Source organism: Hippoglossus hippoglossus, chromosome 7 (genome assembly GCF_009819705.1).
Source record: "Hippoglossus hippoglossus isolate fHipHip1 chromosome 7, fHipHip1.pri, whole genome shotgun sequence".
NCBI lineage: Eukaryota > Metazoa > Chordata > Actinopteri > Pleuronectiformes > Pleuronectidae > Hippoglossus > Hippoglossus hippoglossus.
In genome coordinates this window covers 8,606,087-8,678,175 of record NC_047157.1, presented here as the reverse complement: position 1 = coordinate 8,678,175, position 72,089 = coordinate 8,606,087, and the positions used below count along the sequence as shown (strand labels likewise).

Below are 72,089 nucleotides of genomic sequence, written 5' to 3'. Positions count from 1 at the left end.
GTGTATTGATCTCAGACATGACTCCATCAGAGGCATCAATAATGTTGTTACAGTCATGAGCAGAGCTGCTGCTCCTATTGCGCCAACAGGAGCTGGTTGAGGTCGTGCAGGCATTCGGCCTTCCTTTGAGCAGGTCCCACTGGGAGCAGACCGTGGGGTAGACCAAGAACTCATTGAAGGGATTATATATCCCATCTGGACATGGAACACCCAGCGATCCCCGAAGAGGAGCTGGAACTTTGTAGGGTAGAGAAACATGAGGAATACCCTGCTGAGCCTGCCTCCACCATGACCTGACCTCACATGAGCTGGAGAAAATGGATCAGTGACTGATTATGATGCATTCATATAAAATAACTTAACCAAAATCCTTTTTTTTCATAATGATTAAAGCAATAAATCAGTTCAGTTATATTTGAGGCAGATCCATCAGTGATAGATAACTTATGTGAGACGGATTTGTGATGATCATGTTCATGCCTCTAATCCGATTTATTTTAATAATATTGTTTTTTTCTTTTATTATTTCACGCTCCATATAAACAATAAAAACAATCTTACAGTGGACATTTTCTTTCTCCAAGCTATTCTAGCAATTTTTTTTATAAATTATAGATACTGTACAAAATATGAAAAAATAAAATATGCAAAAATTGAAAACCTAACATGCCAAATATAATATAAAGAATGGGGGTGTGCGAGAAAATGCATAGAAAGAGAGATGACAGAAACCTGCATGAAATCATGGTTGTACAGTTGTAATTTTCACAATCCGACATTTACATGTTTTAAAAACGTGTCCCATTGCACTCTTGACAGAAAAAGTGATTATTTCTGTCCTATACATGTCCAAAATACTGTCAATACATACTAATACTTAACAATTCCCATAGCCCCGTAACTGCCAATACTGATCAATGATCACATGACCAGCTCTTTGGACGGACATGCTACTCACCAGTCAACGCAAAGCAGTGTGTTTCACTGCTTGTGTAATATTCTTGGAAATCCAACTCTGGAAGCAAATAATAAATAAATATCACCTTTTTGAAAAAGACATAAACACATAAAGAAAAAGCTGCTCATTCCTGTGAGGTGACTGAACAGTGGGCTACTTAGTGATCAGCAGTAATATTATTATGCCCCTATTTGGAGCTAATGTTGAAATAATGATGAAAAATGGAGAGGCACCAGTACGGTCCTTCAATATCTGTGTGTGTACATTCTGCACTCCCTTTTAGTCCAGCCTGAGATCAGAGAGACGTGTGAATGATTTATTCGAGATGTTCATACATTTGCATTGAGTCACTGTTTGCAGCGCACAGAGATCTCTTTAGCTGGATGAAAGCCACCTCCAGCCACCATGTGGATGGGACCGACATCTCTCCAGTGGCACCGACTTACTCCTGCTGCCTGTTAGATCTCTTAAATAATACACAACTCTCCGTTTTCCATTTAAACTCTTCGAGCGAGCAGGTAGCAGAAGCGGCAGCTGGGAGTTCTGCTGTAAGCATTAAGCCAGCGGGTCACGGCCGGCTCGATGGCAGTCATCTCATCACCGATCCATAAAGCCTGCAACATTCCTGTTCAATCTGGTGATACAGCACCTCTGGGGGTGGCGGCAGCGGTGGAGGGGGGTTGGCAGTGCAAAGTAGGCGAATTTGAAAGGCTCCGATTGTTACAAGCTCAGGGGATCGTGTCAACGGTGAAGAAATAAATGACTTATGTGTTTTTAAAGGCCTTTAAAGAGCAAATCTAGGATAACATTTTTTGTGAGTGTTTAGGATCTCTGAGGTGCTTACAGGGCCTCTGAGGTTCGCAGCAATAAAATTACAATGTGTTAGCTGTGAGTACAGGAGCGCGGGGCTGATACACCTCCGCCGGTAGTCATTTGTATAATATGTGTCGGGGGCCGCTTCGCTGGATCCGAGCTATTGGGGGGGAAAGTGCCAAATCATTAAGTTATTTAATAGTTCATTGAGTCTCTACAGTTGGTTGGTAATTAAACAACATTCGATCAATGCGTGGAGGGAGAGGCAGTGGATGACATTAAGTAGATGAGATGGTCTTAACCCCTGCAAACTGCTGGGATCAACTGATTGGCAATTAATGTTCTCACCAGCTGCCACTGATGAAACCTGCTGTAATGACTTTAAAAGCTCAAACATTCCTACAAAACTGACACGACGCTCGATGGAGTTATTCTAGTTCAGGGGAGGCACTTTTCTCTGTGTGTGTGTGTGTGTGTGTGTGTGTGTGTGTGTGTGTGTGTGTGTGTGTGTGTGTGTGTGTGTGTGTGTGTGTGTGTGTGTGTGTGTGTGTGTGTGTGTGTGTGTGTGTGCCCTCACACCAGGTCAACAGAAAGCGTGAGCTGTGATCCATTCAATCTTCTAATCGCACACTTCAAAACAAAAGCTCTGCCTTTTACTCGTTGTACCTCTGAGCGTCTGTGGTTGTTGTTGCTCCAGAGCAGCGTGAAATACAGTTCGTACGCAGGTTTGTACTTTGCATGGTGTTTATAGGGACACGAGCAATGAAGTGGTCGGAGCCAATTCATGGGGAGTGCCCTCGTTGCCTCAAGATGCAGTACCTTTTTGCCCAATTCTTGTTAGATGAAATACATTATGAGTTTCCTTCTGTATTATTTGATATTGGTTGGTATGTGCAGTGGTCAGCAATGTCAGCCCACAGCAAACAGGTTCCCGGTGTGAATCCCGGTTCAGCTGGGTGGAGTTTCCATGTTTTCCCTGTGGTTGCGTAGGTCTTCTCTGGGTGTTCCGGTTTCCTCCCACAGTCCAAAGACAAGCAGATTGGAGTTAGGTAAATTGGAGACTCTAAACTGACCATAGGTGTGAATATGAGAGTGAATAGTTGTCTATGTATGTTGGCCCTGGGATACACTGGCGACCTGTCCAGGGTGCACCCCGCCTCCCGACCAGTCTCAGCTGGGATTGACTGCAGCCCCCCACCCCCACGACCCTCAAGGGATTAGCTCTAAGAGTATTTTATGTTAATGCTTTTGCAGTGCACATAAAAGGCAACATGGTTTACTGTCGGTCTTTGTCATTATGTGACGTACTTTGACAATATTTCAGCACTAATAGTATGTCAGGGGCTTGATGTTTGTAGATATCATGATATTAGGGAGTCATCATAACACCATTCACTTTGACCACAATAACTATTCCACTATGAAGGTTTGATGTTCATTGGAGAGAGCAGAAGTCAAGCAGTCATGTTGTATCAGGCAGTGAAAACACACTGAGCGAGTTATGTCTTGTTAGAAACAAGCCCTCTCTCTTGTAATGGCCAGCTGATCACAGTTGGAGCCCAGTCAGCGAGAGCATCCAGATATTCATTTCAAAAGGCACATCCAGCACACACTAAACCCACAGGAGTGTAACAGCCAGTCTCACTGTAACGACGACGCGGTGAAGGACTCTGAGCAGCAGGGCAGCTGCTGTATTGATCATAAACAGGGCGGTCCCATGAAAATAGCGGAAAGGTCAAGCCGTCGAGACACTGTCTGCAAAATATGAAAATCTCCAACTTATCTGTGATTATAATCACAGTGTGCCACCTCGTCTGTTGCCTGCTGTAAATTAGCATCTGGATGGAAATATGTCAGATGAAGCAAATTCATTTCATAAAGGAATACAGCACACGATGAAATGATTTAATCAGAGACACGCAGGAGAATGACAGTGGAAATTGTGCATTTTGTTTGACTATTCAGTGCATATGTTGTACATGTAAAGGTGTTTAAATCATCAGCATCATTGATCATAAAGACACCTCTTGATTGAGCTATCATGTGTAATTTTAGCTGATTTAACAGCATCTTTCCGGCTTCCTCCTTCGCCACTTAATTCCCTCCATCGTCTTACACACAAACACACACACGCAATGTGTAACATGTGTTGCATCAACCTGTATATGCTCAGTTTGCTTAATCCTCGCGTGGTTGTGTTTTTCATCAGCAGCAAACGGTACAATGAACAAAACCGACATGAAAGCTTTGGGCTCATAGCAAAGTGCAGCTTCTCTTCCTCGCTCTGTTTGAAATATTAACGGCAGAAGCAGCTCTGATCTCGTTTAACCCTCTCAAGTTGAAACCGGGGTCAAATATGTACTTTAATAAAAAATATGACCCGCAAAGTTCGTTACTTAGGGATACGATTTTGTTGATTATGAAATCTGATCCAATGCGAGAGCGTGTTTACAACTGTACATTTTTAGATGCGCAGTTTATTTCTGTGTCTTTCATTTGCTGCAATGGATGCTTGAAGATTTATTTTCAGTTTATGGATCAATGGAGAGGTGACACTCTCGGATAGCAGCCTTATGCTTAAATCATGAAAAATAAGAAAAGTAAACTATGTTCTGCATACACTTTTAAAACCAAATCCAGACGTGAGTTTCACTCTCTCTCTGTCACTTCTGGCTCTTTGATCGTATCCTGCCGGTTTGAAAGAGAACTCATCCACAGGAGAAAGAAGTCGTTTTCTATGAGCTGAGTAAGAAAACAAGCCTCAGACAGCCGACAGTGATTCTGCTGTAGCTGGAGCTCTCTCAGTCGGCCCCATTCTTCCCCCTTGCTCCCTGCAATGTTAGTTGGACTCCTGACCCGCTTGTCTCGCTATTCAGAGCCACTGGGCTGAGAGGAGGTAATCAAAGTCCTGTGTGGTGAAAAGGCACATCGGGCTGATGAAGAAAGCACGCCGTACCCCCAAGATAGATGGGAAAAGGCGTATTCCTTGGCTATCCTGGAGTCAATCTGTGTTCGCTCAAAGGGAGGGAATGAAGTGGCGGTGGTGTGGGGGGGTGGAAAGGCGTACTCTGCGTGAGAAGAGGATATCACCTCAGGGCACCCCGCCTCTCCTGCTGCTGCTGCTGAACTCTTTTAATAAACATTTAACATTCGCAGGGGAGGAAAATCAATACCCACAGGAGGTGACTTCTCCGTATTCCAGTGAGTTGCCGCTAACTGTTGATATAGTAGTTCCTGTAACATTCCCACACTGCTACCGGCAAAAGAAAGAAAAACTAACCTCTCTGTTCTACTGTCACGTTTTTCTATGACAGAGCGGATCCTGTATATTCAGGTAACATAACACAACCCTATGTTTCAGCAGCCATATTGGACACCAACCAAACAGTAACTGCTTGGGGCAACAACAGTTGATTGACCTCCACCCGGGACGTTTGCATTGTTAATTTCTCTGCTCGTCTATATGTGTGCATATACATATATATTTTTGCTTGTTTAGCAGATGTTTCTTCATATCCCTGCAAACCCCATAGACTGTATACCAAGATCAACAATGCATTTGCACTTCCTCCCACTATCCAGAAACCACTCTAAAATATCTTTGATACGAAGGCCACCATCTTGTGCATTTAGAGCCAGAGTCAGAGGGGAGGGAGCTGCGGTGCACACATTCAACGAATCGAGAGTCAGTCTCACCTGTCAATCATGAGCCTGTTCAACATGAAATAACAAATTCAAACTAAACTAACAATGGACACTTGAACAAACATCAGTATGATATGAAATACACAAAATGACAGCAACCATCTTTGAGAAAAATTGATGTAATGTGTACTTTGACCTTTAGTTTAGTCAATGTCCCATCCACTAACATAGGGGAGGCAGAATATATGACCTATTCTGCATCCAATCACCAGGCAGCAATCAAAACGCTTACGTTTACTTTTGTGGAGCTGTCATGTGGTCCATCTTCATATACACTCTACTGCTTCCACCATCAGGCCAAACTGTCAAGTTGTACACAAGTACTGTCTCCTGGGCAGGGGGTGTATACACCATAGTCTGTATATAAAGATGGACGACATGTCTCCGCTTCCTCACACTATCCAGCAGCCAAAATAAGCTCCAATGATGTAAATTTGAAGCCGTAGTCTCGGTGGTGGCGATCGTGGGATGGATCGGCCCATCTCCTCCTCTAATCAAGTGTCAGTCTCAGGTGTCAATCAGTTTTGCTCATGTCTTGTCCTTTAACATGGAGAAGAAAGGGTTAATGACATATACTGCAGCCAGCCACCAGGGGGCAATTGAGACGCTTTGGCTTCACTTCATGGGAGCTGTCCTGTCATCCATCTTTACGTTCACTCTCACGAGGAGATAAACCGTCTAATGTCCACTGTGATCGTTCTCTATCACCCCCTTCAGGACAAACTTTACATTTATCATTCCTTCCTAATAGTCACATTGTTAGTTATATGCTTGTTTGTGTTATGTTCCTATTATTTACTGTAATAAAGCTTGTAGCCTGTATTAGTCGCTACCTGGAGTTTTAGACTTCAATAACATGTCTGACTCTGTTTGAGTAATCACGTTGCCTGTGCATGTGTGATTATAAAGTTTTGCTTTTCATGGTGTGTTGGATCCTTATAAGTCAAGTGCACCTTTTCCTGCCAGTTCCCTTTCGGTGTTATGGTGACTCAGCATGAACGTGACTGATCCTGACTGAGGTGGGACAACAGACGCAGGAGGGGGTGTGTCAGAGACGATCAGGTAGTCAGTGCAATTCTGAGTCAAGCTACAGCTCTTTCTCAGTGTTAGAAATACAGATTTAGCTTTTTAGTCTCACTGTCATGCGGATGATCATTTCATGCCGCAGGTCCACTTTTGGACGTTATATATATACAGTAGTAAGCCAATCAGAGGCACAGTAGGCCGGGTCATATCTGTGTTTGTCTTCCAGGTATCACCTGCTCTTTACCTGACCTCCTCGGCCTCAAAAGAGATTAAACATGAAACAAACTACCCAAACAAAAATGTCAGCTGACGTTTCATGACGTTCTGTTACCCCTGTGCTGCTTGCCAGCAGCTTATGTAGTGATGGTAGTTGAGTGGTATGCACTCCGTCCCCACGTCCCCCACCCCCCCTCAGAGAGGATGCTGATGGTGACAGAGATTGCAACTCTTGTAAAACAATACAATATATAATCTTTGCAAACTGTAATATGTACACAGTAATATTTCCAAATTGCCCCATAACAAGTAATGTCAATTTTATGATGGTGGCACACTCTGCCCTACACTGATCAAATCATCTGATCCATGGGAGAGTTTACAAAAGAAACTACTGGTGTGTATATATATACACTACTGGTGTATATATATATATATATATATATATATATATATATATATATATATATATATATATATATATATATATATATATATATATATATATGTATATATATATATATATATATTTAGTGGTCTTAACGTGACTGTTTTCAAGGACTATTAACAATCAGAAGTGGTACTGGCTGGAGGTCCACATATTAACACACACAGACACACACACTTCTGATTGTTAATAGTCCTTGAAAACAGTCACGTTAGGACCACTTGTAAACTTCAGTATAGATGCTTAGAGGAAGGTCAAGATTGACTGAGTATTGAACGCCGGTCTGCACCTACACTGGCGTCAGAGTGAAGATGTATTCACAGAACGCCCTCAGGGTAAACATTGCTCCAAGCTGGCTGATTTAGCTGATTACAAAACAGTAGGTCGACACTCTAGACATCATTTTATTCTTGGGAGGTTAAGAGTGTGCAGGTATTCGTTTTTTCTCTAACCTGAAGGACTTTTTGTCTGCGAGTTCCTCCTCTGCTTTAGCAGATAAACTGCAACATTTATACTAAACAACATGTAAAATTAGCTCATTACACCCAACTGATCAATTAAATTTCTCTTTGTGCACTATTGCTTCATGTTTTTTTTCACAATCGCTGACACAGACGGACCACCTGAAAACTACAGTCACATTAAGTTCACTGGAAAAGCAACAGTGTCAACCGTGTCCCTCCTCTGAGCTTAGGAGTGAACTGACTGAGCTTAGTCGACTCAGGTTCAAAGTAAAAGCAGCTCAGTGGATAGATTTCCAGAGAAAACTCTTCAGTCAGAATCTTTTAGTGTCATTAAGGAGGAGCCCCAATGGTGAGAGAAGAACTTCTGTCTTTCAAAACATCAATAGTCTAACTTTACAGTCTGTCTCTGTCAGTGGCCCTGTTCAGACCTGGTATTAACATCTGTCCTGCGATCACAAGTGGTCAGCATTAGGTAAGGGCATGAACGAATGGGTGGATATTGTATCCTGGCAATATGTGGTGATCACTGTTGAAATTGTGGCGGTGTAAAAATATGTTTAAACTGTTGTGTGTCAGAGGACGTCAGCTGAATAGGAGGTGATTCATATGTGGCTAAGGATGCAATGAAAGGTTTGCAAAAAAAATCTGTGCACTATAATGAAATATATAAAAATAAATATTAGAATATGTAAAAATACAGTATTTACAATATGATTTTCTTTTGGTTTACTTGAGTCAAGAACACACCTGCTGACATCCAGGATGACGTCTCCTACCACAGTATCTCACTTTCTATTTGAGCAGTACAGCTATAAATGTTCGGTCTTCTGAAACCGGGATACACAAACATCTAAATACATGTACTGTAAAACCCTGATAATGACCTGGATACTATTTATGCAGTGTGTATTTTTCTGTCAAGACAAAAACAGAATGTATTGATTGATACATGTATTGATCCCTTCATTCATTTATTTTTGCCAACATATGACTTGAGATATTTCTTCAGCAGCGTTGGCCACGTTCTCAGCCAACACCCAAGGCACCTTCAGATAAGAAGCTCTGCCAAGCAGGAGGCCTGGCCAGCTGCTGGGATGTGTTCTGTGTCAGCTACTATTACCCCCCCCCCCCCCCCCACACACACACACACATACACACATACACACACACACAGTTGCTTAATTAAATGGGTATTAAAATATTGTGACTGTACTGTAAGATTCTTGGTGCAACACTAGCAGCACTCCTATTGCTATGTGTCTCTTCATCTCTTCTTTAGCTTTTCTGTGTGTCTTTTTATATTTCTGTATATGTGCAAATGCCAGAAAGATAGAATACCCTCAACTCAACAGTGCAAGTAGTGTGTGATAAAGCTATTCTATCTGCCAGCGAGTCGACGGTTATTGCATCCGTTCCGCGTCTGTGAGCTCTCTCCTTAAACTCAGCAAAGATGCTCTTGGAAAAGCCCATTTGCAAGGAATTGAATCGCTGTTTGGAACATAGCGGGGCCTGGCCCAACACGGATAGAGAAACAAAACCCTGAATCTGTTTCCCTCCAGCTGGGAACCTGTATGCATACTGTCTCACTGTATCATATACAGGTACTGTCTGAGAGGCCGCCGCAGAGACAAAGGAGCAGGGCGCTCATGAATGTTTAATCAACATTTTCGATGTGCAGTCAAAACAAGCATTTATATTCCTCGAGTTGATATCCAGTGCGGACGTGCAGAGGCTGATCTATGTTTAGCCATGCAAATGTGGGGATTAAAACTTCAGGCGAGGCTGGAGAGCGGAGAAGTGATCGCTGCTAAATTAGTCATTCCCAGGGAAATGCGTTCGCAGGCACATGTGTGCACGCACACTCACCAGTCTGCTCAAACTTAGACCCAATGTTTCGTTTGCTGGTCTCTGACAGAATGTAATGTAAAATCACTTCAACAAAGTGTTTGATGTCGAGAATAAACTGTGAATCTACTGACGTGCCATGTCTCGATGACAAGTCTCCCAGCATGCCGAGTGATGGCCCGTGGAGCTGACAAAACGTTGTCATTCTGGAGACATCGCCCATCCACTTCAGCATCAATCAGCCCGATGCGCAAAAATTGCCCCAAAAAAGCCCATTTGGGTCTGTTCATTGATGTGTTTCCCTCAAAGGTGAGTCATTGGTTCCACACCCAGACACTCTCTAATTGGATTGTAAATCTTTGGTGACGATTAATCATACGACCTGCTTCAGAGGTGCTAATGAGGAGCTATTTTAGCTGGATGACATCACCACAAATCACCCCTGGCAACTCCAAGCTCTGCATTCTGGCCTGTTTCTGAGTTTGTCTTCCGGTTGCAAGAGGAATTAAATTGTGATCTTTTTTTTATGGCTCCTATGCCTGTGGTTGCAAGTTTGTTGAAGAAATGGCCCTGAGAGCCCAAATCTGTGCTCTCTCACTCTCTCTCCTTTTATCTCCTTCTCTCTCCTTCTCTCTCCTTCGCTCACCCTTTGGCATCTCCGATCTCCTCTAAGTGATAGACATTAAGTTAGTCTGTCACCCGAAAATGTTTTGCCATTTTCAGACTCAACAATGCATTACTTGGGGCGCTAAGGACGAGTGTGTTTTTACAGCATGGCATTTGAGTGTAAGCATTGTGTAATAATGTGGTGCTCCTTGTCCTTTTTTCTGAAAGCTCATTATCAGGGTCATTAAATATCTTTTTGGTCTCAGTTGGAGGATTAACCTCTAGATTTTTCAAGGGGCATTTTAAAGCTTGGATTTGGATCTACCAGTCAGCGTCTTTTGAAGGCAGGAAATCCAAAAGAGTCCAAACAGTGGAAGCTGGATGTTGCTGAGTTGTGATGGGCAAAGAGTGCATCCAGTTGACTACTAAATAGAAATATATCCGTCAAAAAAGACCACTTATTAACACTAATAAGTAGTGGTTGAAGTTTAGAATCAAATCATGACTTGGCATACGAGTACTTTACAGTATCATCTAGCTGACAAGTGGTTTGAGGATTCATGCTCTACATGGCACAATTCATCACTGATACAGCTGTATATTTTAAAAACATCCATGTCTCCTAAACCTTAATCTGCATCATTTGCATTGCAACCATTTTGTAGGAATGCTTGATTTTTACTTAAACATTATTTGTTGAGCATATTGAACAAGAATCACTTTCTCTGTTTTACAGCATACTAAAACTAATTCACCTCAAACCCTGGGTCCCTCACTAATTTCAAACATTCACATATAAATGAACATCTACGTTTAAGCCACTGACAAACCACTTCACACAATACAGATTAAGCGCCATATATCTCTCTTATGTGCGTAGCACATTTTCACACTGGCACAATGATAGCGATGCATTGTTCATCAATCAGCAACGAAATGGCCTCCCAGAATATATGAGGGGATGAACCAGTCAAGTAAGACAAAATATGCTTGAAATATTAAAGCTGAAAGTAGACATCACATAGATGATACCTAAGTGGAAGCAATTTCTTTCATTACATTTGATCGAAGCACAGTGTTCACAAATCTAATGAGGCCTGTTTGCATTAATTTATGTTTTACTGCCTACCTACGGCAGCAGCAGGCTATTATCTTTTAAAGATGGTTTTAATGCTCCTCATCGTTTCTCTCATTATTGTTGGTGTGACTGTTTTTAATTTACAACGTCTTGAGCTTGTCAAGCTGAGGAGAGAGCAGCTTGTTTTGGACTTTTTCACTCTGAGGATAAAACCTTGGATCTCTGACGCGTAACTGACTATAGCTTGCTACAAGTGAGCTCGTCAGGCTGCTTGTGAGATCACCACTCTGAGATCAGGTGTCTTGCATATATTACTAATCAGATGCACAGATGCAGTAGCAGGTAAATTAACAAATTACACTGCAAGTTGTGCACAGATAGCGTGTGTGTGACGGTCTGGCTGGTGACTGGAGCAGAGTTCGTAGTTAGCAGTGTAGCTCTGAGCTAGCAGTGAATTGTTTGTGCTGTTCAAACTGTTTGTAAACATGGCTACAACTAATCCAGACCCAAATCAAGTTCCTATTCTCTTACTGTTGGCCTGGAATATTGTGGAACCCATGTCGGTAAAATCTAGGACGCATCCAAAAAAAGTGTCTGATGCTCCACATATAAAAGAAACAGCCGACAGAAGAAGGATCACAGTCTAAAAACTACAGCAATCAATGGTGAAGACATACAAATTAATCATACATCGACAGTGTTTGTGTACTTACTCTCATAGCCAGATGGGGGAGACAAAAGTTCCACATTGCAGTTTCAAGTGTTTCTTATAGCTCTCATGTAGCAACACCTAGCATATTCTTTGCTCAGGTCTCCAGGGTCAAGGTCAGCCCTGTTTTGTACTTGCCCACCATCCACTGTGACTGTCAAACTGCCTGAACTGGAAAGCACCTCAAGTGTTGAAGCAATGAGCCAATGTGCAATTCTAGGGCAACATACTTTGTTGATCAGCGATCTCCAGAATGACAGGTTTGGGTTAAAATAGCTACATGGTTAAGGTTCGGGGATCTTCGTTGTCATGGTTACAATAGTGGTTAAAGAAGGGTCGTGGTTGAAATCAAGAAATACTGACAATTGGTAAAAGGAAACAGACAGTGGTCTGTCCCGTTTAAGTGTTTGATGTTGTCCAATCTTTCCAAACCAATATCTTAGCTATACAAACTCTGTTGCTGTGTAACAACAATCAATCTTCCACTGTACATTTGTTACACTGGCAAGACAGTTTGACTGGATTTGAGATGGCTAAATAACGCCCATCCCCATTTTACTGCAAATTCCTTCTCCTTGACAAAAATGCACAAATCACCTGTGCAGTATATCTGGGTATGTTTAATGCTGAGGCCGCACTTGCCAACCTGTGTACCTGTGGCCACCATCACAAAATCCAAAGGATAACAAGTTTGGTAAGACCACAGGCTAAGACACTGCTGCCTGGAGTCTGTCTCCATTTTCCTTGATGAGGATCCGTCTGATGAGTTAATATTGGATTCTTGAATGTATTCTGTGAGGATACAAGGGTCTGACACTAGCAGAAGAACACTCAAATGATCTTGTTCCTGTGGCAAACATAGGATGACACAACACCCATCATCCTCATTTGCTCTGTGCTGGGATGGTCAGGAATCTAAAGATGCCACGTTCTACAAATATCCTAAACTGAGAGATCTTCAACATCTTTGACTTTTTACTTGATATGCTAACCCAGGTTCTGTTACTGGATTGTATTGTTATATTATAACCATGCAATCGATGAAGCACCACTTAGAACTCTGGGTTAGTGTAACCAGTAGCAAGAACACTCTGTCTAGTAAGCAGTGCCATCTTTCGATATATAACACTGAAGGACCAAACACACGCATTAGTTAGCCTTTATCCTGCAAGTTTATCACGCAGTGACACTTTGGACTCCCTCTGTTAAAGAAGGATTTAATCTTGTGTTTCTCCAGCACAACAGCTTTTGCTGCCCAAACCAACTGGTAACCAGAGTTGAAGTTTCTCTCCTTCATGGCACAAAGTAGAAAATGTGTGGTAAGTTTGCTTCCACAGATGGAGCACAAGGAAACAGCCCCTTTCATTCAGGAAGAAGCAGGGTTTATATGATCGTAATTAATCGAGGCACTAACACTAGTTATCTCCTAAACCTGGGTAGAGGCTGCCAATCACCTTTATCTTGGCTGTTCAATTTCATGAGAAACAGAGCTTTGAGTTGGATAGTTTCGTGGTCTTCTCAGCCCTGTCTTCATTTGTCTCAGCTGGTCCACTCCACGCTGGACAACCACAGAGCTAATTGACTTTGACTGCACTGTCTGGACTAGGTGGTGGCAGAGTCATTGAAAGGTGCAGGTCTGCAGCGGGAAATTAATCTCACCACACTGAGGTAACTCCCTTGCAGCTGTTGGCATGTGCCGTCCAGCCCATTGATCGGGTCCGTCTGTGCAGGCAGGGCTGGATAATTCTATTTAATGTATGAGGAGCGAAGGGGGCTCCAGGCTTGTCACAGTCAGTGTGGACTGATCCAACTGGCCTCATGCTAATGCAGCCTGGCAGGCCTCCCTGAGGAGAGAGCCGGCTTTAGGGAGCATGGAGGAGGACTCATTCTGCCTATGCCGATTCGTCAAACGGGAGGGGAGAACTTTATCTCCAGGTGATCCCAAAAACATTGAGTGAGAGAGAAGTAAAAGGCGAGACAGAAAGAAAACGACAACGCAGAGGTTGGAGGTATATGCATCTGATCAGAAGATGGAAAGGTTACATGGAAGATTAGAAGGCTGTTAAATGGAAAAACACTAACTGGCTACTTGGGGAAATTAACATTTATTGTTTCATCAATGGCATCAGCTGTGAATGTGTGTGTGAGGAACTGACTCTGTCCATGTTTGTTTGCCCCTTTGTCAAACACCATTGATTGCCTTTTGCATTTACCTTAAAGGTCAGAATGAGTGCAGTCAAAATATAAGGGCTGTTGGCTTGACCAGTTTCTGATTGCTGATTGGTTTAAAAAAGATGGATAACAAGATTGCAGCTGCTGTATGTATTAAAATCTCAATCTACAAATTTGTAAATAAGGGCAGCATTGTTGCCTGGTGCAAGAAAGTTCCCGATACAAATCGGTTTGGTGTAGAGTTTGCATGTTTTCCCCATGTTTGCATGGGTTTTCACTGGGTACTCCGTCTTCCTCCCACAGTCCAAAAACATGCATATTGAAGGGAATGTGATCATAAACTCTAAATTGACCTTAGGTGTGAATGTGAGAGTGATTGTTTGTCTCTGTATGTTGGTCCTGTTATAGGCTGGAGACCAGTCCAGGGTGTACCCCGCCTCTCACCCCTCCACAATCCGAAAGGAATAGGCGGTATGGATAATGAATACCTAGATGAATGAATGAGTGAACATTTGTGAATGTATAAATTCCAATCTCCCTACAAGCTCTCATGGGTTTTGTTGAATTATCTCTGTGAATGTAATATACAAGTGAAACATAAAACATACACGCTCAGATGTTTGTTCTCACATTAAGTCTACAAGCTCCGGCATCTTGCAACATATTTACCTTCACAGATTCTCCACTCAGCCTGCAAAACCATTGTGAAGGGAATACTAAACAAGGAGGGGTTGTGCTCACAAAGCTTTAATCAATGCTATTATTTATGGTTGACTGCTCTAGATAGGAAGAGAAGCTGGCTGAGGAGACATTTCACACTTTAATCAGCTAGAATAATAGCTTTTGCAGCACTTACGGCTCTCTCTACTCATATGTCACCGCTCATTTCGGAGCATTTCATCCAGACGGACCATGGTGCCAGTCTTATTTTTCTCAGTTGTCAAGGTGATAGTGCTTCGGAGCCAATAAACAGATCATAATGACCGTAAAAAAATATTGACAATAACATCATATTAAACAAAGTGTTCCACATTTATTAAAGTGCTGATGTTCCACTGTCCACTGAATTAGACCCATGACGTGATGCTCCAAGCCAATTACAAATATAGTCAAATGAATGCACTGATACTGTGCTTTATCTGATTGTGCCACACATAGAGAACCATGACGTTTACTCGTAATTAGATTAATTGAATTATAATACGGTGATTTATGACTTGAGGGAACACCTATTGCTCAGGTTGTTTTACAACATACTTTCACGTCTGCAGGTGGTGCTCTGAGGGGGGGGAGCAGGGAAGGAGCAATATTGCTATATTCATAGATCCCTGTCATGAAGGTGTGAAGTTACATTTAAGCCATTTTAAGGTCATAAGGGATTTTTTTTTTTAATTGAAAAACCCTTTAAATATATGAGTTTTCGTGGTTGTAAGAAGTTACTGGAGTGCAGCTTAAAAAATGAGTAGAAACAAACACACACGGAGCTTGATTTCATATTCAAATCTTTTATTTTGTGCTGTTTGCCCTGATCACTGCCCTTCCCCCCTTCAACTCAGTCCAACAAACTCCCTATAGCACAAGCCCATGTTGTTTTACATTTTATTAATAGCAACATCAGAGTACTAAATGTACAGAGGACGAATCCAATGAGAATCGCATTTACAGTGCTTGCAAATACAGAGCTTAGTAGTACAAGAGTAACCAAATCAAAGTCACCTGGAAATCGAAACGTTTACCAATAACTACAAAAGGAAGAGATGTGGTTCATAAGACACAAAATAAAAGTTATACAACATTTAGCCGTCACAGAGACAGACTGGAGTCCTTTTCGTGGAGGTGTGTGTGTGTGTGTGTGTGTGTGTGTGTGCGTGCGTGTAAGTGTTGTATATACTATAATCATAGGTCTTATACAAAAGTTAACAGAGGTACTCATTGATATATTAAACACAAATATAAAAAGTTTAAGAGTCACAAAGTACAAACTCTTCATTTTTATGGCGACAACATAACTCGAGTCGGTTCCTTCATGGTTGGTATGAATTGTGATTGTAAGTCAGCTTCAATGAACAAATCAATGTGTTCACATGTGAAAATCCCTCCCCTCAACACAAAGGAAAAAAAAAAATCTATAACACTTCCTGTAATGTAAAGTGAATGTATTTTTTACACCTCCGGTCATTTTAATTTTGATTAACTTTTAGAGAATGACCGGCCGACCAGCCGTGGATTGATATTTTCCTTGTTATCCCAAATCTCCTCGCAGTGTAGCACATATCTGTATCCTGATGGAATCGCATTGCATCGGAGGTCCTCTATGCAAATTGAACGCCGCCACAGCAGATTCGGGTCGCACAGCTAGTCACCATCTAGCAAGAGGGATTATGGGAGAATTGAAATGCCGCAAGCCAAGTGTTGTTTTTCCCCTTTTCAAGTCTTATGACCGTATTGATAAGCGCTGACAGCGACAGCGCCTTAGCTCTTGTGAATAGAAAAGTAAAAACATGACCCCAGTGGAGAGTCGGAGCCCTCCGCTTTAGATACAGTAAGCGCACAGTATGTGATTTATCTGAAATGATGAGGAGAGTGAGGAGCTACAGTTTTTTTTCTCTTCTGATGGCTGAAAGATGGATTAAGTAAGATACATATCAGTCTAGGAAGATAAACTTTGTCGTTTCCTCTGAGTTTAAATGTTTCATTGTCACATCTAATATTTTATTCTTGCCTTGTTGTTTGAGCAACCTACAGTATGGATTTATATTAATATCTTCACTGTGTAACCATAGGTGCCAGCTGTGAGACGCGTTTCTAGGTTAATCAGGCGCCTGTAGGCCATGATTAAACAGGGTCGATACACTGATTCCTCTCCCCTCATGCGAACGCTTCCGGTGATATGGAGAAAAAAAAAAAACGAAAAACAAACCTCGGCCTTGGAGATGTTCAGCCAGCATCTAATCCAAACAACACGTATGTCAATAAGTTCCACTCTGTATGTCTGACATGCCAACAGGAATCACAGCCTCTGCAAACGAGTGCGCAGCGCATCCTTCATCTTGACAGGAAAAGCCTCGCTGATTGATAGCTTGTTTGTGCTGAAGGGAGCATAGGTTTAGTGGGTTGCTGAAGAGACAGAAATGGCAGCCGCGAAATATTCATTCGTTGTGAAAAAGGCATATCAAGTCTTTGGTGTCTGTTTAAGACTTCCCTCCAAGCCCCCCCACCCCCCTGTCCCTGCTGCCTTCTCCTCCCGCGCTGCTCTCACATAATGTTTCCTGAATCAAATCTGACCAGCCAAGTGGAATCATTTTCCTCCCTCTTAGCTATATAATACACCACACTCATCAGGCATCCAGAAATATGAACTGAAAAGGCAAGAGAGCAGTAAGGCATTTCCTTACATATCACTTTGATTTCAGACAGAGGAAAAAAAAAAAAAGGGAGAAGGCTGATGTGCGCCGATCTCTCCGAATAAATTGAAAAGCTGCAAATTACATTTTTCCTTGTCTGAATGTCCTTCAGGAATGCGTGGTGAATCGAGAGCTGCTCGCTAAAGGCATGTCCACCTTAATGAGAAATGCTAACAGTGCACACAAGGCAAACTGAAGTAAAACCCTAGAAACCCCACTGTATGAGACACAGAATGAAATTCCAACAAAAGGTTCAATGGTGTGATTTTCTAAGTTTCAAAGAATCAGAACTCCGTCTCACACAAACATCATCAGCTTGGTATCAAACCTAAATGATTTTCAATTGGGTGACATTGATATTTTACAATTATTGGGTACAGTGTTAATAGTGCAGAAACCAAAGGTACCTCCTTGTTGAAACACGACAGAAAGAATGTCACAAATGGTCAATAGCCTGATTTCAGGGGAGAGTTCAGGTGTAGAAGGGAATGACTGTACTTCATGATAGAGAGAACAAACCTCTCACAGTCTTCACTCTGAAAGCTTAAAATGATCATTCTGGTTTAATGCAACTTGGGTCTTGTTTTAACACTTAGCACTAAATGCCGTTCCTCATATTAATGATAAAATTGAACTCACTGAGTTAATTGCTGAGATCAAATTGCTAAGATGAAAGTCTGACGAGGCAAGATGAACAACACCAGCAGAGAAAATGAGGGGAAACAGTACAATCCTTACACAAAGTATCTGTTGTATACATCCGTCACACTTTAAAGGATTAAGTTTGACTCAGCACACTTGCTGAGGTGGCACATACTGTAGGTGTGCGCTTGTGTTTTTACCCTGCCAGACTTCATTTTACCCACGTAGCTAGACTTCACTGTGGCTGAACTGTACGTGCTAACAATTAAAACGCTAATACGCCGATGTACTGTTTACCATGCTCAACATGTGGGTTTAGCCTTTTAGCATGACAGACAGGGGCTTGCTAATGATAATGGAGATATTTCAGTCTGCACCACAGTGGTGGATTAAACATCTGACAGACCAGCGCAGCCTACAGATTAACAATAAGGCCAAAGTCAAAATAAAGCAGAATCATCCTTTTCATCCTTTTGTCGAATGGCTTTCCACATCACTGCATTTCATCTGATCTTGGCGTTTTTGAAATAGGTCGATATATCAGTTGCATTAAAAATGAAAATGCAGACAAAGAGTAATTCACACACCGCCCTCCTTTTACAACTCACCATGTAGACGCCTCGCCCTGATTATTTCATATGCTCATAAATGCTAATATTAGTCTTCACAGTCATTACAGTAAAGTATGAATGACATATCATACATTTTCTGGGGCAGTTGTAGCAAAATGAGAAATATGACAAATGAATGCAACCCAGTATTGATCAACTTTCGTCGGTTTCTTGGCAGCTACTGGATTCACACTGTTTTTGTTTTTTTTCATTCATGGGATGGAGCGCTGTATATTAGAATTAATGTCGAGATGATTTTCAACAACAGCAAGTCATTGGTTTCCCAGCCAACCGTGAATACAGCACAGCCCGAGATATGATAACAACACGCCTTCGAACCAAGCAGCGCTGTGCCTTTCACACGTACCACCTGGAAATCCCCAGTCTCTATTGCAGCGTCTACTGAAGTATTATACTGGTTAGCTAAAGATATAATACAAGTACTGCTTGAAAGTGCAGGTAGGAAGCTTGGCACAAGGTTAGTTTTTGTGTTTTGAAAGAAATTACTGTAGTTACACATGTAAACAAAGACACTATCCCCGACCTAGCTGAGACCTCCCCAAAAATGGGCGGGGTCTTGAAAAATAGAACACACCTGTACACAAATAGAAGCAAATATATAGAAAATACATTTACACGTGTTATAATATACAGTAAGTTTTTGTAACCCTCTGACTAAGTGAGATAACACTCTTCATTCAGAAAAATATATGTTATGTCAAAGAAGCAACTCCGTAGCCTGACACGCGCGCGAGGCTGAACTGGTATGGGTCATTCATGGGTGTGGTTGTCATGTTGTGAACGGGCAAAATCAGGATTTTTGCACCACAGTGTTTGTCCCAGGTCGTCTCGGCACCTCCTGATTGGCTCGCATTTACGGCTGCTGACCTCACTGGGGAGGCCTGTCATACTCAAATCCTTCAAGGGAGCGAAAACCCGCCTTAAAACGCCACCTACGCCAATTCCTGGAGCTCCACATCGATAAATCCCACCTGTTTCATCTGTATATATATTGCTGTCTGCAACCAAGAAACATTTACAATTACAGAATTGTATTTGTGCTTTGTACAAACCCACAGCCCAATAGAAGGTAGATTGAGAGGCGGCTTCCTCAAAAGCTTCATAGCACAAAGGTAATGTGTCTTTCGGAGATTGATAATAAAATGGTGCAAGAAAACTCTCAGGAGAGCGTTATTGTCCCTCCCTGACCACGGAGTTCCCTCACCTTGACTTAAGAGATAGTTTGAACCAATTTGGCAGCGGCTGACGGGCTCGTCATAATCCTCTTGCTTCTTCTTGCACTGACGGAGTGTTTTTAATTTTGATACTTTTGCTCTGCTTCCTTCCGCACAAATGTGTGCACTGGCTGTGTTAGCAGAAATTCTGCTATGCTAGAAATATTGTCCTCAATTATTGAGCGAATCTGGGCTCAGAATAGAGCTGACTAACCTTTAACTACACATCCAGTGAGGGAATTCCTTCCTGCCTGCAGCCTGCGTTTAAAACACACGATGCAGATCCCTTTGAGTCCAGATGGGAGCCCCCTTTCTGCAGCACCTCCGTCACAGCTTCCTTCTCTTCAGTATCAGCTGAAAAACTGGAGATAATTTTATGCTCCATCTTCGACAAATTGGTTCATGTTCTTTATGACTTTCTCACCGTAAATCAGACTTTGAGGTTTCAAAAATAATTTGTCTAAAGTGAACTAATCTGGAAGTTGGGAGGAGATATTAACGTGCTATCTTTGAAGGGATTAGTTTTTTCAATCTCTTTCCTATTAATGCAAATTATCACATGAATGTGGAGCTCAAATTGAATCTATTCCGCCCTTTTTTTAGCGTCGCAGCTCAGATATGAATCATAAAAAGTCATTAGAATTCATCCCAAACAGCTGCCGAGGCTAAGACCTACACATACGGTGCAAAAGAGCTAGACAGACCTGAGGCAGTATGTGTGTCCTGTCCAGCTCCGTGCAGTGTGTTTTGCGGCCGTGTCCTTACTCCTTCTGTACATGAATGTGCTGCATTGGGATTCATTGAAGCTATGAGCCTGCGCCACAGAAGCCTTTTGTGTGTTTTTCGATGAAACCCAAATTTAGGTTTGGAGCGTACACAAAAGGCGGTTGGAGCAGGAGTTGGTTTGGCTCGCACCAGGTGTATTCAGATGATTTTCTTTGTTATAATCTAAGCCGTGGGGGTGAATGGGTAGGTGGGGGGGTTATTTAATTAACAGTGTGGAGTACCAAGTGCTTCAGACGTCCACTGTTAGGGCTGTGGCAGACTCTACTGTGTAAAAAAATAGACATAACAATTTTTGTTCCTAAAATGGGACCTGTAGAAACGATGTTTTAAAATCAACTGTTCGATAAAGCATATACCGTTTCTGTTTTTTCCACCATCTCTCTTCCCTCCAACTAATAGAATAGTGCGTTGTATAAATATCTTTAAGACTCTTTTGCAACACAATTCTTAAAACTATTTCAAAACAAATTCAAATACATCTTGAAGCATTTTTTTTTTTTTAAACTGTCACATTTCTTTAAAAAAAAAAGGACCAAACAAAAAAGAAAACAATGCAGTTGGAGTCAATACAGGGTTAATATAGCGTTCTTTGTTTAGTCCATCAGTTGTTGAAATGTCCGTCTATCCAGGTTGTGGCACATAGTGGCATTATTGGCACATTGTTCATAAATACAGTTTGTCTTCCAGCCGCAGTAGCTCCTTTTCAAAACGTCCTGTGTTTTTTTTTCCATGGGACATCTGTGACGACCACAGTCTCGTCCCAAACGTCCTGTAAATATACCTACATGTAATCTATATCTAAATGACTGCACGTTCCTGGAAATATGGAGGGGCAGCGTCGTAGCCGCTCCGCTTGTCATCTCTAGAAAAATAAATATCTTCACCAGTGTCCAAAGAGTGATTACACTACTTTACAAAAGAAGCTGTTGTTGTGTTTCTCATTTCCAGCTGGATCCTGTGGAGATGCAAAGAACAAAAACACAATTATCCCTCATTGTGGGCCCGGCTCAAAGAGACAACACTGCAACACAGACGGGGTTTTCAAAGCTAACCTACTTTTGCACTGATTTAAGGGGGGGGGACTGGTATCCAGATCAGGCCAAAAAAAACATGCAGCTCCATATCTTACTTAGACCACATGAAACGACGAGGCTGTGTTGAGAGTTGGCTGTTTTAAGGTCTGCTGTAGAAATACATTAGGTCTGGTGAGATAATAAAGAATCTTATGTCTTTTAAGACAGCAGCACTGGGAGTGTGCGGTGGAGAGCAGCACTGACTGAGACTAATGTGTGTCCAGACAATGGAGAGACGCTGTCCTCCCAGTACGCTACCTGCAGGCAATCTGTTCCTTTTAAAATCTGGGTCAATAGCAGACGTTACGCCTCCCTCCGGGCTTCCAGCAACACTGTGGGGCCGGAGCATGTGCTTAACTTTCACACTTTGAATTTCAAATGCAGGCTGTTCAGGCATACATTAGCCGTATATAAAAATGTGTCACAAGTCAAGTGAAAGCGCTCCTTTACTCCTTGAAATGTTCAAATCAATATGCTCTTGGTAAGAGAGAGTGGCAAAATAAATATTAATGGAAATGTTTCACAGATGAGGAGTGAAATCCTGATGATTATGTACTTTATTAATCCTGATGTATACATAATTAGTCTCTTATCTTAATCATAGCCCTCTGATCCTGCATTGAACAGGGTTTCTTCATCACTGCACTGAGGATGGGAGGAGGCCATACTCAAGTCACAAATAACAAACATATGCCAAGTTCCCTTCTATTCCCAAAGTGGGGCAGCATCACCACAGGGATCGAGGTGGCCACTGCTCATATGATGGTTTTGCGAGGGGGGACAGAGTGGCATAGTACCCACCGGAGCGTGCTTTCAGGGAGTCCCTTCCACCCACACGAAAAAGAACAAGGCCTTTCGGCTCGTCAACAGGAGATCTCGAACCATTTCTCCGACACGAAGGCCACGGGAATCAGCTGACGTTCGGTGGGGGAGGGCCTGTAGGGTAAACGTGCCAGAAGTTAGAATGAGACTTTGATTAACATGATGCAGTTTGATCTTATTACATTAAGGCTTAGGCCTAACAAACTCCCTGGTTAGCTTTTACTACCACTGTCAACACTGTACCATTGGTCACAGAGAAACACACAGAGGTAATCACTTCTTTCAGGAGGTCCTTCTATCCTCCCACGACTTTAAACTAACAAGCCCAGACGCTCAGGACTATCTAAAGCTATTTACTGCCAGTGTAATGAGCTTAGATGACTGCTACTGTTATCTCTCCACATAAAAAACACTTTACGGAGCACATAACATCAAAACAAATATAATTATGGTTTAACCCCCACAATAGGCCAAATCATTATGCAAAACACACCTGCCTTGTCAGTTTGAATGCCTGAGAGCAACGCGTCCTCATCCTCAGACAGAACAATTTAAACTCAGAGTGAAGGGCGGTGTATTGAAGTTAGGATTTCCAATTTCCATATATATAAAGTGTATATACTGCAACAATTTTCTTTCTGAAAGGCTGCCAGCAAGATTATTAAGAAAATGGCACCGTAGAGACTTCGCATCCCATTGGCTTCCATCTATAAACTGGCCCATTACACAACAACCAACGTGTGATATTTGTGTGTCGATTGAGACTCGGACAACTGGATAAAAACAGTTATGATTTTGACTGTAATTGACAACAGCATGGTTAAAGGATTCAACACTGACTCCTAGTGTTGACTGGGGTTGGGTTTTACTACACAGCCGGTACCTATAGCAACGAATCACAATGCAGATACTGGAGCCTGAGCTCTGTACTGAAATAGCTTCCCTTTTAACAGGCAACATAAACATTATAATTACTTTAAATATATAGCATCAAAGCCAGGCTCCAAAGTGCTTCACAAAATACATGGTAAAAAATACACAAAACTAAATGAATCTGACTGGCTACTGGCTTGTATGGCAGTACCATTACTGCATGTGTCCAGTTAACATTATATTTAACTCTGGTGACAACACACACTCTACATGGCTCTGGCATCACGTTACGTTAGCCTACTGTTAGCTAGTAGCTACCTGCAAACTCGTGTCGACATGACAACGAAATCCCTAAAGCTAAACGGTCAAACATGAGGCTGGATTTCACGTGAAAGGATCCAACACGGTAAGATGACAACAACGAACTTAATAAAGCATCTGGTGACACAGATGCATTTGAAATCAGAGGGATGCTCCGTGTTTGGCTGTTTGTGTGACCTCATGACAAACACATTAGCCGCAGTGTGGGCGTGACCCCGTCGCTGAGGAGACAAGAGAGTTTGGAGTATTTTGTTGTATTAAACACTGAAACTGTTATTTCTTGTGAAATTGTTGTAGTTGGTTTGTGTTTTATTTATTATTTTGGTATGTAAATTGATGATAGTTTTGCACTTATTTATATTTTTTATATTTAAGAAAAGTATACTTTCAACTTTTAACAGTTAATGTATAAAATTTCAACTTCCAATTTGCCTGAATAAGAAAAGGTGCTGTAATCGTCAACTGTCCTTTTCTGCTTACATTTTCTTTTCTGGGATGTTTAGGCACCAGTGCAGTTATAAAATGATCGGTTTGGTAGAAAAAAAACCAAGCGATACCAAACTCGTGTGCATCCACCTTTAGTGCCACAGAAGTTCCTGGGCCAGCGTACCTGTTTCCGTTGTATGCACTCTTGTAGACAGGTGTCTGCTGAATCATCTCATCAGTGTAGATGGGCACGGCAGTCCGAACGCACTCATGTGAGCACTGCAGGCTGTCATTGTAGGCAGTGAATATGTCCACCTTGCTGGGCACCCGGGCCGGGGTGAAGTCTGTCAGATTTTGGCAACTCTCCTCCTGCTGGTGGATCTTGCGCTGATGGCTATTGTGGCGACCATTTCCCGACTGTGCACAGCTACAAAAACACGCACCAAAGACAAGAAGCAAACATAAAATCATACCTTGTACCTCTGTCTGTGTGTAAAGATTTGTGACAACGGGCGAGTACAGTAAAGTTGGGATGTGTGAATGAGTGAAAAAAGTCAAGGAATCTTTCCTACCAGTTTTTAAGGACGAGTGTTGTGATCAAGGCTGCGATAACCATAATGAGAGACACAGTGATTGTGATTATCTGGTGAACTGCCAAACCTGCGACACACAAACACAAGAGCAGAGGATTACAGTCATTTCGTGGAGGAAATATTTCCACTCGTCCTGCACTCAACTTCTCTTCTCTTTCATTCTCTGATCTGTGCAAGCCCACCTCACTCCACAGGATCAAGGGCAGCTCACTGTAGAAAGTAGAGGATGACACCCAGAGCAGTTTTCCTCTTTGCTAAGTATTCATGACAGTGTCATCCTCTGCTATGCATCATGTAATAGTGATATCAATTATTCCATTACAGTACAGCCAACTGTAATTGATGACTAAATTCATGTCCAACTTTTCTCAAAGTACTTAGAAGCTATCATTCTTGTCATTACAAGAGGGAACTTCACCAAAATTAATATAGTATATCATTTTTACATATGATATATATTTTCCTATTTAACTGCTAAAATAGCATATTATATACCTTCCCTATTGTCCTCCCAAATGACTCCTCCGCCAGCAGCCTCACACAAGAGGAGCTATCTTTTTTATAACCTGTATAATCTATATCGAGTTTTACCGAAGGCTTTTATTTCAATGTCAAATGCCAGCAAATTATCTAATGTGGTGCGTCACATAAAATGTTTTATTGAGAGATGATTCTGAGTTTGAGTGGGAGGTAAGGCATGTAAATGCAGGATAGAGGAATGAGAACACATACAAGCAATGCAACTATTTTCATTGGGCACATTCTTTTTATATAATGTTGTTCTTAATGTTTAAGGAGGGAAAAAAGAGACAAAAAGAGATGTTAAACTGATTTAAGACACTGTCAGTATTTATCCATACTTTAGATTTAGAAAGACTCTTTCTATACCAAAATAAAGACGCAAATATTTGACTTCAAACTTAAAGCAGCCCCATCTCCCATGACACATTCATTCATTCATTGTGAATATAGAAAAAAATGTAACAATGTGGCTTAAGGTAACGTGCCCTTTTACTTCCTGGGAAGGCTTATTCCATTCATTATTTTGTTGGTAATACAATGATCTGCCTTTAAACTAAATATCTGAAAAACAGCAAACAGTCAACAGGGCCTGAACTTCTCACCTTGCATTTGTGTGTCTACTCTTAGAAAATCATTATAGGAACCCAATCATGATGCACAGCAGAGACACTGGTTGAAAAAAAACGATCAGATCCACAATATTTTATAAACCCTGTGTATAAACTCTCGGAGGGTTTGGTGCATTTCATCAATTGTTGTTTAATTTAGGGATTTTTAAACCCACCCATCTCTGCACCAGTCAAACCAATGTAAACATGCATGTAACCAAAATGTAAAATCTTCCAGGTGTCGAAGTTAAAGTCTTACTTAGTTATACTGAGATTTCAAGACAGAACAAAGTTGTGAATTTTCTTTGAATGCAGTGTTTTACCTGTGCACTGTATCTTACCAGCTTACAGATATGAATGTGGACCAACTGTTCTCTGCCCGCTCCCTTTGTTCTGCATGACTAAAGTACAAAAGCATTGTTCTTATTTAAACTCTGAAGACTCCCCTGTGTGCTGATCTCTCACTTTTGCCAGAGACGAGTAATCCACAAACAAAACTGTGCTGTACACGTCTAAAGTGAGGATTAGTGCAAATCTATTGCACTGTACTGAATGGTTAGTGTGCTGTGTGTGTGTGTGCGTGTGCGTGCGCGTGCGCGTGTGTGGGTGTGGGTGAGTGATAGAGCGTGAGAGGGACTAGGACACAATGACACACTGCAGCAGGTGACGTGCCGCAGCAGGGAAAAAGAAAAGAAAATGCCCACGTGGGCCTTATACATCTCACCTCTCCATCAGCCAGCTGCCTAACTGCTGATCCAAGCCAATTTGTCTTCAGGAATGCTTAAAAGGAAGTGCCGCTCAGTCATTTTGGAAAAGCACATGGTCTCTCCTCAGCCTCCCTGCTGCCTGGACAGCCTCCACTTTTATAATAAACTTCTGTGGGCAGGGCCTCGCTGAAGACAGGCCAGGTCAGCCTTGGATTAATGCCGTCTCAGGGAAGCCTTACCTCTCCAGAGTCTGTTGCCACGGCAAAGGCACATTAACTTATCCGGGGAGTCATTTGCATTTCCCTCCTATCCCCTCTCAGCCCTCTGTCGGCCGCTCTGCCTGTCTCTGGCCGACATCAAGGCTGTTAAGTTCGGTTAGAAGTTAACATCTGTCTGAGTTCAGGCATAATAGAGCTCGCCCCTGACCTTGATCAATAGCTGAAGTCTCTGCTGAGAATCGTTTCATTTTAAGTTAGTGTCAAAGTGAAAGGGGGCAATTCCACAGTCAGTAGGTTTAAAACCCAGAGCTGCACTTTGTCCTCCACACCACAACTGATTACATCACATTATGAGGCTGCATTAGTTTGTGTTCCGTCCGTGCCGCTTGCAGACACGTCTCCTCTGTCCATGCAAAAGAGACCAGCGTAAATTACAATTCATTTAAACATCAAATTTCCACCGACTGGTGAATGTATTGTCAGTGAACACAGAACATATGTTCAGCGGCCTTGCCAGTGTGTAATTTTATACCAGAGGAATCCAACTGGCTCTTTACTGATGCTACGTCCCAAGTTTTAAGGGTATTTAAGTCTAAATTGCGCTTTAAGAGTTATTTCATTCTGCCATTTGGAGCCAAAAGTGTGCATCCATTCCAAGTGCAGTTCTTTAATGAAACAAATGAACCAGAGAAAGTGAGGCCCTGAAACAAAAACACCAACATTAAGTCTATTATAACCTCATTTTCAGGGCATTACATTTAAGGGTGCGAGGATAATAGAGCAGATAATGACATCGGTGACAAATCTGAGTGCAAGAGGCCAGTGCTATTTTCATCCACAACTGCCAGTTGGAGGGAGGAGAATTTGGCCTGTCCATCTAAAACTCATTGTGTCCTGGCAGCCAGGTTGAAAAATCACCTTTGGCAGTCACCTTGCTTTAGAGATACCCAGTTCGGTTTTGTTTGGTCAAATCCCTGCCAAACAAAAGGAGGATGAGAGATAGATAGAGAGAGAGAGAGAGAGAAAGGGACAGATAAAAAGGGAGTGACAGAAAGGGCTGCAGAGAGTAGGGACAGCTCACTCATGACCTCTATGGCAGCAGGATTAGAGACCACATCAGCGCTCCCAGCAGGGAATAAATGAGATTTTTCACCTTCTCCGCCATGACAGTTTGATGAACATGTCAAAGAAAAGCATAGCAGTTAGATTAAATCTCCCCTAGATACCTACTTGTACTAAAAGATTCCTAATTTAGACACGAAAACTTGCCATGCATTTAATAAATGATTTTGACTGGTAATATTTGGTTTGTAGCACCTTAAAAACTCTTCAGTATGTTTTTACCGCCGTCACATCAAATTATCTTGGTATTGTCATAAATATTGCCTAAAAAAAGAATAATTAATTCCACCAAGGTGGTTATGTCTCCACCCCTTTCCGTTTGTTTGCAAGCAGGATTACACAAAAACTAATCCATGGATTACCACAAAACAGGACAGAACCCATCAAATGTTGGTGCAAATTTGGAACAGGAGGTGGATCCAGATCATTTTTATCACTTTCTCTAACATTGCAAGATAGTTTTTTATATATTTTTTCAACATTTTTGGCCATGGATCAATTCATTGATCTTTATGAAAAATCTGCCATGTTTAGGAGACTGATAATTATAAGTGTGTGTTATTTGGTGCAGAACCAAATAAAGCTCTGGATCTAGGGAGTTTAAATGTGGTTTCATGAGGAGACTGTCGGGCCTTGGAGGAGGTATGTCCTCTATTGAGTGGCGTTCTGGTTAATGTAATATGTTTCCAGAAACAGCGGGCAGGTGTTTCCAGTGAAAAAGCTCTGATAATCCCAGTGTACACAACCTGCTCAAACAGCAGGCACACGAAGTTAAAGAGTAGCTGGTGAGTGTGGTGGAGAATTTAGTAGTTCGAGAGTTGACGGACACCAAAACGTTACTAAAAGAAGCATGAATATTGAATTTGAGTGGTTGGATGTGTACATTTTACTAACACGTTCACCCTAATGACTTAATGCGGTGATAAAATGTCAACATTGTATTTACAGTTTGTTCCGCTGCCCCCAAGTGGCAAAGAAGACAAATCGATTAGTACTGCTGTGAGCTCAAACCTGAGCCTTCATAACTACAGTCACAAATGAGCTCAACACATTTCCTGAGCTGTCATGCGGAAATTAGTACAGTGCTTATGAAATGTATTAAATTGTTGCTGTGTTTATTCCTGTACCTGGTTCATTCTCCTATTTGTGAAGGTATTTTATGTGGAAACCTCAACATTTTTGAGCTGAAACTAACAAAACTTCTGACGTGAGTCATCAACCAGTCTTATGGTGGGAGCTTTTACGAGCGGCAATTACTAACCTGCAGTATCATCAACAGCTTGAGCTCTTATTTCCATACAGAGCACTTCCAGTAAACCAACAACATGTGAATTTGTTGTTGTTATTGTGATGAGGAGCATTTTAATGCTTTGAATTAGAGACAACTGAACTTTTTTTTTTAACAGCAGACGTTTTAAATTGTCCAAATTAATGACAGATGTTATATCCAAGTGTCCCAGTAAGCCATTACACGATACCGGGGACCCTGAAGCGGCTAAATGGAATTCAGCCATCATTCATTTTATTATTTACACCTGTGCTTTGTCTACTGTGACATGTCACACGAATAAATACTATTGCTCAGGGTGCACTAATGTATTTTCTCACCCTGCCTGAATACATACTGGCTGCACGAAACACGAAACACCCCCGTGATAAAACTGAAGCAATATCTGTCAACACACTTATGAAGTTTGACAATATTTTAGTTGTCATGACAGGCATCATCCTGCAATTAAAACTACTACTATAAAAATGATGTACTTGAGGCCACATGTGGCATGTTCAAGTAACAAATGAGTACATTTTGTTCTGGCCTGTTATACAGTAACATTTAATAGACAATCCATCCTTGACACTGCAATCATTTATAGTTTGTCTATACAGTTTGTGACTTTGCTGAATTCCTGAATGAGTAGTTGCAATTTACCTGGTGAATTATATGACACTATCCGAAGCACAGGCAGTTTGTGCTCTGAAAAATGCACAATATGACAATACTTATTTTATGCATGTATACATGAGTTATTGTCAATAGCTTAAGAGTCTTTTGTGTGTGTGTGTGTGTGTGTGTGTGTGTGTGTGTGTGTGTGTGTGTGTGTGTGTGTGTGTGTGTGTGTACGCCGGACCGTCTGCATGCAGTGTGAAGCACATTTAGGGCTAATGGTGCCTACACCCATTTAGCGTTGGCTTAAAAGCTCCTGACAAATGTGGGAAAGGCCCCTCATTAGTGCAACAGAGTTACAGCTTACAAAGGTTGAGCCACTCGACTCCCACACGCCACACAGCACATCTGTACAGGAGTATTCAATGCACCCTAATACGCTGCATGACCAATCCGAGACAGCCTCTCCCACAAGCAGACACCTGAGCAGGCCAGGTTGAGGGAAGACTTCCATCAAAGGCTGCTGATAGTTTGGAATTGGCAATTAACGCTGGTGTCAGGGTGTCAATCTGGGCTGATTTCCACTGAGTAACCAAGCAATCTAAAACACTTATGGAAGAAGAGGGTGCTGGGCGAGGGTGAGACAAGAGCTGGACAGAGGGAGAGAGAGGGGGGAAAGTTGAGGAGGGAGGGATCAGAAACAATTTCTCGACATGCCTTTCAATGTCAAAGGCATCGCTCCGTAATGCTGGACAGCAAACGCCAGAATGGCCAAAGAAAAGAGGAGGTAGCCCGAGTGTACAGCTTCAATGATGGCGACCCATAGGATGTTTCCACACCTGCACGTTTTAATATTTTGACACTGAGAAAAACTACCGCAATGAGACCCTTGAGAGGAGGTGGTCTCGGTCCACTTTCAAAGAAACTGTGGTTTGTTTGTGGTGGGATAATGATCTAACCTCGATCCAACCCAACTACTGCAGCAGTGTGTGTAGTGGTAGTAGCAGCTCCTACCTTCCTGCCCCAGACATCTCTAACCATAGACTGTATAAAAAGATGGACGAAATGACGGCTCCCAAAAGTGAAGACTAAGCATCTCGATTGCCACCTGGTGGCTGGCTGGAGTATGGGTAATGAATAAAAATCTCCATGTTAGCAGATGGGACGTGGACCTAAAAAAAGTCAAAGCACACATCAAATAAACTTACTTCAAAGATGGTTTCTGTCATATTAGGTAGTTCTTATTGCACTGAAGTAGGTGTTGATTTTTACAATGTGTTTGGTTTTAATTAGTTATTTTAATAGTAACATTATATAATTCCATAAAAACAGGTAACCCATTATGATTGACAGCTGAGACTGACTCGCAATGGTGTGTGTGTATTGCTCTGTGTATTGCTCTTTCTACCCAGTCTGTGTGTCATCGTTACAAGAGGATTTTTCTCTGGGTAATAAGAAACAAACCAAAGTGGAAAAGGCATTGAATTTGCACCAAACTCATCAATTTGGACTAACCCTGATATGCTTGTCCTGTGTGCCTGCCTGTGTAAGAACAGCTCATCCTGTTAACAGACAAATGAAAATCACTGCAATTTTCAGGTGGGTGTAAGATGGCATCGCTGCTGAGGCGGCTTCAATCAACCATCCTGAAATCTGTGCACTGTCATGTTGGTGACAGGAAGGTTTTTTTTCTTCTCACCAGACAAAAGCTCAGTTGAATTCTTGTGAACAGGCTCTACAGCACACTGACTGCCTGCAATGTTTCTGAGTCTGAGTCTGAGTCTCGTCTCCATACTATATCTTTTTCTATGTTCCCTATCAAGTAACACATTACAAAAAAAGGGGATAATGTCTCAAAAGCTGAAATAAATGAATATTTTTAAGAGGGTCATATTAAAATGCAGCCCATCACTTCAGACTGACAGAACAATCTCCTGTATCCAAAATAGTGCCTCAGTCAACATCTGCACTTCCTTTGGGCAGATGTGTCAAGCCATGAAGAAAGAGCTGAGCAGCGGAGAAACAGAAATTGAAACAGCATCTGTTCAGTCTGGCCCCTTCATCTCCTCTTGGCTGGGTTTTCTGTAAATCAGGGAAAGGGGCTTTGACTCTGCACGCCTGTCACCAGGCATCAGCATTTAAGCCCAGATTTAACGCTCTAGAAAAGGAGATTCATTTTTACCCACTTTATTGAGAGTCAATACAGAGAGTAATGGCACATTTATTGGATTGCCATGGTAACCGTTGGGAAAAGTGGTTTCTCTCTGTCTCTATGTGCGTCTCTCACTGTTGAAGAGGCTGCATTACGCCTCTACAGGTCTACTGCAGGTCAATATGATGCAACACAATGTTCGCTTCTTTAAAAATAGATTTCTGAGACACTTAACATACATTTTACATGCGCTCACTCTGCTCTACGGTGGATATTGACTTACTTATTTACTCCATTCATTTAACCCTCCACTCCAGGTGAATTGCATGTTAACTTTTATTCCAAACTCCTAACTCTTGTGTCTGTTTCATGACGACAGTTATTAAGGCTTCAATGCGTCTTTAAGAAACACTGGGTACCTTTTCGCTTACTCCGAACTAACCTGCAACGTTTAAACCTGCGATTCACAGACCGTCAAGCAAGACCCAAGTTATCAGTTGTGGCTTTGCTGACTGCAGTTTTAATCATCTCATATCCTTAATGGAGCTGACAGCTCCATCTGTGTGGAGTAGAGGGGGGTCACAGTTACTAGCAGCACAATCACCGGGAACAATCAGCGAGCATCTGGAGGCATCACAGCTATAACCACCACCCGTCCCTCCCTCCCGCCCGCCATCTGAGAGCTCCTGTATGACGGTCAGAGCGTTGTGAGAACAGGATCAACAGGAGTTGTCCGCTCAGAGCTGCAGCATCCAGACAAACGTGTATCCAAACTGACTGGGATATGCACAAGATCAATTCTGATGTTGAGGATGTAGAATAAACTGGTGGCAAACTCACTTAACAGGATATTACACATTAAAACTAGAGGGGCGCTCTGAAGGTGCAGTCCTCCACTAAGACTAAGGCCCGATTTCACCATGTCAAATTTGGTTTGAAAGTTTTTCCCCCAATAATAATCTAGACTGTGGCAGCTCGCAATATTTGTATTTGTCCTGCAACAGGTTCATCATGAACCAAACATTTTGAACACTTGAGGTCATACACCTCCACAAAAATGTACGTAATTCAGATTAATAGTTTTTCTATGATTGCCAGAAAAATAGAGCCACTTCAGGTTGAAAGCCATTAAACTTGAACTGAGACCTACAGTATGTGTGTACACTAACTAATGGAAAGCTATGCATGTGTATAGAGCAAAAAGATCCATGTTAGAAAATATGTATAGGGTATTTGCTAAAGGCCTTTCAACCTGCTATATGCGACGGTCTTTATACTGTGAGAGGAGATTTTCCACAGTAGCCGAAAGAATTGTTCCTTTTGTTGTCCATCGCTATCACTGCAAACAGCGAGTGGGAGTTAAGACACATAGCCCTCAGTCAACACGTGCAACACAGACAAGCTGTGAATCTCTCTGTGTCACTACATAGCGGGTTTCCAACCGAGACAAAATGGTCGGCAAAATGTCACAGTACAAGAAAAACAAACAGGCCAAGCCAAAGACAGCCATGAGAACACTGTTTAAAGTCAATGGCTCATTTCTACACGCTGGATGGCCGCAACCCACATTTATTTAGGGAGACAATCTTTCTATCTAAGCTTGATCATCACTTCGTCCTTTTGACCTTTTATGTGTAAGTTAATACGTGGTCAGTGTCAAATAACTTCCATCAGCCATCATTACTGCCAGAGAAAAACTATTATATCTTCTGTGTGCAAAGGAAAAGTGAATAAATTAGTGAGTGATTGAAAGCCCTGAATCACAGCAGTACTGATGGTCATGACTGATGTATCTGTTGTATTGGGCCGAGCTGGTAAAAAGCAGGTAATTTTTTAAGGGAGGCTCAAAATGATCAAATTCTTGCTGCTGGTCCAAAGTGTGAGTGAGAATGTGTACGCTGCAGAGGCAACAGCTGGCTTAATGTGAGGAGACGTTTCATTTTAGGAGGCAGGACACTTCGACAGCTTTTCCACTGTGCTCTGAAGCTCGCGTTTCCTCGTTTCCTTTCTATCTTCACGTTGAAACCGGCGCAACAGGCTGTCAAAGACGCATCATGACTTTGTGTATTAACAATATTTGAGGATCACAGTAGAGCTGGAACCTTGAAGATTCTGGATACTGTTCTCTATCTTCTTCCATGTTAGACAGAACTTTCGGAATCATTCCCTGTGGTCCTCTCTTCCTCTCTGCCGCCTTACACAAAAATCCACTTGCATCCTTGCATTGACAGTGATGAACGCGCGCACACACACCCACACACACACACACGGCATGAGTCGATTACGGTCATGATACACACATGCCACACAGGCCTGAGACAAAGTACACTAATGGCCTGTATTTGTGCTGGTTGCCTACAGTATTCATGAATCATAGTGAATTAATTTACACAGCCCATTTATTGCAAGGGGTGAATGCACATACTGTAACCTCATCGTTACTGCAGGGCTGACATTGAAAGATACAGTTTCTGACCCATGTAAAAATAATGAGTATTCTTTTCTAAAAACATATATATTTTCATTCTATAAGGAAACACAGGATCTTTATCTATGACCCCATATTGGAACAGTGCTCACAGGATAAGGAGTTAAAGAAAACAAGCAAAAGGATGAATGACACAAACAGCACAAATATTTTATTAGCTGATAATTGCTTCTGTAATTTATCTGATACAAATTCAACTTTTTGTCATTTGCTGATCCAGCTGATTAAACGCTGTCAGCACATAAATTTGGGCTTTGGTAACTTGACATTTTTTTGACATTTTAGAGACAAGCTATTTTCCCCAATTAACTGAATCCACAGTAAAACGAAAAAAGAAAACAATAATAAATCTTGGTCTCAGCTCTGTATTTAATACAGACATGAGCCAACTGTCATTTCTGCATCAGTGCTTTGAGATCACAATTAGCTGTGAGTGCTGTGGATGTTAGTGTGACTGGGTTCATTTCCCCCAGAGGTTTAGTCTCAGCTCACACTGAATGAGAGAAACCGAGGGAAAGGTTTAAGGAGACAAGGATACTAACCCGAACCCTGAGTTTAATAACATTGCTACTGAAAGTGCCCCAGGTCACGGTGGCACAGATCACTCTGGCTTTCATGGAGTTGCATGATTTGCAATCTCCCCGGCTTGTATGCGAATGCTCAAATTGTAAACAGATCTTACATCATTCACCTGAAATCAGTTGTGCATTTTTCTGTGTAATATGTCTCTATTATCCTGACACTGCATGAGCACTAACCTGGTGGTCTGGTACAAAATACACTTTGAGCAGTGCCAAAGGCTCCACCTTTGAGTTAAGCACTGACATATTTTGTTATGAATATATTATAGAATTTGGAAGTCAACTCATTTGGCCACTACATTTAACATTGTGCTCTTTAAAAGGAAGTTTACTTTAAACAGTTTTATGTGCAGCTCTTTGGGAAACTAACACTCTACAGTGATGTCATGAGGATACAATGGTACTAAATATTTCTCTTTGATCCAGTTAACACTTCATTTTCTTTGTGGGTGCGTCAGAATGACAATAGGTTATTAAAAAAATGCAAATGCTGCCAACAAGCATTGAAGACCCTCTTGGTCTGCACTATGCTGGCCGTAAAATAGTTTTCTGTTTTTTGGCTTATATATTTTCCCTACCTACAACAAGCTACCTGACTGTTAAATCACACCTGACGTGGCTACTTGATTTGAAATGATTTGTAAAAATGCGTACGTGTCATGTTAACTAGTGGAACTCAGTGAACTCTGAGAGACACTAGAGTGTAGATATTCGACCTGAGCCCATTGGGCCAGGGCGGGTTCAGACAGAATGTTATCTAGGTCGGGTCAGTCAAGTTGGCTGTGCTGATTTTTTTTTACACTGCACATGTCTGTAGTCAGGGAAAACCAGCGATAACCATGTGTGTGGGACAGAATAACACAAAGTCAATGCAGCTTATTTAAAGTGCATTGGGTTTCGGATTAGGTTCAGACACATAAAACAGGAATCCTGTCAGGTTTGGACCGGGCTCGGTTAGTTTCCTCTTGGGCTCGCACAGGTTCGGACATAAAAATGTGGCCCATGCTGCACTCTCACGCACAATATCAGCTTTTCCTTCATTGAGTATTACATGCCCGGCAGCAGCAGTCAGTGTTTATCAATGACCTTTGACCATGGTGCGCAAGAGAGCTTCCTGAGCGTCAATGTGGTCCTAGTGCAGCACATGCCATTGAAAAGAATGGGACTTCGCAGTGCTGTTGTGTTTTATCCGAAAGGACCATGAATGCTTGTTGCTCAAACCCTGATGCAGTCATGTTCCCAGATCCCAGCAATTACTTGTGCATGCAATCTATTCTTAAGTGATAGAGGTGATCAAACAGAAGGCCTATTTTAACTGAATGTAGGTGCGTATAATTATGTGAGCTCTGAATTACCTTGATTACAATAATCAGTTTAAGGCATTTGCATTTGTTTTTCCTAATCTGAGTTTGCATTAATCAGACAAAAGTTGAATGCAATGTATCAAAAAAACGCTCAAAGACAAAGCAGGAGAAAAGAAAGTAAGAGACAGAGACAAAGTGAAGTACCTCTCCTTCACTAATAGCTTCATTTCATCAGCAATCCAATGATGTGCCCCCCTCGCTCTGGTAATTATATCTTGCCTTGGGGTCAGTATGAGGCAGACACAGGGCAAAGCAAAGTTGGAAAAAGCTTTTGAAAGTGATTCTAATGGGACACAGTCTGCTCATATTATTGATACAACAATGTGCATCGAGTCGGAACAATCTGACTTGTATTTTCCCATCATCAGCTGAGGAGCGGCGACTGATTTCCTCCCGGATACAATATCAAGCTATGATGTTGACTCACAGCTGGTCTCTGCTATTACATTCCACATTCAATACGTACACTTCATATTGTCTCACTTAAACATACTGTATGTATATGACGAATATTAAAACCTACTTTTTTTTACCTTTCTCTCTGCATTCTTTAAATAGAGAGACACTAAACACGCTGAGATCAACAAACAGATCCTTGTTTGCTTTAGGCACCAATCCAGGGCCTAGTGCTTGTATTTTTAACTGAATAGTAGCATTATGGTATCACACATTTCTGAAAAAATATTTTGCATTTAGGACCACCAACTACAGTCACTCTCTACAGATCCACAAAGCCAGAATAATTAAGTGAAATGATTAAAAACTGCACAAATTAAATGTCTTGTGACTTCGGCTAATTGAGTTAAAATATATATTTTGTTCTGGACGTCTGCTCTACATACTTCCTCCCATTCCTCTGTGCTTTAAAAAAATACATTTTAATGTAATTGAATAGGAAGTGGCCAAGGACTTCTGATCACCCTCACTGTTGGCTGCCTAATTTTATGACATTTATATTAATGCACCAAATGGGAACGGCTCAATTAGCATAGCGCTTGTTCAGAAGTTGTTAAACATGACTTATGTTTTATGACTACCTGTATGGCCCATTTAAAAAGCCACGTCCCACATGGACTTAATGAAATGGTAAATCTAATATCCTGGCTCAGTATGTCCACAGCACAGAGGGACAGTCCATAAAAATCACATATGCCCACATACAGTATTTAAGGCTACAGTATGGTCGAGGATAAGTTGCAAAATCATATTACTCAAAGTCATTCATTGTAGTCAAAAGGTAAAATGGTTAGTTCAGGAATATTATTATAGGGAACAGGTACCAGAAAACATATTATTATAAAATTAATAGTAGTAGTAGTCTTAAATTTGATCTGATCTTAGCATTTTACCCCGATATGGAAATAATGTGTGTTCTGCCACCTCCACGACACATGATGTGTCTCTTTGCCTCACAAATTATCATTTATAATGATAATTATCATTTATAATGATAATTTGTGAACACACACCAACTGTGTTTGTTGAATCACGCAGACTATAGATATACGACTACAGACCATTAAACCATGGGCCTCTGTGGTGATGGTGGTGGCTGAGAATTCTGCATCTATGCAACTGGTGTGCATTTTATCTGATTTTATCTTGTTCAGCATTAAGGTCTCTTCTTATATCTAGACTGTCCTGAGCTTTCTGACTACATACACACCTACACAACATACTTGAATAGATGTCACATTTCTAATCCAGTCAGTTTGTTTTGAGCTTTCATACATTACTCCTCGGGTCCATCTGGGCTGTTGGCATACAGAGATGTAAGGCCAATTTATGAATTTGTTAAAATTATTAGATTTATTCTTGTATATATCTAATGTAAGAATAGCCTTAGAAACTTCTGTTTATGTAGATACCCAAAACTTGAGACACCACTTTTAATCCATAGTGTTTCTTTCTGTTCCATGCAGGTTTCTTATTGGTTTTATTGTTTATTAAATATATGCTTATAGATGAATTTAACTATTGCTTAGTCAAAATGACAACATGCAGAACTAAACCTTAAGCACTGTTGGGCAACTAACCAACCTAAGGCAACCAAACACTGTTGACTTTGAGGGAACATCTTGACAGCCCTGTATCTGTTTTGTATCAAAGACACAGGGTGAGTTTGCACATGGCGCCTGGGGGGGGAAATGCACCAAAGGTGAATAAAACAAGGATTTCTGTAGCTCATTTATATGAACAATGAAATTCACACTGAGTGATCAGCTTTGCAGCTGATTTCAATGTCTTACCTGGTGTGTCCCCATATGGCTTTGATGGTTTGACAGTCCCCGAGCTGATTGGGGTCTTGGTGGGGTCTGGCCCTTTGGGCTTGTGTGTGGTAACTCCAGTGACCGTCCTTTGGGAGGGCTCGGTTGTCGCACTAGTGGTTGTGGTCACTGTGGTAGATGAGGCCCTGGCGAACAGCGTTACATTCGGCCCCGGTTTTTCATCGCCATCTATGCTATCTGTACCTGTGGGTCCCCAGTCGATAAATCCGGCCACCGTGGTAGTCCGGCCCTCCTGAGACTTGTCAAAGCTGTCCCATTTCAGCTGCCTTCTGGCTCTAAGTAACAACCTCATTGTGTCTCCTCTGTTCCCACTGGATAAAGCTGCTGGAGCTTCTGCTATAACAGCTGAAAGACCACCTGTCTGCATTTGAGAGTATCTCAACTGGCAATCCTTACACGCTGCTTTTCCTTTATGTGTCGGTTTCCGATGCTGTTGACCCTTGACTTTTGGCCCTATCCCTGCCCTGTTGTCTTTGGGTGGAGGGATAGGGTTGAAGAGCCGGTGGGCCAACGGGCTCACTGTTCTCCAGTGAAGCTTATTGGGTGTGTCCCAGAGGGGCTGCAAGCGAGGCCTTGAGCGAGGCACCGATTTGGGCGTGAGTTTGATCCCCGGACCCTGGTTAAGGGGGCTACACACTGAGAAGTCCAGGGTGAGGTGGGTCATCGCCAGCAGGATCCACACCCGGTGCCCCACACAGCTGCCTGGCCTCAAAGCAGACGGACTGTAGAGGAAAGAGAGAGTAAATGAGAGAAACCGTTTTAGATTCAAACACAGTACACATGTTCAAACAATACAAATCAAGTTCCCTTCATCCCCCACCTTCAAGTTAAGGGCCCATTGTAAAGATTCACATCTGCATTCACCGTCCATTTGCACTGTCGGCAAAGTTGTACTCCACAACTTCTTAGACTCCTACTTAATTGAGCTTCGATGATAATTATCTTTGCAGAGTGCCTTTCAAATTACAGTATAAAGGTCAGACACAAAGTAAATGTTGTAAAACATGGGAAAGATTATGGATTTGCACTCTTTGCTCTCTGCTGTCAAAAGCAGTAAGGACTTATCCTTGATGTTACAGATTCATATCAATCCACAGATGATTACACTGACACACAAGGTCAGACCTGGTTTAGCTGATCATCATATTGTGTATTATCTCCCGCAGACACAAAGTCATCTGATTCCCAAAGGGCAATTAGATTATGCCGTGCAATGATCAGGAAGGTAACACGCTAAGCCAGCAGAAGACACAGCATGACAGGTTTATGCAAGAAATCTTCACCCATACATCGATGGCATTGAATTATTCTCTAACAGAGTGTTTCCCGAAATGCCCTTTGTTACAATGCGAACCTCACTTCTTCTCTTTAAAACGATGGATAAGTGATAGATAGGTTGGCTGTTCAGGCCAGGAACCTGAAGTAGAGTGATTTTAAAGACAACCTTCGGGTACAAAGCTACACATTGATTCTTAAGGAAGAAAGCTCATTATGGGCTATCTTTCATCTCTGCTGTCCTTGGCCAATTTAAGCCCACACCGAGGACTCATTTTAGCAGCATCACAGAGGTGATGATAGATGGGAAAGTGTGAATGGGTTCATCGACTGTCAGAGGCAACATCGCAATGTCTATCGATCGTATAATTACCAAGTTATGTTTTTACAAGTCTCTTAAATATCATCTAGCTATAATGTATTAACAGTTGACAAGACAAAACGTATTCTATTCATAAGTCACTTGCAAATCTATTTGAGTTTCAGGGACTACACTATGCCGAGTAAACACAAGTAATCTGATGAATTATAATGGCTCTGCCAAACCAAACCTGGGATTTGGGGTTTGATGTAGGAATAAAGATAAAGCTATGGCTCTTTGCAGAGTTCATAAAATGACTGCCTGACAGAAATGTTGACTTGTCACCTCAGTGAAGTGGCAGACTCTAGTCCTATAACACACTTTAGGATTTGTGGGTTGCATCGTAATGAATTCAAACTCAATTCTTCTTAAAGAGCGACAGCCCTACTTCTTGATGCAATTTTCGTCTGCACACTTACATTTTTATGGTACTAACTGAGAAAAAATGTACAAAGGTAAATGGTGACTAATGTGGTCATGAAAGAGCATCTTCAAGGTCGGTGCATTATTGACAGTTAAAATGTGGGTAATAATTTGTCTTGTGAGTGTTAGGGCCACAACCTGCGATCCTGGAACGGCCCCTATCAGCACACTTGAGGTAATTCAATTTGAACTCCCCAGACACATTATTTCAACATCTGATAAGAGACGTGTTTGTTACTCATCATGAATCATATGATTCGAAGGTGGGAAAAAGATAAAATTGTGATGACCATAGTCGATAGTCAAGTCATTAAAAGTATTAATAAAGCTGACTTCCTAAAACTGGGTTTATGTATGTAAAAACGTGTCACTTTTCCTCTCTTGCACACATCATAAAAATAATATTTGGTGCTACAGAATTCCAAATAAAAAAGTGACACTTCACTTTTTGCCTAGTAAGCAGTGATGTAACTGGTTTTATGGGAGTTTTTTACTGCTGCACCAACGTATTCTTTAGTGTCACAATCAGGATCAAAGCTCTCAAGTAGCTCACCCTTAAAGGATGAGGAATGTTTCCAAAATCATTAGAGCTGTTGGCCGGCTCGGCACCAGTTTGCAAATATAACAGCTTCTGGTTCACTCTTCAAGCCAAACATCATCAGTTTTAAATGTTCTTCACCATGTACTGTATGGTGTAAGCTTTTTCCATTCCTCTGTTCACAACAACACAATTTTTAAATCTGTTTTCATGTTCAAACTATGTCTGGAGGATGATAACATTTACTATTGTGGTTTATTTGTTCAGCTTGCACCTTAATTGTAATATATTGTTACTGATGTAGTGCAGCATTTACACAATATGGTGTTAATTAGCTGATAGTCAATCCAGAGTAAAACCCAACAAGTTGAGGAGTAAAGGAACCTTAACTGTGCACCCATTAAAAGAGGACATCGAACATCCAGTCCCTGACATGATTCAGCCAGTAGATTGCTGTATCCAAAAACCACCGGGTTGCAATTTATAATGTTTAACATATCAACCCATTTAATTATAACTGTGAAAAATGCATTGTTTATTATTTAATTACTTTATCAATCATGTAATTTAAGTATGAAGTAAGTAATTAAATGATTTATAGTCTAAAGCCTAAACTCTTGATAAAGCAGAAAGAAAGAAGTTAATTTTTGGCTTAATAGAAACAACCACTTAGTATCCCTGCTGTGGATCCAATAATGATAGAATTTAGCTGCCCACAAATGACTGTGGCTGAGGGTAGAGGTAGAGCAGTTGTCCTCCAACCAGAAGGTTGTTGGCTCGAAACCCAGCCCATGCCGAAGTGTCCTTGGGCAAGATGCTGAACTCTGAAAACTGATATTGATTGATTAGTTGGTTGGGCAGATGTATTGACAGGACCTCGATATCGCAGCTCCACTCTGTGACCATTACCCCACAAACTCTGGCTTCAAACAATGTTACCGGCGCAAAAATGGCGGTGCACATATTCAGTATATTTTGGTTCCATTTTTTCACAGGGGGAGGATGTATGGATGCGTCGTCCATCTTTATATATAGACATTGCTACAAGCTAGAGAGTAATAAACATATAATCAATCTACAGGTACTGCAAAACCCTTATATTCTGAAACTGGTTGTTAAACTAATGTAAATTAAATTTACAATTTGTCATTTTGTACTGTTTAAGATTGTTGTGGGATGTGAGGTGAAGCGAGTATGTTTTGGCGTAGACTGTCTCAGTGATCCTCGTCATGCCCACAGTAACGTCTGTGTGCAGAGTGGTTTTAGAAGAGTATTTAACTGATGGCGGTAATTGGTAACATGCTAACATGTGTTCTATCATATATGCATTGTTGGGGCGTAAGCCAGCCAGTAACAAGTAGTGATAAGAGCAACTTTATATAAGGTTCACATTTCCAGTTCCTCGACACCATGTTGTGCCATGAGCTCTGACCTGAGCAATATGCTCACTGTGGTCCCCACTCTGTCAGTCCACAGTCCAATGTTTTATATCTTGGCTACACAGTGCTCCCTTGCCTGCATGTCGCTAGCTGTCAGTCCAGATTTCCTCTAAGTCTGGGGCCAGTAAAATAAGACGCTACAGTTTTTATCTGTTAGCCTGTTTTGAATAATGTTAAAATAAGTAGCTCAACTATTTTCTCTTTAGTCTTAATCATGAATTATCAAATGTTTGTTCAAAATACAATCAAATACACATATCTGTAAATTATTAATAAGCAGTTATTGCATTGTTTCTAAAATTCATTTTAAATAAGTCAGCAAAGGGCATGTAAAACATTTACACTTGGATGGTCCAGTCTTCATTGTAAAGTACTCTCTTGGTCTTGGTACTTTAACAAACACAAAGAAACGTGATGCATTTCCAGCACATGGGGTGGATAAAATGGACTGCCAATAATATTCCCTGAGATTTGTAGTTTCATAATGTAAAAACTCTCTCTGTAATTCACGTTGACATCCCACATAATGAAAATATAATTTGGAAATATATGGCACAGATGGCAGATAAAGTGCAGTATTCACAGCATAGGAGATTGCTTTCTGGTGGGAATGTGTGTCTGGTGTCCTATTTTATGAGCACATGCTGCATCATACCATCATTACTAACTTCGGAATATAGTTAAGCCCTAACAATATGGCAAGAAATCCCGTTAGTGGAGATTCCGACGTCCCCTGATGCTGAGCTCCAACAACCCCCACCTCACATTTCTATCAACACAAAGCATCGTGATTGTACATTCACCCCTACAGTGAATCCAGGCTGATGGATATTCATGGTGAAAATGTTGTGGAGGAGGGAATATTCCTGTGCGTATGTTCATTGGAGAACTGGACAACGTTAAAGTTGACTTTAAGCTAATTTATATGCAGTATATATGGATTCAGTGATCCAAGGGGCTATATTCAAGTCCCAGATCTCAGTATGCCAATGCCATTCCAGATCCAAACGTACAATTAGTTTGTGAGGTTGAGGAGGGAACCGCTAATTAGCATCTCTGTTGGCCTGGAGGACTCGGTGTGAAGGTCAGGTTAAGACGAGCCTGAGTGATGTTTTTAACCTGCAGTTGACAGACAGCAGATGAAAGAGGCAGCCAGGGCTTCTGCTCACAGACACAAGCCGAAATCTCAATGCATCACACGCATATACACTCCTGTAGTGTCCAGCATGTAATTACACACACACACACACACACACACACACATGCATTTCTTCCAAGACAATGACAGACTGTACAGTGTTCAGTAGAATACTTGGAACTGTACGTGTGTGTGGTTGTGTATGTGTGTACTTATTTTTGTTAACATTAACACTGACCTTGTCAGGACCAGTGCACCTCATGGGGACCAGGGCTTGGCCCTAATGAGGCAAAACGTCATTTCTGAGTTTCTGGTTAAGGTTAGTTAAGGTTTGGGATAAGGTTTTGGTTTGGCTGTCCACAATGAAAGGAAGTTAATGTAGTGTTCAATCAAGGATAGTGGCAAACAATTCTGCTCTTAGTGATGCACATAGCAATCGTCCCGCCTCCTTTCAGATAAACTTTTAGACAAGTTTCCCAGTAAAATGGATAGTTGTAGTCGTGAAGAAAAGGAAAGGTGGAGAGAAGAAGAAAGAATAAAAGAGAGAAAGAACACAGACACAGCTCCATGATGCAGAATATGTGACATGTTCACCAGTGACGGACTAGGTAAATCCACAACACTGGCTACATCTACACGGTTGTTCCTTATGTGTTCCATATCACCAAATGTGTGCGTGCTTGCATGTTTGTGTGTGTGTGTGTGTGTGTGTGTGTGCAATGTACTGTATGTTTCTGCTGCCCTTCATCAAACTAGAGTTTCAACAGAGACCTAGTGATGTAACAGTATGTGTAAGATGTGATATTTCGGAGCAATATATTTGGATTATACTTCTCAGTCCAAATACGAAAAAGCGCTGGAGGAGGGTTCACCAAGCTTGACTTCTCTCTCTCTCTCTTCAGTGCCAGTTTAAGCTGTACTATATTCAGTAAATCTACTTCCAACTTATTCTGCAGCTTCCTACAAATGCCACTGTCAGGGGGGTTAGGATTACTCCTTGACAGGCACTCCAAATTAAACACATGAACTTCACGGTTGAGAAACGCAGTCTGCAGTACATAATTAGGGTCCCCCGCTTTATTAAAATATCATTGGCATATGACTCAAGCTCTGATTTATACAGCTAAATTGCATTTCAGTGTTAGTCATAATGGACAACATTCTGCAACAATGTTAACAACATGCCTATGGCCAAAGAAGGGCTGTCCAAAAAGTGCAGGCTTGCACACGGGGATAAAAACTTTTAAAACTAAACTTTTAATATAATATTTAGACCTGGAGTGTTTGTTGGTGGTTCGAGCACACGCTGTCCGTCTCGCTAATGCTGCAAACAAGTGGACATTTTTTTCTGCTTCCCTGTCACTTTCCTCTTCAAAACCCACGCTGTGCTTCTGTGCAAACAGGGGGGAAAATGACTGAGTAATCCATTGCATACAGTACTTAATACCATTTACCTGCCCTTGAAATTGGAAACCTCACATAACCAACATAAAGCCATCAAAAGACCAAAATGAAAAGTAGCCTTTGAAGTGTGTGAAAAGACTCTCAGCATAGTCCTGAATCAAATGCTTGAGCAGAGAGTTAGCGGATTAATGAAAAAAAAGGCCGTTCATACTTCTGCCTTGAAGATTCAGGTCGCTTTGCATGAGAGAGATTTTGTCTACACCTCACATGTCACATTGTTGACATGTGAAGAGCTCTACTGCTGTTGAAGTGTTGCCCGATTCCAAACTCTTCCACTCTTTCATGATGTGTGAATTCAGCCAGACCAGCAGCTGAGGGTTCTTCTTCCCCGCAGCACAATGACAAAGGCGCTCTTAATGAAATAATTACCCAGCCCCCCCCAACCAACCACCCACCCAGCTCCTCTGCTATATTGCTTCGTGATAGCAAAAGGCCGTCTATACTGTGCAGTATGTGGGATTTACGGGTTCAAACACTCCCAGCTCTGATAATGTGAATCAAGTAAGCAGAAAATGCCAAACAGAGCGTGAATTGGTTTGAATAAGACCTGGTTAGGTGTTAAAACCAAGCTGTTATGAAAATGACTTGGGTTATGGGCACTAGTTCCTACACGACCACGACTCCAATTCCGGTGCCTCATTGCCGTGCCTGATCTATGACCTGAAATAGTTGCCCTGCGTTGTGTGACCCCATGGCAAGCACATCAGCTGGGAGTGTGGACGTCCCTGGCCCCGGCATCGGGGACACGATCGATGACGAGTTTGGAGCTTGAATATTTTGTTGTATTAAGCGCTGAAACTGTTATTAAGTGTTAAATTATTGTAAATAGGTTAGCCTTTTTAGCATGTGATTTTGTTATGTCATTTTGTATTATTATTCATAGTTGTTTATTTAAATGGTTTGTATTTATATAGAGCTTTTCTAGTCTTGATGACCACTCAAAGCACTTTACATTACAGTTTGCCATTCACACACACATTCATACAGTGCATTAATTGGCAGCACTTTTTTTGTTCTATAAGGGGCAATTCGGGGTTCAGCATCTTGCCCAAGGACACTTCGGCATGCAGGTGGGACCTTCTGGTTGGAGGACGACCGCTCTACCACTCAGCCACAGCCGCCCAGTTTAAAGTATACATTAAACTGTTCACACTTGATATGTTAAATATTAACTTTGTCGACTGACGTTTTGTGCTTTTTTATGAAAAAAGTATCGTTCTGGCACCATTGGCACTGGTACCGTTTTAAAAGTATAAATTTAGCACTGGTATCGGGAAAAAAAATGAAAATAAAAGACCAACCCTAATAATAACATGATGACAAAGGACTTATTCTTAATCTTAGTCAAGGTTTAGCATCAACACTGTTTTCTGTGTCCAGTATCATTTTCTACTAATAAAGCAAAACAGGATTCTCTGTGTATTAACTCAGTTACTATGACTCACATCATGTGTATGTATGTAGTCATCAGTGATCTGATGCAAAGCTGACTAATCTTTATATGTGCAAATGCTAATTCATAGAGGATCACACATGTCTCACTGCATCATTCACTATAGATCTACTGTATATTCAGGGCAGTCGATCAGGCAATAGCAGCTGAATATGAAGCACCAATGTAACATAACTGTTACTGATGAATACTTTGTGCTATGTTGAATATTATATGCTTGCATCTATTATTATTTTCACTGTAGATTAATCTGCTGCAGCTGCAGCTACATCTTGGATTTATCCTTTTTGTTCCATAAAATGTCAGAAAATAGTTCAAGATGTTTGTCAAAGTGACGGTTTCTGATTGCTTTTTTGGTCTACCCAAGATATTAATTTTACTAACACATGAAAAATAATGATATCACAGCAGTCGCAGAGTCTGTAAACGGATGATTTATCATCTCAGAATCTCAGCTTTAATATGATCTCACATCTAATAAAACATATTTTTTCGGTGGAGTGAGCAAGGAAACAATATGTACAAAAAATACAAAAATAATCTAATTAATAATAAAAACTGACTCAGGTATAATCACATGACTTAAGTGCAGAATGTCAGGCTTGGTGGTTGGTGGTATAGATTGCAACCCTTGTCTTCCTTCAGAGATGGTATTTATTGTCAGATGTGTATGGCCTTTTCTTTTATCAGCCATCCACTGACTTCAGAGCGCCCTCAAGTTATTAATATTCTCATCGTGTTTAGGACTGGAGGATAAAATTGTAGTCACTATTGGTTCTAGGGCTGCAGTTTCCCATTGGACTGGTTGAATTGTTTGTTATGCTCTTGTCCTACCAATGAGAATTTGGTCAGACAATCACCAGTGTTGTATTGGTATGGAGTAAAGTGCTGATTAGAACAGAATTGTTTCATAACTCAACCCAATCTAAAGGAGACGGCTCAGACTAACTGATTAACAGAACTGAGCAAGCAGCAATTTGCATATCACAGCTCAAGAGCCAACATTAGTCATACATAAAAAACCAGTGAGCTAACTTGTCTGCGTTAGGATCATCCATCATCTCTCTCAGAAGTGGCATATTTCAGTATGTTAGGTTTACTAATAAAGTTCACATTAATATGCAGCAAATTCTATATATTTATTTATAATTAATTCACTTCGTGCACTGTTGCATATTTAAATGATCTGTAGAAACTGTGAAGATTTTCTTTTTACCCATAACCAATTAATGGGAATATTTTCTTTGGTTGACTACAGGCATAACTTTATCTCCTAGAATCGGAAACGTATCCCATACATGTACTTAATGCTTGCATCATGTCAAGCATCTTGAAAAAGACCAGCAACGCCCAGTAGCTGATGATTCTGCTCTCCCCCCACAGAAGATCAAAGCAGTCGAGTGCTGTGCAGGCTATTATGCAGAGCAGTTCCGCAACCCGTGTGCCAGTGGGGCAAAGATAAGCAAAGAAACAAAGGGCAGGATACAGTCTGTGTGTGAACGAGGTCAACTTTAAAGGCTCATCTGAAGCCTTTATAAAAATGATTCACAGAGCCTCCATGTTTTAGTAATCACAAGATGTCATCCTTAACAAAAAGTGGCACAGCAGTTAAGAATACATTAAAGCAGCACTACACTTGGGAATGAAAAAAAAAGTCTAAATTTAGAGCCAAAAGCCTTTTTTCCAGTAAGTACAAGCGGTTGATGAAGGATTATCTGACTCCTTGAACTCCTTTGCATCATCTTAGACCCAGTAGAACAAAACTATTATCTCTGCAGCTAATCAGATATTGCACCTAATAATTGTCTCCTGCACTGCACCTCTGGCCCACTTCTTGTGTCATCATCACACTGTGATCACTTGTGCGAAGTAGGTCTTAATTAGAACTTCTTGGGAGTTTGCAGAAGTGAAGCCTCAGCAGATGGGCCTCCCACCTGAGGGAGGTGAAGAAGGCATGCCTCCTTCAATCCCCACACCCTGCGTCCCCGTGCTGCCATAAACACAAATTCTATCAGCACGGTCCCGACAGCCCTGCCACTGACTACACATCATTTTCCAGCCATTGAAAAAGTGCCTTGTTGAAGGTGACTCCACCTCTGCTGAAAAGCTGCGTGTGATGCCAGACGCAATCTGCCAGGCAGGATTTAGACTGAATCAGTGGTTGGCTTTTTTTAACCTCTCAGTGGGGTTTCCCCTGCCCTGGAAGAGGTGCTGCATCTCAGCCTCAAGTTAACAATATCAGAGTACAAAAAACTAACCAGAGTTTTTTATTCAGGGTGGCACTAGCAATTGATGGAGCATTTACACATTGAACTATGGTATCCATGTCTCTCCCACACACTTCTAAAAATGGCCCTTGGTAAAAAAAAATGTAAAAAAAGATCCTGCGGGGAAAAGGTTCGCCAACTGCAGTTCATGAACTTTCATGCTGCAGTGGGTGTTTTTCTCTGGTGGGTCCAAACAGAAACAGCGAGAGGTTAAAATGAGACTTTATGAGCATACACAGGCAGATCACATCCCAACAACAAACTTGTTTTTTAGGGACTTGACTGACTAGTAAATGCATCAGCTTTCTGGAGTCTTTATAATAAATTTGAGATGAATTTGCCAAAAAATGTTACTGCCTGCTTTCTTCATCGCAGTCAAATTTATGCTTTTAAAGACACTGATTTTTGGCAGAGACAGTGTGAGACATTTTGAGGTGCTCCTTAGCTGCAGGCATACAACCTTATTCATTTTTTTTACCCGACACAAGGACGTAAGCAGACACATGCATTAAACTCTAATCCATTACTTCATTTGATCTCAACAGGGGTGTTTGTAAGTCATGCAACAGAAACGCAAAGTCGCCATGTTGTGAATGCACAAACAGTAAAGAGCCGACAAATCCACTCACTGCTGCTCATCACTGCCAGTGCTACGGACAGGGATTCAGTAAGTATGTGTGATACTGCGGTCAGTGGTGTAGTGGTGCTTGGAGAAGTGGCTATACTCTTCTTCTTTTTTTTTTTTGTATGCCCATCCACCAAAGGATAAACGTTGTGGGTTATAAACAGTGACATGTAAAACTACTCTTACATATTTAGTTCCCCCAGAAATGGTCAAATTGTCACTTAATTTCTGATGCAGATTCTGCATCACTACTGGCCTACATACTTCAGGGTGATGTAAGTACATGATGATGCATTTTGAGGCAACTCAGTCGCCTATGGGCCAGTAGTTTATTTTGCAAACTATCACATGGATCAGTTGATTTGATCAGTGTAGGGCAGAGTGTGCCACCATAATAAAATTAACATTATTAGTTATGGGGCAATTTGGAAATATTATTGTGTAAATATTAAAGTTTGCAAATATTACAAATATTATTGAATAAGTAACTTGTTTACATCATAATTTAAAAGGTTGTGCCATTAAAAAGTTCTCACCATGGTTGACGTCTTCACTCTAAATCGTTTTTATCACACATATTAAAATTTAGTTGCGTTTTTGTAATGAGTTTGGTAAATCAGGAGGTCAGGTAAAGAGCAGGGGATTTTCTTTTTACCAGGAAGACAAACACAGACATGACCCACCCCTACTCAGCCTCTGATTGGCTTACTCTGACTTCTTATCATCACTCACCAATCCGACGCAGAGAAAGGCGTGTGATGCTTTCGCTGTCCTAGGATAAAATTGCCTTGAAGGACACTATACCCCATAGACCTGCGTATATACCTGCACTACACTACTGACTGCGAATGTTCTGTGGTGTTTAGTTGCCAGTGGTCACGTAGAATATTTTCTTTGCAGAGATGGGGGGGCTTTTCCTGCATACTTCTTTTCATGGAAAAAAAAATCTTCAAGAACAAACCATAAAGGAATTCTCCACCTACCCGTGATTCATGCTTTTGTGTTCAACTGTTGTATCATAACCACTTTCAGAGAGTGAAGCCTCTGGGCTTATCCAAACACTTGAACAGAGCCAAACAGACTGCTGGTTTCAGCACAGTGAGGATTAGCTCATCAGCGGCTCGACAATGGCTATGTTTACAGTGGAGATAATTTGAAGGTCCTAATTCTGCTTTAGATGGGGGGGAACTGTGAACGCACAGTTTCTACATCTACATAACTTACAGTTGTGGTTAATTCTAATAGAGCAGAATGTGGGGGAAATTATGCATATGTTTCCAAACCCGAATTTGGGAATATGATGCTGAATTAATATTTTGTATTTATCAAGCATCTATTCACAGTAACACCATATACTTTATATAGACTATTGGGAAGCTCTGTAAGAACACAATGTTCATCTTTTCTTTGATAGTGTTAGCGGAGACACATGTTTCCAGCTGGAAACATTCACTCTGGCTTCCAGTGCCTGTGTGGATCATTGTATGAGATGTTATTTATAGCTAAGTTGTCTGTTAAACATTACACTGCCATTGCTTTCCTTAAAAGCCTCGAGGGGGATGTGTGGGTTGGTTATATCTTTCTTTAAATTCATACATACACTTTGTGATCTACTATTAAGTATCTCCAGTAGCTGTGTTGCTAGACTGAACAACTTTAAAGGGTCATGGATTAAGAATACATAGAGAGACAGTGGTATGCTGGTGGGAGCTCATACAATGTGTTTTCATTCATTCCACCTTCCCTGATACTGCCAGCCCTAAGCACAGCCCGTTCACACTGGGGAGAAGCTTCTTAAAATAGAGATGGGGCGGGTGGGGGGTTACAGAGTATGCATTTGCATTACCCTATGAGAGCGACAGAGATGGAGAAAGAAAAGAGAGAACAGGGAAGAAGCTGTGTGGCAGTCTTACCCCTGTGGGGCGTAAAAACTCTCTGATAACATCCAGGCCATAGAACAAGGACACTTCTCTTCTTCCAGATGACTCACTGTGAGGGCAGTGCACACAGGAGTGCAGATTGGACCCCACTGGCAAAGCAAGCTGCATTTGACCGCTTCTCACACACACACACACACACACACACACACACTATACATTTTCAGATTTTTGATCCTTAGACAACAATGATGTGCTGGAAACTTGAGGCACATTAGTTGATGACACAACTTAGTGTCATCAGTCCGGCTAATGGCCTAAATTTGATATATATAGTCCTAAATAATTTCTTAACAAGTCATAACTTTGTTGTGTTTTTTAATTCTTATGAATGCTCAAACGTTTTGAATATTTCCAGGTTTATGTGAAAATATGACAGATTTACAATGTGGTCTCAGACCCACTATACATAGGTGGGAAATGTGGAAAATGGCCAGTAAATCAGGAATAGTGAGAAAAAATTGCATTGAGTCTTAAAAAGTGCATTTTGATGATCAAACTACACAAGATGTTGTTGAATGATATGAGTTTTTAGTTAAATTCTAGCTTATTGCAAATGTCAATGTGATTTAGAATACGATACGACACAACATGTTACGATACAAATCGTATGTGGCTTTCTTACAACCCTTGACTTTTTTTTAAGATCAAATTAATGTCAAATGCAATGGCCTGTGTTCCATTTTTTTTATACATGGTAAATGGTCTGTTTTTATTTAGCGCTTTTCTTGTTTTGCCATTCAACCATTCACACACACATTCATACAGTGCATCTGTGTGCAGCACTTTCTCTATCATACATCAATCATACACTGCTGGCAAAGGCATCAGGGGGAATTTGGGGTTCTGTATCTTGCTCAAGGACATTTACTGTAAGCATGCAATAGGTGGAGACTTGGATTGAGCGGCCGACCTTCTAGTTAATGGACCACCCACTCTATAAAATGATCTTGGAACCATTAAGTTGGACAGCAAATTTAATAAAGTGAAAGTATGACTGAATGATTTTACTATTCAAGTGTTATCTATTGACAGTGTATTATTTTAATGCCCTAATTTATTATTAATGCGTGTCTATGTCAATTCACCCAAATGCTCTACATGCAGCTATCAATAAAACATAGTACAGTTATTTTACTAAATCTACATCTAAGAACGATTTTTCACAATCTCACATATTATTGCTGATTGCAGAAAATAAAATCCATGTCGCAAGGACTTCTCTAAAGCAGGAAGCACATGCATCTTCTGCTCTGCAGATCACTGCTCACTCAACTGAGACTGATGGATGTACAGTACATCAATGACATCATGCACTGGCACACTGAGGTAACTGACCTGAGCTTTCGATTAGAGGAGGGTTCATCGTGTCTTAGCATCTGCCTTTGTGAGCTGTGCTGTCCAATGTCCAAAGACTATACTGACCTCTAAAGTAAACATGAACCAACCCTGAAACACACACTTACATCACTCTCACTTTTTGCCAACGCCTTTGATAGACTGGTAATTGCCTTGCTGTCCTATAGAAAACATAAATTCACATCTCGTGGAAATTGCTCTGACCCCTCTGGGATTAGTGTGGGAAAACATTTATTTATTTATTTTGCCTCGGCTGCAGCATATTGAGAAAATGAGGGCATGATAACAGTCCTTCTCTGCCCTTCCCACTTCCATTAATTCCAGTGTGTAGCTCTACGAGAGTTTGACCTAGAATAATCACTGTTTTCAAGAGGAGGGCGGCAGAGATGTGCTGTAAAGTCGAGACAGACTCAAGTAGGGACGCTTTAAACATTTGAACTTCACTGCAGCTCTTTTTTTTAAGAGAAGCACTACAACCAAAGCTACAATCAATATAATCAGGATTGGCAATGTGTTCTGGTGTGTGTATTACAATGGGTTAAAGTCATAATTTAATTTACAAATGGATACAAATATTGTTTTTTTCCGGCAGGAAAGGACAGAAAAAACGATACTTTACTTTTTATTGCACATTTCTTCTCCATTTGAGCTTCATATACTTTCAGTAAATCAAGTTTTCCCTGTTGAATGAGCAGAAAAGAGAAGCATGCTGCTCGCCTCAGACAGACTTTTCTTCCAAACCCTTTGCTTCTTTAGAGGTTGGAAGAGAGACTGACAGATCCACTGGTCAGGGATTACAAGGACTGGGTTGAAGCCGAAGCTTGTCCCGGCGGTCTCACCCGAGTGGGGTTTGGCTGCAACTGCGAGTCCCTTCCCAAAATACTAACCCCGGAGGAAATATTGAACAGCACAGTCAGAGTCAGACAAGAGTCATACACAGTTGTTTACTAGAATACCTATATCTACGTTTTGAGGATCAAATTAGTCCAAATTAGAACAGGGACTGTTGATGACTGGTAACAAAGGAAACTGAACCTGCAGCACATGGCAGGATACTTGGAGATACCTTTTAAAATTTATGGTGGAAAGTGGCTGTGTACATTTACCCAAGCACTATACTTAAGCAAAACTTTGAGGTACTTGTACTTTACTTTCCATTCCTGTATTACGCTTCTTCCACTCCAAAGCAACAATCAAAATAATCAGCATGGGCATCTTCTAAACATCTCACGTTTTCATTTTACTGAATTTATAAATATAATCTATCAAACCAATCAAATATAATGATGTCATATTAATTATATATCAGTCTATCAGGCCAAAACACACTTATACTTTCATAATTTAACTACATTTTGCTTCTGATAATAATACTTTTACTTTCACCCAGCATATTAAAGTGAAAAACTGAGAGAGTTATTTTATTTACAGTCAGATTGCCAGGTGCTGCTATGAACATCCTAAAGACAGAGATTAAGATCAGTAGAATTGACAGACATCTGTTATCGAACCTATAACAGATATTTGAGCAGCATCAGGGGTAAAGTACTGCATCCAATCTAACCAATATACTGTATATTATTATTTAGACTGTATGCTGTGTTCCGCACATTGAACATTGTATGGAAATACTCTGGTGTCCATTTAATGCATGTGGCATTCAATTTGACCCAGACTTATTTAAACATATTTTGCAGTGCTGCTTTATTGCCTGTGTGCACGTGTGGGATAAAGCTGATGAAAGTGCTGCATGGGGACATTTGTGACTTTTAGGTTACAGAGAAAAAGTGAGGCACTTAAGAAAAAAAAAAAAGGTCTCAAAGGGGAGTGAGGAGAAGCTTCAATTCAACAAGCTCCAGAAACGCACTTGCTCAAACACACTCCCTGACTATTCTGCTGCTCTTAATCCACCTGTCTCTCATGTGCTCCTTCCTCTTCTACACTGACACGCTTGGGACAGCAAACAAATAAAACCACAGAGGGAGCAAACTAACTCTAACCCTAACCCTTATTTGTAGCGGCACCATATTTTTTTCCAGCTGTTTGAAAGTTTTCTAACCTCACATCATCTGTGTGCCCAGAGAACTGACTTCCAAGACCTATGGTATAAAGCAATGTTGTTACTGAGTGTCGCTTACTGCTTTACTGAATCGGCATCTGATGTTTCACCAATAATGTGCTCCAATGCTTCCCCTTTTCCTGCGCGACATTATGACGCACATTGAACCTCCGGGCGTTGACGCATAAACAGCAATAAACATTTATGTACTTATTGTTTTTTACATCTTGGTAACAACGTGCATCATCAGTTTCTTTCTTCATATTGTGCGAGATGCAAGCGATCAAAAACCACTCAGTCGCCCTTGAGTTTAAAAGAGGGACTGAAGTAAAAGATACAACCAAAGGGTAACCACGGTAACATTGTCACTGGTCTCCATGGGGCTTTCTTCTGATGTGAGCTGTGTTTCCCACTTCTCCCGACACATTGTTTTTTCCAGTGCATTTGTGCTGTCGATCAGGACTCACCGGGGGGGGAAAAAACAAGAAAAGAAAACGGGCAGAGGGAAAGCAGTGACTTGCTTTTTTTTAAGGGTGTTTACTTGTGTTTTAAAAAACCTGCATATAACTGCCGGTGTAAAACATGTCACAACTGTACAAGTAATTGCTAATCATAGTGGTCTAAAGTGTTCAGGGATGCTACAGCATCTTGTGAAGTTTCCTGACCTCACCTCAAAACCCTGGATGCCCTGATGCATTGATCACTGACACCTCACATGTGGATCAGAATGCTGTCTTGTATAATGTTGTGATCTCTTGAGATATAATCCTAAATTGACTGGAATCATCTCCACTTGCTCACGACAGTAAAATCCACACAGGGGAGAGGACTCGTGCCTAAAGTGTGAAAGAAACACCCGACTGTCATTTAAGAAAACAAACAGCCATTAGAAAGGCCCAACTCCTCAGAGAAATGTGTTATTCACATGAAAAATATGGCAGGGCCGCCTTTCCAGTCCAATAAACTCAATAAACTGTTAATGATAAAGCAAATTGAAAATGTCCGAAAGTATACAAAATGCTGAAAGCAATTCTCTGCAAAGTTGATGAATCGTGCTGCATATTGGATATTTATGAATTATGTGGCTACACGGTCCCTTTTATTCCATTTAAAACTCATTTTAACTGGCACCTGGCCCGCAGTCCTGGACACAATAGAATCTGTTACGACACTGAAAGCAAACTTTCGCACAATGTTGAAGTAGCGCTTCACATTTTGCCAGACTCAAAAGTGAATTATTCACAAAAGGAAATCAAGACCTAATTCATCACAACCGTCTGCAGGCCTTAATGTTTGTTAATAAGTTTGAGAGCAAAAAAAATGACAGCAATTCTTCTGTTATCAAATAGGAGCGTTGTCACACAGTGCAGCAGGCAAAGCATTAGGACGTCTTCAGAGACATCAGCACCTTTCTTATCCACGGTAATTCTCACACACAGTATCATATTGTGGCAGAAGCTCAAAAAGGACCATTAGCAAAACGCTCCATTGTTATTTTAATCCAGTTCTGCTTATTTTTTTCCCTTCGCTTGGCACTTTTTTTTTTTTTTCAAACCTCTCTTCTGTCATTGTTCATCACATTTTTCAGTGATAAAGCTCCAGCAGCCCTTTTATTTCTGAGGGAAGATCACAGGGGCAGATCGGGGAGGTTAAGGTCCTGATGTCTGGAAACTGTACTGGTGTTTGATCCATAGATGATGAAATTCATGTTCCTTGTTTTTCAGAACCAGGTGGTAATTTAGCAGCACTTCAGATATTGGTCAAAATGCATTATAGGGTTATCACATATTAGTATAATAAATAATTATTACCTCAGCTAATAAGGAGGTTATGTTCCCCCCCCTGTCTGTTGCTTAGTAGGATTATAAAAACTACTGGACAGATGGAACTTGGTGGAACATGCGTTGTGGGTCAGGGGATAAACCATTACATTTTGGTCTGGATCCAGATCAGGGGGCAGTTCCAGGATTAATTTTTTTTTCACTTTCTGTAACATTGTGAGATCGGGTTTTCAGCGTTTTATTTCATTTTCCAGAGAATAATTCATGGATCCTGATTTAAAAAAAAGACTGGCATGTTTATAGAACTGATATTTATGAGTGTGTACTATCTGGTGCAGATACAAATAAAAGTCTAGTGAATTTATGTGCTTTCATAAGGGGACTGTTATGGCCTTGGAGGAAGGAGTGCACGATACTGAGTATTTACAGCAGCAGGACGTTGAATGTATATGTGACTCAAGATTAAGTCCTGACATTATTGCATGAAGTAAAAGCCGGAGAATGTGGTTCAATAGTGATTTTTGGAATCAAAGTCAGAATCTTTTCGAATCCCGCATTGAAACATATTATCCTTTACATTTCAACAATTGCACGTTGTGGAAGTATCCGAGTTAATCACAGTGTAGCTGAGGGCGTTCGTCATTGTCCGTCCACTAACAGGAGGAGCTGTGATACCTCAGTCTCTATTTGCAGCCTGTTGAATATGCAATCATGTCTTTGTCTGAACTGGAGGGGGCTGTGTGCTCAAGCTCTCAGACAAAGAGACAGGGCAAATATAACCCAGCATGTATACACGTACCCACACATGCAAATGGCTCTGTGGTGGCGAGCTCGATTGCCAAGATACACAGGATCCAAATCTCTTATTCCCACTATGGTGTGTTTCTAATTTGTTGATTATGGTCGCTAAACCCTCCTAGATCCTTCTGCAACTAAGTGACATGCCACTAATATCACTGGCTGTGATAAGCATTGAGACTGGCCAGGTGTTCACAATCCCTGCTCTCAGCGATTAACAACGACACACGAGGGGCAGATGTGTCGCTCTGAATTTTTGAACAAAATCCCTTTTTGCAATTACACACTTCTTATTTCAACTCTTATTTTGAGTACGAGAAATTGAAATGCAGCTTTAAGGATTTACATCCCTCCCCAGGAAACACATTCACACACGGTGTGACTCAGTTGTGTGTTTGTGTTGTCGTAGATACATAGTCTTCCAGTGTGTGGCAGTACACATTCTATGTTCCACTGGAATTGTGCAAATAACTTTGACCTCTAAACATCTTTTCATCATAAATCACAATGCGCTGGTTGGAATTGTCTCTGTGCCTTGCTTGTGTTTATTATTTTGCTCCCAGGATATCAGCTGCCTGTGGTTGTGTTGTTGAAGGATGCAGGCTCTGAGGTGTAGGAGTTAAGCTCTCCTCAGTAGATATCCAGCATTAGGGAGATAAATACCAGCTGGCTCTCCAAAGAGTTCCACAGAGTTATGGATTGCTTCTGTGGTGCAGGCCTCTGGAAGGCAAATATACTATGAAATCTTCCAAAACGTTTTTCGACTGTGCAAAACACACACACACACACACACACACACACACACACACACACACACACACACACACACACACACACAAATCGCATCCACTGCTGCTACGGCTGCATGTGTCGGAACATAATTCATAGAGGAAAACAAACAAAAGAGAAAAAGGGGTGTGCACATGTATGTGGTGTGATGGTCCAAGATGCAACAGCCAAGGGTGCTGCATCATCCCATTAATTACTTCCACTGCACACTACAGAGTGCACGGCCCACATGCTCAGAAAGATAAACTGAGTTCAACAGAGGATGGGAATGTGGAGAAAAGGAAATCGGAGAAAGAGGACAATGTTCCAATCAAACCAGGCCCTCACTGTCAAATGTTTTAATTTTGCCTTCTGTCAAAATTCATACCAATTACCTTTTTTTTCTTTTTTCTTCTCATGGTATATTAAAAAAAGTGTTTTAGTAGAAAACGGCGTGCTGGGAGACGGCACCCCCGCCCCACCCCAGGCCCGGAGAATGCCAGTTAGTGGAAAGGGCCATGACGGATAAATCTGATCCTTTGTAGAGGCAGTATTGATCCAGCAAAGCTCACTACATGAATCAAGTATGAGCTCTGTGCTGTTGGTTCCCTCGCGCTGTGGGATGGATGTGCTTCAGTGCAACAGAAGAACACACTTTCTCCTGTAGCTCCAACTGGACACAGCCTGTCATTAAACCCAAACCAGCTGATGGGTTGTCGGAACTGTGATGGGATGTTGTACGTCAATTTCATGAGATCTGAATGTGGGTATGTAGGTTTAGAAAGTGTCATTATTAACCTTAACAGCTCACAGCCCAAATTCAGGTATTTTGGGTTTAGTAATTTTTCTGATGCTATACAAGTCTTTATCCCAGTTTTTCATTTGAAGCATCCTCTATACAGTTATGCGTAATGGTGGGAAAATGAACTGAACGCAGTTATTCTGTCCTCATCTCCTCCATATTAACTACAATGCCAGTGAGCAGACAAGTCTTTGAACAACAGCTACCTTCTCTCTTCTTCTCTCGTCTGTCTCTCTCTGTGGTATTTTCAGGATGGTCAGATGAACCAGCATCCTCGTCTGTTTCGTCTCTTACGCTGTTTCACAGGGACAACCTGTTCTGGTCCTTCTGGATTTAGCAGACTGCTGAGCACAGGGTGTTTACCGCCCGCACGCACATGCACACACACTCACAGAGACACACACATGCATCTGTATCTCCAGAGGATAGGTTCTCAGAGAAGCAACACAGCCTATTTCTCCGCAAATTAGGCTAATCACGCTCCAGAGAGGCCCAGTTAATAAGCCTCATCGAGGCTATTAAGATGGCACCTAAATCACAGGAATATCTGAATATCTGATGGCCCCTTGCACAGCAGTGCCACTACTGGTGTTCTTAGTAGAGCGAGCTGTGAGGAGGATGACTGCTCGTACACACTGGACAGATGATGCCGTGCAAGAGCAGTTGTTTCTCACTGGAGAAAACATCTCAGCATAAAGTATAATGCATCTGAGGCCCTGCTCCATTAAGCCAGTGATATTATTCAGAATAGACTATTAGTCCATTTTCTCTTTAACACAGGGATAACACACAGAATACTAAGTATATGATCACCAGGAATATTGACATGAAGATGTTGTTCCCAAGCTCATTATTCATCAAAGTCCCCCTCCCTCTTGTTGTGGCAGTGTAGACTAAGATTCCTCTTGAACAAACAGTTTCCCTCTCTTCCCCCATTTAATACCAGAATTGATCCAGGCTCGAAAAATCTGGACACATGAAGGAAACGGCCACCTGTCCTGAACAGTCCTGTTGGAAGCGAGTGGACACAGACAATTGAAGCCCTTCTGAAAGGCAACTGGTGTCTGTGCCAGTGCAGTTTTGCTGCTGTAGCGGACCGAGGCCTGATAGCATCTCCAGTGTCTCAGCGGAATGAGAGCTCCCCACAGGGAACATAAAACCGTGTGACGTCCATGAAAGATTGAGCGCGGATACTGCGAGCCCGAGAGAGACGAATCCCGACCGGGTAACTCTCCCGTGAGACCCTCCCCGGTTCAAGCTCATTATCATTTTCTACCATTACAGGTGCTCGCATCTCAGATCAAATCTAAATGTATCCTCATTGAAATGCATGGTGTATTCATGAAACTAGAGAAAACCCATTACTTTGACTAAAAAATGTCACATTTAATTGTACTATTTTACTACGATTTACAGGACATGCTGAACAACATATCACAGCAAGATACAAGTTTTTCATTTTCATCCCCAGTATTAGCTTGGAGAGATGACTGAAGTACTCACACTATTCAAGCCATTGAACAAATGATGAACAATCCCATGTGACTGTCGAAAGGCCAACATTTTGATTTATTTCTTTACCCAATATCATCTATCTGCTGACACCCTAAATCAATATTTAAATGTCAGTCAACGGCAATCATCCACAGCTTTCGCTATTCTTATCAGTAATTCATAAAGCAAAAGTGCTATTAAAATGTTTAAAGACACTTCAAATATAATTGATGTAATAAAAAATTATAATTCATTGATTATTCAAGCTTATGTGCAGCCCTAAAGGTCAGATTATTAAAATTAGTTAATCTCGCTATGATAGAGGTAAACATCACAATGTAATTAACAAATTAATTTTTACTAATATGTGTACTGCATTCGGAAAAAGTTCACATATATAAATAGAAAACCTGAACAACTTATTTCTGTTTTAATTACAATTTACAAGAATGGTTGTTTTAAATAACAAGAATTGGTAAAACAATGTCAAGATATGATCAGATCACTGAACACTGATTTACGTACGGTGTCTGTTTGAGCCTCACAGTACATGAAGAGCCACAACAGCAGCACATCTTTAAAATCCTTGCTTTTTAAAACTCTTCGGTTATCTCTCCATCAGTCCTCCTCTCCAGTGTTGCTGAAGTCAGGGCTGTAGCATTCACGCCCACGTACACAGGAGCAGTAGGTGGTCTGTTCTTTGTCTGTTTCAACAGGAACATTATCTTTCTCAGCACATGTTCACTGTCCCATTTCTTCTCTTTAATTTGTCTTTTATTAATCTCAACCCATAAAACGACAACAATTTCAGCCCAGCAATGCCCCCCCCCCCCCTCCCCTCTCCCAAGTGGCTCCATCGATGTCTGGTGATAAATGATAATAACAATAACAATACAAGCGCTCAGCATGAATCCAAATCTGCAAAATGGTGAATTGTAAGACTTCAGTCCCTAGCTGCAGCTGCTGCTCATCACACATCCCATTTTGACATTTGTCAGGGAAATTCCTGCAGATGGAAATTGGTTCCTCTGGGCCTCTGACCGACGCAGGTAGAGATGTGGGACCTGGGTGCATTTTATTTGAACCTCCTTTTACAACTGCCCTGTGTGTGCTGCCATTACCCTGCGAGGTCAGCCCCAAGATGTACAGTGTGTGTCTCATGCATAATAAACACACCACTGCGAAACGGGCAGGAGTTATGGCTTTCGGTTGGGAATGAGATCCAGCAGGTGGCAAGAGAATCTCACCGCTGGCAGGTTTGGTCTCATTACGCGGCGTGTCATTCCCTCCCTCTAAACCTATTTTACGCCAAATGAATGGGCTCAATTTGAGCTTTTGTTTGCAGACTTCCTGACTGAGTCAGAGTCAGGAGGATGGTCTCCATCCTGCTGCTTCAGTTTAGGTATACGATTTTATTTGTCATATAAAAGTCTGTCTGTTGTCTGGTTGTGTGACACCGTCATTGTGGTGCGAGCGCAGGCGGAAAGGAGGGGCAGAGTGAGTGGATTTAGTTGAATGGGGTAAAGCTTATACCTCTTCATCCACCCAGTCTACATGCCATCCTCTCCTCTTTCTCGGATAAGCACTGCTCCGTGTATATACACCCACTCCTTCCATTATTTATGTGGCTGTGAGTGAGTGTGTGTGTGTGCGATGGTGAAGACTTACTTGTGATTTATAATTTGTGTTCATGCTTTCTATGGCCTAAGTTTTTTTCAATTAATTAATTGTGGGTGCCTATGAGGGAGCGCGTGCATGTGTTTGTTCTCACAAGTAGGGAGAAGCTGACAGACACTAAGCTTGAGCCTGTGCTTGCGCGTGCATGTGTGCGCGCGCGTGTGTGTGTGTGTGCGTGTGTGTGTGTCGCCTGCGCCGTACTACTGGCGACCCCCAGCGTACAGGATGAGAATTTTTCCTCATTTTCTTTCCTTTAAACATGATAAAAACGTGTCTATTATGAAGCCTGCGCTTTCATGGCCCACAGTGTCAACAGTATAAGAGATATATAGTGCGTGTGTTTAAAGAGCTCTGGCGCCCTGACACCCACCGTTACATGTTTTTGTTTTCTTATTTATTACTGCTCCATGTTATCCAATCCCCAGTCTCCTGCAGACTCTCATAACTTGCAGTGGCGTAGATTAAAAACGACTGGCACTACACGTTGTCGGACCAGCGGAGGGAAAACGACGCGAAATATCTGTATTCGCTTGCAACCACAGGCGCGTGCGATTCAAAGGCGACAGCATCAAAGTCAGAAAATGAAAGATGTTTGGCGTCTTACCTGCGCGCTACGCTCCGTTTTATCCACATTTTTTGTCTCGACTGCCCGGATCCGTCTCAGTCCTCCAGGTAGCCTCCCATTGACACGGGCTTCCACCAAAGTCGACAATAGCTCATAAACAACAAAATAAAAAACACCGAAGCACGCGCACACTCAAGTGACGGACCTTACTCCAGCTGTCTTTAACGCAAACATCGTTTACGGCACATATCCTTCGACGCTGCGCACATCAAATTCCTCCGAATGTCGCGCACAAATCCCACTGAACGGAAACAGATGCCGGAGCAACAACAAAAAAAAAGAGTCAGGTCTCAGTGAAGTTGATAATTGTTCTGGTGGTGATGGTGGCGGTGGTCTTCCTCAGTTTGGAAAAAAAGAAGAGGGGGCGCACAGGTGAGCGGAGACCGAAAGAGGTGCCCTCAAACTTTGCCTTCGCGCATATCTGTCATGTCTCCCCCCTCCTCATCATCGTCGGCTGGAGAAGCACGAGGCTGCTGTAGTTGGCATCCTCTCGCTGGAATGACCGCGCACCTTCTTCTACATTGCTGAAAGGCAAGATGATGATAGTCCCAAAAAAAAAAAAGGAAAAGAAGAAGAGAACGAATTGGGGAGGGGGGCGCAGAGGATGAAGATGTTCCCGTTCTCTGAAGCGCGCGCGGGAGACAACTCACCGATGGCAGGGGGTCCTCATTATCTACTCACATTTCTGGAGGTGTTGAGGAAGAGGAGGGAGGCGGAGAAAGTGAAAGAAAAAGAGGTGCAACTGAAAGAAGAGGACGAGGGGGAAGCGGCGGAGGAGAATCCTGGAGGATGAGAGTTGTTCCAGAGGAGTTGGAGAGAGAGAGAGAGAAGGGGGGATAGAGAGAGGCTGTGTCTGACAGAGGAGAGGAGGCTGCTCCGTCTCCCCCTGCTGCTCCTCTTCTTCCTCACACTGACGAACGACCTGCCTGCTCAGCCCGGATCCGCCCTGACGTCACTTTAAAGCCAAAAGATATGTCATGTGCCGGAGGGGCTCGCGTCACGCGTCCGCGCGCGCTCCTCCTCAGGCTGGGTGTGTGACAGGAGGTACATCATCATCATCATCATCATCATCATCATCATCATCATCACCAACATCACCATCATCCTCATCACCATCCTCATCATCATTTTCATCATCGTTATCATTATCTTCATCATCACCATCACCATCATCATCATCATTATCATTATCTCCATCCTCATCATCACCAACATCACCATCATCCTCATCACCATCCTCATCATCATTTTCATCGTCATCATCATTATCTTCATCATAATCTCCATCATCTTTTTCATCATCATTATCTTCATCATAATCTCCATCTTTTTCATCATCATTATCATCCTCTTCATCATCGCCATTATCATCACCATCATCATCATAACCCCAACAATCACATCATCATTATCATTATCACCATCATCACCATCATCATCATCATCATCGCCATCATCACACTCCTCACCATCATCATCATCACCATCATCATTAACGTCATCATGATTTTTATTTTCCTCATCATCATCTTCATCACCATCATTTTCATCATCATCATTTTCATTTTTATCATCATCATTTGCATCATCATCATCACCATCATCATCATCATCACTACCACCATCATCATCATCCTCATCATCATTTTCATCATCATTATCTTCATCATCACCATAAACATCTTCCTCATTACCATCATCATCATCATCTTCACCATCATCATCATTTTTATCACCATCATTATCATCATCATCACCAATATATTCATCAGCATCAGCATCATTACCATCACCATCATCACCATCACTTTCATAACCACCATCATCATCATCATCATCATCATCATCATCACCACATATATATAAATCGCTGTTGGCGCAGTTGTCAGATGGTGGGAATTAGTAGTGTGTGACACATCGAAGACCTCGATTGACAGCCAGTGTGAAGGAGAGAAACGTAGCTAAAAACTGATGATAACACGGGTTTTGCATGATAAGAATACAGGTGTGCCTTGCTATTCTGGCTTTCCCTTTGGTAGAAATAAGTTTGAAAACCACAGCATTAAACATATCACAACCATGATTTTGCTAAATATAACTCCACCCCACTCCTAAAAATTGAAGTGGAAAGAGCATAGGCTAATTATTATTATATTAATTATTCTTATAATTGATGCTGGCAGATACTAGCCGTGGCATTAGCAATGGCTGACAGAACAAACCAGGAAAAAGAGGTTTTAATATCGGTTGGCACAAATAACTGGAAAAAGTGCACAACAGGAATCAATTGAAAGAACAGTGAGGAACAAAGTCAATTAAAAACACAATAAGTTTAATTGCCTTCAATAATTAAACGATTTTTATATTTGATTATAACAAATGGTTTCCACTTAAAACTAGTGTCATTGCTACACAGGATAATATTTTGAAGGACTAAAAAAAGATCGATTTATTTATTTCATGTACAGACAACATACGATTTTAAAACATCAAATATTTATCTGTGGGCTGTTATAAATGTTTATCTCAGTTCAGCGCATTTCCATATTTTGTCACCTTCTATAAAATGTGCGAGCCCAGTTTTTAGAGAGAGAGAGAGAGAAAGAATTTATACTCTGGTTTACAGTATATTTATAGATGAATGTGTAGTGATGTCAGAACTCAGGAAAACGTAGACATCAGGATCTATCACATCACCCTGAGCTTCAGAGCAGCGATAACTCCCTGGGCAGAGGTTGACTGTGTTCTCTGGTGATGTTCACCAGCTGAACGCTGAAGTGAAAGGTACTTAGGGGGGGGGGGGGGGGGGGTGCTCGCTCATATTTACCATCGCTCCCACATGACATGGGTTTGACATTAAACTGTCATCCTGGAGGCTTTTTGCACACCTGTACTACATGTTGTCAGCGGTAGGCAAAATCCCGTTTCATTAAAATCAATGTGCTGACGTGACACCAATGACAGGATCAGCTATTACGTGAGAGAAAAGAGAGAGTGTGGCGGCCTTCTTACTCCCCCTCGGGGTCAAAGTGTCAAAACAATGAGCACCTAACACCTGCTGTAGCCCCCGTGCTCTAGTCTTTTCCTGAAAAATAAAAATATTCCAGGGCCACACAGTTTATGTTTGCAGTGTTTGAATTTGGGTTGTGTTCAAATTCTCAGATTAAAGTTTAACTTCAGCCCTAAATTTTGGCTTCAAATAAAACAATGCCTTCAGAACCTCCTGGGCTGAGAGATGAAGCAAGCCAATCCCCATAGACTCCCATGTTAAAACGCCCATTTTTGCAGCAGAATTAAACACAGTCACAGCCTGGTTCTAAAAATGGTTTTGGTCTCAATGACTAAGTTCATGATAACTGTATGTAATTTATTTTTATAACTCAGTCATTTAAATTATGTGAAGGTTTGAAGTTATGCATAATTATTACTAATTGCTAGGATGACGTCACCGTTAGCTTGTCACTTACCTGTCAGCCGCTAGTTGTCTGCTCGGTTCTCACACACCTTTGCGACAGAAATGTGTCATGAAGTTGTGCGTGTGAAACGCTACCACAGGCAGTCGGCGCTGAGACAGTCGGGGCTGAGGCAACCAGGTTCCAAATAGCGCAGTGGTCCTGAGCTGATGGAACTGCTGTCACAGGCGGCCGTCACAGCCAGCGGTTCAAACGCTGTGTGTGTGAGAGACAGCCGGAGCTAAAGCAGCCGTGTCTGAGGACATGGAGGGGTGGGAGAGGACGTGGGAGATATGGCGGTGAAGGAGTTTCCGCATTGATTTGAAAAGTAGCAACGCTTTCTAGATTCCCAGGAGCGGTCACTGGTGGCATGGGGCCGCTCACCTTTGATCAGAGGGTGTTCACCTTTTCAAATGTGTATGAATATCATAACGCAGAGATAACCCAAACTGTTGACTCTACGTAAGCATTGGCCCTGACAAGTCCAAGACAGTTTGACACACTAGGTGGTGCTATGAGCCATGATCCACACATAAATGTTTTTTTTTTTTCATCAATTTGGTAATAAATGTGATATTAAAACCAGCATTAATGTGTTTCATTAAGAACAGTCTGTGCAGCATCTCTTTGTATGCATTGGAGTTCGTTGGTCCAACACTGATCCAGATGAAAATACTTAGAAAACCACTGTGGTATCTCAGTGTCTCTTTAAGCCTCCAAAACTGAGCCCTCTCTCACCTCAGGTGAGGCTGTGAGGCTCTGTCTGTTTCACACTCGTCACTGTAGTTATGAACACACTCTTCTCCCAATCAGATGAATTGCAGCTGTTTATGAAGCTGATTGCTCTATACACGATGAGGCAACTTTCCTCCCCCACTAAGTGTTGCCACGGAGCACACTTCTGTCAAATACCATCATTACTGCATTAGAGTGTATATATACACACTGATCCAAGTGGGTACCTCTGTCTGAGGAAACTGTCGGCAGCTCCTCAGCAGATGGAAGCTGTCACCACTCTCTCTCTCTCACTCTCTCTCTCTCACTCTCTCTCTCTCTCTTGTCACCTATTCCATCTCCGTCCCCCTCATTCACACTCCCCTCTCTCACACTCAATGTTTTGCATGTCGTCTTCCCACCTTGCATGTTCGAGTGTGTGTGAGTTCCAGTGTGCGTGTGCAGTCTTCCTCACATGTTCTCTGTTGCTTCATGCAAGCGACGCAAGTGTGATGCGGTGTGTGAAAGGGGCCCGTTCTGCCCCAGAGACGGGAGTCACAGGTTGTCATGCATGTCTCAGACAGCGGAAGGCTTCAGCTTACATAGACCTAAACGCAAGCAACCTAAACATCTGCTGTGTAAGCCATTAACACCCCCGCCGCGAGAGTGCGAATTAAAAGGAAGAGGGATTTGAGCGTTGCTATATCTGCTAAGCTGGACTGAGTCACTCTGAGCAGAAGTTGTGATGATACAGTTCACGTGTGCAGGGCGAGCGGGACGCTGCGGAGGGGGTTTAAGGCCGTGCTCTCGCTGGGGTCACGGACAGAGGATAGAGTGAGTTCATGTGGTTTATTATTGGGAAAGAGAGTTCAGTCTGTTCTCTTCTGCTGTCAGCAAACTGTCCCTCATGTCATTCTTTTAAAACCCATTTATTTTACTGTGGGAGACACATATGGAGGGGCTAGTTGGAGGCTTTATTTTGCACTGCAATCTCAAGTACACAGTGTCAGAGCTTCAATGTCTTAAAGACTATAGCAGAAAAATACACATTTCAATATGTTTATTAGGGGCCTCCTGTGGTTAGAAGCACAGTTAATGAGAGCAGAGTTTGAGGCCTTTAAAAGGAGAGGCTAATATCTTTAGTGCTCGGGTGAATTAAAGTTCCTCTAGATTCGTCATTATGACTCACTTCTCTAAGATAACACATGGTCATATAATATTGTTTATGTAAAAAGGGTCATCAGTGCAACTTTGTGGATGAGACACAGTCTTTCCAGATATAGGACTGCACTGGTAAACAACGACCTTTTCCTGTTTTTGCTATTTTCAGCTCACCCCTCAGTTTGTTTTTACCTTTCTTCTTTGACCTACAGTCAAGGGGGAGAAAGACAAACTTTTCATGGCAGGTGATTGGACCGCAGTAACGGAGCAGTCAAATAAAATCAGACTATGCCACCCTGGGAATTTCCCCTAATAAACAATATTTACCACAGAGTAGTACATCATCAACCCAAGAGGAATTTGGGTTTGTTATACTAAGAATTTGGAGATGTTATTCCATCTGTTAAAGGGGACATAGCATGCAAATTCCACTTTGTTAGTGCTTCTACAGGTTAATGTGGGTATCTGGCATGTCTACCAACCCAAAAACTCTGGGGAAAAAACACTCGCGCGTTTTGTTATAGTTCCTCTAAGTCAGAAACGTCATGCTTGAGCGACTCGATTGCGCTTCCTGGGTATTGTGTCGTAACAAGGAACTGGAAGTCTCCCTACATGGTCTTGCCCCCCCGTCCCCCCACACTCGTTACTTCCGGGTTTACACCGGAGGCAGCGAGGCTGCGAGGCAGCGCAGCGCCGTTCCCAAGCACGCAGCCGGGCTGTTCACACGGGACGAGCATTTCTCCGCTGGTCAGCCCGCGATTCACTCACATGTGGCATTTGTCTGGATCGTTGGGACTGGGAGGCTGCAGCAGCTGCTCGGGAGCGACCGCTCGCTCTCCCGTGCGTGAGCTGGAATTTGTGTCAGCGCCACGCAGCCAGCAGTGTGGAAGACTTCCGCAGTGTTCACCTCTACTGTACGCCGGGTTACAGTAGTTACGCCGGGTTACAGTAGTTACGCCGGGGTACACCGGACGCGGAAGTGCCGCTGCGAGGCAGCGCAGCGCCGTTCTCCAGCACGCAGCCGCCTGGCTGTTCACACGGGACGAGCATTTCTCCGCGCTGGTCAGCCCCATAGACTGTATATATAAGGTCAGCCCGCGATTCTGCTTTCTCCGCTTGTTGTTGTACCCGTTGAATGTCGGGGTTCGGGGGTAAATGATGGTCTTCATAGCCCCCCCCCACCCCTCTCTTTCTCTCTCTGTCTGTCTGCTTGTGTGCTTGTAGTGGATGGGCAGAGGGGGACATTTAATTATGTGATTGGGAAAATTAAAACTCCAGGACAACAAGGGGAATACAAAGTATGGGATGCATATTTGATAATTTATATCATATAAAATATGTAATTTATATCGTTTAAAATCATGGGGGGGGAGGGGGGAGCTGGCTCATTAGCATTTAAAGGAACAGGCACTCAAAACAGGTCACTCTGTGGAGGGCTGTTTTAGACAGGGTAAAAAGGGTGCTGTTTTATATGATCCTTGTGGTATTTTGACCAAAGTATGTTACAGACATTTCATTAAGACCCCAAGGAACCATATCAACTTGTGGTAAAATGGGCATGCTATGTCCCCTTTAATACTATTTATCAATTAACAACGGAAATAGAAGAAAACACAACCATTAAACACACCAGACAGACTTATAGAATAAGAAGGGACAGGGGGAATTGTTCAGAGCTGCAGGTTTACCGGTGGAGAGGAGGGCTAATGAGGGAGGAGAGGTATCGCACAGAAGAGTCTATTCCACTCACATTCAAAAAGTAAAACAGCTCAGTCTAACAGGGGCTAAATTAGGTACAGCCATGGTATATTCGGATAATAAAAAAAACAATCCAAACACTCACGTTGGCTATTGCCACAGCAGCAGCATTCGTGCAGCGTGAGAGTTATAAAGACAACTAAAGAAGTAAAAGTGGTGCAGTAGTCGGCCCCAGGTGAATCTATTTAATGAATATGAAACACCAAGCTCCAGCTACGCCAGGTTATCCACGATTTGTGAGGTGGACCAGTCGAGGGCAGAGTTATTGACAGGAGTATTTCACAGAAGAGAGGTAGACAAATATGTGACAGTGAAAGAAGCGGAGCTTGGTTTGGGTCCTGAAGTGTTGTAGCATTTAAACACGTTGAACTGCACATATACTTCACTGCTAGTTCACAGCTGCACTGCAAACTCTCTGCTCCAGCCACCAGCTCTCTCTCTCTCTCTCTCTCCCTTGGTTGCTTGCTACACGACTGAACTTTCCATTAAAGCAGCTGCACAAACCTGCGTAACAATATTTTGTCTCAAATTTCTCCAACTTACTGCAGACCTTCAACACAGAGATGATAAATCTGTGTATTTTGCTCATTTACTGCTACCTCTTAAAGCTTAGGAAGAAAATACCATTAATTAAAGTAATTTTCTAATGAGCAACTACAGTTACCACACACATCTGCACATGGGTATGATGGTGTGTGCAAGATACAGAATGGTGGAAGCTGAGTCAAGGGTCGACAAGTGCACTTGTTTGTAGTTCGCTATAGTTAGTATCCCCATCACAGATTCCAGACTTGATCCTGAATGCAAAAGTGCAAAACATGCTGTCCTCTCCTCCGCCTGACAAGCCCCAGAGTTGAGGCTTGTCGGTGTGGCGTTGAGTAAAAGTGAAACAATTGATGCAACGGCCGTTAAGCTAGTTTCCATAGACAACCGCCAACTTCTTCCACAAGAGGGCAGTAAATTATAAAAATAATGCAAACCGGCAAAATCTGATAATTTGAAGGACATAACTTTTTTGAGTTTAGAAGGAGAGACATGACTTCCACTTGGTATGGTGAGGTCTAATAGATGTATACTTTTAGCTTTAATAGGCAAAGCACTGCTAGACTTTCTCGCCCTGATGGCTGCTACACACCGATCAGCCAGTATCAGATAACCCAGGGAAGTAGCGAGCTTGTGGGATTTATTCTGCTTCTGTAGTGGATAGAATGCACCTCTTTATTTATATGATCAAATTAAATCATTAAGAATTTGTGTATCTTTCCTGAGCAATTAACAAGAGGGTCACTTCAGAGGGAGGGGCCGTTAAAAATCACAAGTGGTTAAGTTGAATCACAGCGTTAAAGAAAGAACTAATTCTGGAACGAAGGAAACGTGTTGTTCATTCAGACCACCTGCCTTATTCATACACAGTCCAAAATGATGAGAGACGACTATCTCTGATTAAGTAAGAGACCATAACCAAACAGGACATATTAGACCAGATGGAAATATAATAAATATCCATTCTACTACAATTTGTATTTAGTCAACAGTAACTGTAATAAATACAAATTCAATTACACTTTTTTTTTACCTGACAACCAATCAGATTGTAGTACTAGTACTTCCTAAAGGGACTGTGTTTACCATTACACTTATACATACATTAACACACAGCATCTAGACCGTGTTAATGAAATGTTACCATAATTAACTACAACAGGAGATGTCTGAATGTTTAGATGTAATTACACTCACACTGCACTGCTCATTTTGCTCTTCTGAAACTACCCAGCTCCTTATTATACTGTGTCATTTATAATGCAAACATGTAATTTTGATTGAGTGTTTGAACCTCGAGGCAAGGATTGGGACTAATCAGGTCTATCTGTTGAACATTTAACACAACTTGTAATCTGTAATCTGACTTTATATGATTATATTTTACTGATATTACAGTAAAATTGGCTTTTAGAAT

General features: G+C 41.7%; 1 protein-coding gene across 1 annotated transcript; it reads right to left on the bottom strand.

The window, feature by feature from the left end:
• Nucleotides 1–15,622: 15,622 nt before the first annotated feature.
• ajap1 (adherens junctions associated protein 1) lies at nt 15,623–63,965 on the bottom strand. Its single transcript, XM_034590646.1, has 6 exons — nt 63,024–63,965; nt 38,723–39,483; nt 24,806–24,893; nt 24,418–24,660; nt 22,593–22,727; nt 15,623–21,673 (listed from the first exon to the last, which is right to left on the bottom strand). Exons 1-5 carry the CDS (start codon nt 63,050–63,052, stop codon nt 22,655–22,657), a joined length of 1,194 nt encoding a protein of 397 aa, XP_034446537.1. The 5' UTR covers nt 63,053–63,965; the 3' UTR covers nt 15,623–21,673; nt 22,593–22,654.
• Nucleotides 63,966–72,089: the final 8,124 nt, after the last annotated feature.

What these genes read in the sequence shown, in the direction of transcription:
- ajap1 (XM_034590646.1), bottom strand. Translation starts at nt 63,052, where the DNA reads ATGTGGATAAAACGGAGCGTAGCGCGCAG. An exon ending in ACACTCGTCCTTAAAAACTG is followed by an intron (nt 24,661 to 24,805) that starts GTAGGAAAGATT and finishes GTGTTTTTGTAG; the next exon opens with CTGTGCACAGTCGGGAAATG. An exon ending in AGTGCATACAACGGAAACAG is followed by an intron (nt 22,728 to 24,417) that starts GTACGCTGGCCC and finishes TTTACCCTACAG; the next exon opens with GCCCTCCCCCACCGAACGTC.